Source organism: Bidens hawaiensis, unplaced genomic scaffold, assembly GCF_021521415.1.
Source record: "Bidens hawaiensis isolate Kalapana, Puna unplaced genomic scaffold, B.hawaiensis_p1.1 tig00043013_1, whole genome shotgun sequence".
Lineage (NCBI taxonomy): Eukaryota > Viridiplantae > Streptophyta > Magnoliopsida > Asterales > Asteraceae > Bidens > Bidens hawaiensis.
In genome coordinates, this window is record NW_027497637.1 from 2,405 (window position 1) to 74,493 (window position 72,089).

A 72,089-nucleotide genomic window follows, 5' to 3' on the forward strand; every position below is an offset into this window, starting at 1 on the left:
AAACATCACGTTAAAGTTGGTTTTCGTCAGGATATAATTGATGTCAAAATTAACGTTGCAAACAGATTTGGGATGCAAACTAGCATGGCAGGTGGGAATGGAAAACACTTGGCAGATCTTAATTGGTCCACGAAAACTCACGGGGAAAATCCCAATGTCACATAGAAGTTGAATTTGGTGGGCTATTTTTTAAAATTGAAATCTCACGGACTATTTTACATTTTCTCTCTTATAAAAAGGACTATTTAGGTAATTTTCTCTTTATTTTACTTGAAATAACCACACCATAAAGAACAATTCAATCTCAAAGAAATAATAATATTAGACAATATTTGGATTTTCACATAACTTCAAAATTTGTCACCAATAAAACAAGGTTATAACAAAAGCTTTATACAACAAATTTGAGATATATATATTTCACTTCACAATCTTTGTATCTAACCAAATAATATACATACTTTTACAAAAACGCAAAAATATCTTCAATTATAAACCCATAAACTTAGTTTATAAAACTCAGTTAACAAAAGAATATCCAATTTTTTAACCATGAAATTTTTTATTATTACTATTATTATTTTTATTTTATTATAAATAGCTTTTTAATATTGATGTTTACTAAAGCAAAATTCAAAAGTCAACATACACAAGAGGAATTCATTCTATCAAAACTATTGATAGATAATAGATTCAGTTTAATTAAAAAAGGTCTAGCTAAACGTAGCATCCCTGGTTGCTTGTCATACCCCCCCTCTCTATAAAACCAACTTTATATTACTCATTGAAATCAAATAATTAACAAATTAGCACAAAATTAAGGATTTCAGATTATTGTTTTTACAAGTTGTGTTTTCTTTTTATGATTTCGGTTTTAGGGTTTAGGGTTTATTTTGTAAAAGATAAAGAGGTAAAATAAGGATATTATAAATATATATACTATTAAAATTCAAAAAGAAAATGATATTATAAATATTTACAATATGAATACTAAAAGAATAAATTAATAGTAATACTTGATAGTTTTTAATTTGATATATGTACTGGAGATTATTAAGTAAAAAAATGTTGTATGAACTAATATGTATATAAATAATGTTAAGAGGTAGTAGTAATTGATGGGTCAATTAATTGTACGAATTAATATAATTAGGGGGGGAGGATATTCAGTATAAATGGTGAACGTTGAGTAGCACCCAAAATTAATAAATTTAAAGTTTCCAAGAATATGCATGACAAAATAAGGAAATTCAATATAAGAGGAAAAATCATATTCATAGATATAATATGCATTTGTCGCAGTCAAATAATACTCCGTATATTGTTTTCTATAATTATATGCATTTAAATAGGGTCAATTAATTGTACGAATATAGAAGGAAAATATAACACGTATATAGCATTTTAATATATACGTTAAAGTTTAGTGAATTGAAATTATTAGTCAAAAGTATAATTAAAGAATCATATCTTTAATTTTAACAGTTTAATACTACTCGATAATTAAACAACCAAGAGCGGACACATTAAAATATCATAGTTGATGGTTAACTAGGTGGTAAAAAAAACTATCGAATTATGTAACTTACTTTTAGTCAACAATCAAGAAGAACCGGATTTATACTTTCAGTTTGCACACCGTTAATTAATAACATTAATTCTCAATTATGTCAAACAATAAATACCAATATTATAGAGGATGGGGCACCCGTATAGATTGGGTGCATGCTTCTAAACTACATGATAACACCGTCGCCAACTCATATAGGTAAAATTTTATGGCAAATGTTTGCCACGAAATTAATTCCATGATAAATGTTGGATAATTATATATATATTAATCGGTAACTTTCGGTTTAGACACAAAATGTTACTATTCATAAGGCAGCCCACTAAGTTTTTTACACGTATGCAAAGCGGTGACCTTTTTCACATGGGTAGTTAAGATGTTTTGTGGTTCATATTTTGACACGCTACGTCCATGTATGCCACAAATCTCCAATTACCTTTTGTCTTCTTCTCAAAACACAAGTGTTCTGAAAGTTGAACATTAAGTAGGATTTTCGGCCGGTGGAGCTCCTACACCACTTAATCGAAGTCAAAGGTATGTTTTTAGAACCAATGATTAATCTTTGATTCTTTTAATGACTCGATCTGTTATTATTTTTAGATCTTTACCATTATCTATGAATGGTTCTTCAAGTTGGTAATATTTTCCTCTTATTTTCTTACCTCCTTTATGAATTTTTCAATACTTTATCTGACTCCGATCGAGGTTAGTAAGTCTGGATCAATTCTTTTCTATTTTTGAAATTACATTATTTTTCTTAAAGAGTATAGTTTGATGGCAATTGTAAAATTAGACTTCGTATAATATGTAATAGGATAGGCATCTACAATAGAACTATACAAGTACAAAAGATTTGTTTGCTGTTTTGAGCAGACATTACATGCCTTTTTTGTTGGTAGTTCAAGGTGTTATCGAAAAAAATTTAAGCTTTTCATTTTGTTTTATAAATGAAATACAAGAGTTTATATTATATATTCAACAGTAACCTACATTCTAGGTCTGGTCTTGATTTCTTATTCATTGTTTGTTTTGATTATAGGATGATTCCACACCAATACCAAGTGTGGACCTGCTGCATGGTTGAACGTCTATGAAAGGGTTGCTACTTACAACATGAATAAGAGAATGGTTATTTCATACACTCTCAACTCTCAAGTAAGCTTTCCTTTATATATCCACTCAAAAGTCAAAAAGGTTATGAATCTGTAGACTGTTATCTTATTTTGTTATAACTGAGTATACTAAATTAAGTTCAGAGAGTTGGTTAAATAAAAGTGCAAGTGTCACTATTATCAGCTCAAATTTGAACATAGCTGTCTGTTAGCAAAGTTGAGATTTTGGTCAAATTTGGCTTTAACTTGAACTTATGGTAAATTACATTTTTAATGATATTAATAATGCTACTAAAGATAAATATATGTTTTGTTTATTGTTTTAGGTACAACTTGGAAAGATAACTTATGATGAAAGGGAGCAAAAAGCTTACACGGTCTCCCTGGAGACTGTTTGTATTAGTGTCTGCGTATTATGTGGAATGATTAAAAACTGATGATGTGGCCTTTACGTTCAGTGTATTTTAAACTTTTTTTAAATAGCATATGAAACCCGCCGCATCACGCGGGTAAAAAACTAGTTAAAATGAATTAATAACTAATTTATTACATATGTGGGTAGGTGTTACCAGTGATTTTGTAACTTGTGGGTACTTAAGAGTAGAAATGAGATGGCGGTGCAAGATTGGCCGGTGCATGGGTAATCCCCATGAGTGCACCTTCGCCTCTTATAATGAGTTAGCAACCACATAGTTGGTGATTAAGTAATTGACATCTTTCCGAACTCCAAAATAAAACCACAAGAATATTTAAATTAACCATCAATGATTTTAGCGTAAATTAAATACGTACCAGGTTATAGGATACAAGTGATTTGTCTTAAGGCTTTGGAAAATAACGGCCCAACATGACGAACGAATCTCTTAAAGCAAGTTTGATCATCATAACTTCATCAACAGCTTCATTCTGATAACGTATTGTGAAACAAGCGCAATAGCTAAAACATAAGAGAATGAGATATAGAGAGAAAGGGGATTTCATTAATTGGGTGTGTGTATTACAATAAGGTACAATGATATATATATATATATATATAGGAGAATAAAACTTGGATTAAAATCTTAATCTATATTTAGTTATTGATAACCACAATAACATATATTTATAACAAAAATATACTGTTAAAAAATATTCTAATTGTGATTCAAAGATTTTATAAAAAGTTCATGGACCTATAAACTTAAAAAAGTAAAAGACAATCTCAAGCTCATTTTTTGGACTATGGTTCTAAGTTTAAAAGCATGGTAAAGTGCATACAATCTTTGAAATCAAGCTAAAAAGAAAAGTGTGCATTTGGCAAATGAAAGCAATGGTACATAGTGATACATGATCTAAAACTAGAGAAATTGGCCACCAGGAAACACTCAAAATGGCTTATCAATATGGCCGGTATCGCATTGGCCTCCGGGCTCTTGGAATCCTTCTGCAAAGTGACAAGAAATGTGTGAGCTTTGAATGCAATATGCAACAAATTAATAAGAAAAACCTCACAGGTGCAACTAACTTACTTTAAAAATTATTAAAAAGAATAGAAACAATAATACATACCCGTACCCGTACATTGGTGGGCCCGGCATGTAAGGCCTTCGTGGACCAAATCCAAAATATGGGTTGGGCCGCCTCCCTCTAAACTGTTTCATCCCGGGAACATTGGTTCTTTTGGCTGCAACCTGCACAGTCCAGGAATTCAATAATAAGAATTTGAAGCTGAGATTTAATAATATAATAATAATACAGTAAAAGTAATAAAGTTGAGACCTTTAGTTGACGACCATGTAACTCTGACTCGTTCAAAAGTACAGCATTTTGAACGGCTTCAAGTTCCACGAATTCCACATAAGCAAAACCTTTGGGTTGACCAAATTTGTCTGTTAATATTGTCACCCTGTTTACAGTTCCACATGATTGAAAATGCTGCTGAACCTCTTCAGGTGTACATGCATAGTCAACCTGAAATGATGATATTGAATACAACAATATAAACAGATAGATAAAAGAAGTTGAAGGGTCATAAAACCTCACATTACCAACATATATTGAGCGGGCATCTGCCTCCTCTTTTTCAGCCAGAGTTGCAGAAGCACCAGCAGGATCGTCTAATGATGCACATGATCAAACGAACAACAATAATGTTAGGTACAAAAGAGATTATCTAACTTAGATATTGATTATCGCCTTAATTAAAGTTTACAGGTTAGGATAGGACATTCTTGCAAACATAGAGAAAAAGGAAGCAGCACAGAACGGAGTATTTGACTAACTTTATAATAAAGGTTACTGAAATAATAAACTAAGCACATATACACCCCTCTAGCATGTATGTATAAGTCTTGAAAGCCAGCAAAAACTTGTATGTTGTTGTAACTGTTAAAATAAACATATTGCTACATTAATTGGGTAAACCACTAATTCCAAAAGTTTATAGAAAATATCTGGAATGTTGCGCACTGATATGCATTCACCCTATTCATATCACTGAAGTCGAAGGTCTGCCTACTTGTTCGTTGATCAACCCAAAATAAAATCACAGATTACATAACAGACACAAATGTCTTCTCAAAGGCTTAAAGCTGGCTTTTCTATATTACAATGATTACTTCAAACGCTCCCGAATAATATTGAATTTTGATTAGTCTTCCTACATGTTTATTCTTTAAACCTAAAATCAATCAGAGAAAACGTAAACTACAACCCGACCCGGTTCTATGATCCAATTAAGCGTAACAAAGTAACATCCTTATCAAACTCAAATTATATCCCAATCACAACCCCTAGACACAGCAATATTATCCACAACTCAAAATGAAGTGAATTGGAAGAAACCTTGAGCGGATCCCATCTCCTTCTCGACTTTGGCCTGCATTTCTCGAAGGGCGCTTGCTTCTTCTTCAATCTCCTTCAGTCTCTTCTTCATGTCCTCCAAATCCTAAACCCACAAACAAACAAATTGATGTATGGGTTTAACTGAATTCACAGTAATAATAAAGATGGATGAAATGAATAAAAGAAAGCTTACCTTGGTTTCATCTGGGGTTTCCATATCGGCGTCCATGTCTGCGTCGTCGGGTATATCTCCGCCGTAGACTTCGTGCTCCTGATCTTGATCCATACCTTTAATGTCTGATCTATCAAGAATTTGCAGGAGATTGAATTGAAGGGTTGTGATTTTGTTGATTCACAAGCGAGATGATGATCAAGGGTAGACATGTAGTTCTGATTATTAGTAAGGGTGTTTTTGAAACTTTAATCTGGGCTTCGACCGGGTTTTAGTTCACTTCTCATATATTGGGCTTGACCCCAATTCTTGCAAACAAAACAAGGATGGGCAAAACCCGAACCCTTTATTCACCCAATCCCAAATTAACCGAAATGCGGTTATTGGTTATTTTTATACACCACCTTTAATCAAAATTAACCAAAATATTCTTATTCTCGTATATTTCTAGTTTTTATATCTTTGTTTCATCTATTTTATAGATTTATATCACCGTTTCATGTATTAATATTTCAATTTCATATAAATAAACATTTTTAAACATTCATTTTATGTACTTAAGCGCTATTTTTATGTATTCCTAAGTAAAAATTTTAGCTAAAATTTGAATTCATTTTTAAGCGAACCTAACCGAAAAATTAACCAAATAGATGAACGTTTTTTTAAAAAGTTAATATGATGATGATTAAAGAAAAATAAAGGGGCGGATTGCAGGTCGCAAAAGCCCGAGCATAAAAGGAAAAAAGAACCAACCAAACAAACTACAAAGTAAAGTTAACATTAAACAAGCACTAATCTTCCCAATCAAATCTTCATTCTTTGATTTAGATTGCTCGCCCATATAAAAGAAGTCGGTTTTATATCGTTACCAACTTGTCCATCGATATCGTCTTGTTATTGAATATATTGCCGTCTCTAGCTCTCCAATCAACCAACATGTTGCTAGTGAGATAGCATGAGTCGGCTCACTCTCCAATATATTTTCTTTCATTTGCTTGGATATTCCAAAACATTTTTAACCGGATCAAATACGACGATCCCAACAATTTAATAATAGATCAAATCCATTTAGCTAGCTGATCTTAGGGGGTGTGTGGATGAGTTTTTAAAACTTGCTTATTTGTTTGTTGAAAAGCAAAAATTGTTTAGCAAAACTCCTACAAAAGCTTTAAATTAGAGCTTTTCAAAATTGGTTTTGCTTTTAAAATACAAATAAGCAAAAAAAAAAAAAAAAGAACAATTTTAAAACATTAAATACATTTTATGAATCCAGAAGTTACCTTGGATCACTTCACTTGATGAATTAAATTGTCTAATTCCCGTCACAGATTTTTGACAATAGACACCTCATTGTTTACAGTCGACGGGGAGATTTAGGACGTTGATCGGTGTTGTAATTTCCGGTGACGGTGACTATCATTTTTTACTCATTATTAAATGATGTGTTTTATCTCCAATCCAATCCAAATTAAATATTTGTTTACTTATGCGTTGTTGCTGCCCCCGGGACAATTCAGTTCATGATTATTGCTTCATCAAAATTCATTAGAGTTTTGGATTTGTCACACATAAAAATATCCTAAGTCAACAAAACAAATGGTCGGATTTTTGAAGCAACCATACAGACCCACTCCATATGCTTATTATTTATTGGATTTCATATCACATGTCTGTTATTTTGAGGCCGCTTTTAAATTTGCAACTAATATCATACTATACCCATACCCGTTTCTTAATACGAAATAGTCAAGTAACTAAGTATATGAATGCTCAGAAGTTGGTTACTTTGCCTTTTGCTCTTGTTATCCTTCTTTTGTATGCCCGTTATGTATGTTTGTAGCCATAAAGTTGCTGGTTATGGCTTTTAGATTGTTATTTGATCAAGTTGCTATTATATTTATCAAACTGGGGACAGGTTGATTCAGGAATGGGTGAACCTGTGAAGGGAACGGTGACATCCGCACTTGACGATGCTCAAAAAGCGTCTATACATGTTCAACAAGTAATATCCAAACACCAAAATGAGGTTCAACAGTTGCAAACCTACCTCAATGATAACACGAGTCTTGTTGATCTCGTTAAGATGCTTCCGGATCAACTGCACCATGGAATTATGGTCAAGTCTTCCCATCATATTGCAGCAATATTACCTTAACTTTGTGATCATCCAAACTGTTATTTTACGATGGTTTGTGTTAATTGTAAATAGTCATTAGTCTAGGCCCTTTTATGTTATTAGTAATTACTCAAAGGCCCCTTTCTAATTCTATAAATAGAGTGGGTCATCTCTTGTACTTTATACAGTTAATTAATACTGAAGGGGTATGCACCCGCCCCAACATCGAGCGGGGCGGGTCAACCCATAAAGTACGGATAAGAAGCTTGAAATCAAGATGTCACGAAGACACAAAGCCGAAACCTATGCGCAAGCGCACGAAACACCTGTGCGTGGCGCATATCGCATATGCACACAGCGCGCACACTCAGTGTGAGAATAAGAGAAGACCCCGCGCATCACCAGGATAGGCGCATAAATGAGACAGTAATCTAATCCAAATCAGGATAAGGACAACCGTGATTGTGCTCATCAGACAACCTTCCAGAAGGTATCTTTTAAGGAATAAATAATGTGCTGAGGTTGACAGCTGCCAATGAAAGGTGGACAACTCAGCAAAGCCCATGTGCTACCACGTGATGGCACATGGGTCAGGTGAAATACCTTGGTCAGAGAATAATCAATGAAAGAGCACCAGGTGTCCTAAATACACGTGGCGCGAAGCAATAGGGGGAGGCTAAAAAGGCCCTAATTGGGTCTGAGCCAAATCATTGGAAACCCTAGCACTATAAATACTAGGCCGCCTCCACAGTTGGAGGCAGGCAAGAAAATATATTCTAAGTCCTTTACTCATTTTCACATCCTGATTATCCTCTCCTACAATATTTGATTCTCACACCGGAGGGTTACCCCAAAGAGGACCCCTCTGTCCCTTTCTGAGGGGTAAGCTCACGGTACTGTTCGTTTTGTAGGTGGAAGAACTCGTATCTCGGAAAACCATCGGTGATATAGCACACTCGTACCCGAGGAACGTTGATCGTATACAAGTAAGTCGATACACGCTTCTTCAAATACATTAATCAATATCAGTATACGTGGTATCAGAGTCAAGGCTCTCTCGGTATAAACCTGAATCTCGGTTCTTTTTAATCTTGTTCTCCTGGCCCGACTCCCGTTCCAAGATCTGTTTCAAATTCGTTTATTGCAAAAAATAATTTATGTCCAGACCAAGCTTCTACTACTGTTCAATCTGCTTTCCAGCTGCAAATTCACAATACCAATCATGTTCGAGTCCAGACCTGTTCGAGTTCCAGTCACTGTTTGAGCTCTGTTCTGATGTTCAATAAATCCTTTTTCGGCAGACCATCGTGCTCGCCGGCCTCCGATTAGGTGGTCCTGCAAAACCATCGACGAACCTCCAATCGACGCGCCGCCACGCGACGTTTGTTCCTCGCCACACGCCGCTGGAAAAATTTATGATCCAACAACTTTTCTGGCGAGTGAACTCTCGCCGCCAGTATCATTGAATCGCCGTTGAATTCCGACCACATTGGATACTCCTCTTCAATGACCACCGGCAGCCACTGATCGCCGGCAGCCACTGCCGGAAACTGTTTTCGGCCACCATCTGCATCTGTTTCTGTTCAAACAAGTTTGTTTCAGTCAAATTAATATTCCGTTTCTGTTCAAACAAGTTTGTTTCAGTCAAATTAATATTCTGATCAGTTTGCTACCGTTGGGTTTTGGATTTGGTGATAATTTATGTTCTCCACCATTGTTGGGTTTGACCAAAAATAGTCAACCTACCAGAACCGTCCCTCTTACTATTATTCTTTATACCTGATTCCGTTTTACGTCCACCTCAACCTTGTTCCTGTTTCAACTCGACTTACTTGGCTACATGTATTACCATGGGAGACAACAAAAACACGTATACATTTACTAAAGAGAAATATGATCTGACTCAGCGTTTTCTTGCCTCTCAGTTACCTTATCCTCAAAACCAACTCAGCATATCCGGGTAAGTTCTCTATCCTTGACTCATCATGGGTAATCGATTCCGGAGCCACGCATCACATGACTTGGAATCGAGGTATTTTGTCTAGCCTACATCATGTTTCCCATGCACCGGTTCGTTTTGCCGATGGATCTTCATGCCCTGTTCATGGCGTAGGATCCATCAATAACTCGAAAAACCTAAACATGTCTTCTATCCTTTTCATTCCTAAATTTCCTACTTGCCTGTGTTCCGTTAGTCAGATTACCAAACAAAACAATTGTTCTATAACCTTTTACCTAACCCACTGTGTCTTTAGGGAACTAGGAACCGGTTTTGAATTATGAGGTCTTTACCGCATGTCTCCACTATCACATCCCCACTGTTAGGGAGACTCACGGTCAGTTAGGCCATCTCTCTGTAGCGGTTCTAAAGCAAATGAGATCGGATATATCTATTCCTAATGATTTTCATTGTCAGTCGTGTGAGCTTGGTAAACATAAACGATGTTCTTATCCCCCAAAAGTGTCGAAACACACTTATTTTATATTTGACCTTGTACATTCTAGTATATGGGGTCCTTGTCGTGTTAAATCCACATCAGGTTTTCAGTACTTCATCACTTTCATTGATGATTATTCTCGTGCTACTTGGGTTTATCTTTTGAAAACTCGCAGTGAAATTAATTCCATTTTTCATGTGTTTCATTCTTATGTCCTAAATCAATTCAATACATCCATTAAAACCCTACGCACTGATAACGCAATAGAATATTTCTCCAATGAATTTTATTCATACTTGAAGACTGTAGGTTCCCCGAACGGATCGCACGAGATATCTCGGTCTACTCAGGTGCGGAATCCCTGCGTAGATCGTTACGAGTATAGAACACGAATCACACGAACACACGAAACGAACACACGTTATATATTATAACTCAAACACGTGATGTAATATCACTGTTACAGACTCTCGTCCTCACGTTACAATGAACTTGAACAACTGACACGAACTTAAACAACGATTACAAACCAAGCCGTAACCTAGGACTATTTATACACGACAACTTCGCCTGGCATGTTCAGGCGAAGTTGTCCATAACTTCGCTTGACTAACAAGTTCGCCTGTTAAGCGACCTTGTCAGTAACTTCGCTTAAACATACAAAACATAATTAAACATTACAGACTCGATTACAGACACTAGACTATGAACTACTGACATTATGCACCAACAGACTCCCCCTTGGCAGTAGCTTCATATCTTGATCTTTAAGCACTTGTCTTGTAATCTTCAATCTTGTATCTTCACGCATGCACTCCTTCTCTAACACAAACTGACACAACTCTTTGATACTTCCTCGCTTCGTCCTTCCAAGCAGGAATATAAAAGATTTTCTTCTCATTAAGCACCTTCAGATCAGCTTGCGATAAGTTTACCAAATGCATCGAATCGTAAACTCTTAGGAGCTCTTGTTCATCCTCGTCTTCCATCACCGCCTCTGCTGTCTCACAATCCACATACCACCACTTTAGGTCTTTAAGCACATCCTTGGGCATTAGCTTCATCGGTACTTCTTTAAGGCACCGGATCGGTTTATACTTCATGACCATCCAAGGTTTTCCATCAGCTCTCAAACCTCTATCCTTGTCTTCAACAAGTTTTCCCTTCTGCGGTTTCAACAGCTCAAACTTCTTCTCTTTTATACTCTCTCTCTATACAATTTTTTCAATGACTCTAGCTATATTATCGTCACTTCGATTGATTAACCCCAATCTGGCTAAGTCTTTCACTTCACATTCCGGCAGTGTATTCAACGACCTTAACATTCTTTTAAAATACTGAACGCCGTCATACCGTTTAATCACAAAGAGCTTTAACTGCTCATCATAGATCCAACAAATAATCCCTTTCTTCGCTTCAGCATAACCTTTGATATTATAACTCTTCTTGAACATGGTTGGAACTGCAGGCTTCTTAGTTTTGATAAACCAATGAGCATAGCCTTCCTTTCACCTAGGCTGCTCCTCCCATTCAGTCTCATCATTTTCCATCTCATTACCCATATCGGCTTTCTCAATATCTGGGATCTCGTGTTCAACATTTTCTTCTACTATTTCACCTTCTTCAACATTTTCTTCAATCACAATCTGTGCGCCAATCTTCTCAATCTCCTCAATAGGCAGCACATCATCATCAAACATCACATCATCATCTAGCATATCATCATCTAATTCTTTCAAAGCATCAATCACATCATCTTCATCATCAACCATCACCACCTCATCACCACCAACTGCACCTGCAGACTCCCCCTGAGCTGTGGAAGTCCCAAGAGCTTGAGTAGTTCTTGGCAACTCACCACCTGCATCTTTCGATGCATTGGGATCATCGTCTCTGTCATTCCTCTTCTTTGTCCTTAACTCGTCGCCTCTACAGCTTTTCTCCCCCTGAGATGCCAAGAACTCCTTCATAGCATCTATAATTCGCCCATGTTCAACCAGGAGGGATGACTGTAGTTGATTCTCTGCTACAAGGCGCTGAATAGCCTGGGTCTGGACAAGATTCACCCTTGATTGTTCAGCCACGACCCGCTCAAGTGCAGCTATTCTCTCCGAGTCTGAGAGGGTTGCATCGAAATCAAACCTCATGTTAGATGTGTCTTGAGTATACTCAGCAGGGATCTCGAATGTAACCGGGACATCAGAAGCAGTTGTGGACGTAACCGCTAGTGGTATCGTGACCGACAACCCTGCAGTTGCAACGACTGTCGACTCTACAAATTGTGCCACCACCTCTGAAGAAGTAAGCGTTGGAGGTGGTAAAGACACAATCTCCGGAGTCGTCATCTGTAGTGTGACGGATGGGATGCCGACAACTGATGTAGCCACCACGGAAACTTCTGCGGCGCTTAAACTTGTAACCTGTACAGATGTAGGAACAATCGACATACCTGACAGTGCGGATGGAGCGAAACGTACAACTCTTGAAGTCTCTCCAGCTCCCATACCTGCACCTGTCCTTTCCCGTCTTGAACGTCTAATCAACTTGTGAATATCCTCTTCTTCTTCTTCTTCTGACTCAGTATCATCAACTGTCCTCTTCCTCTTCCCTAACGTCCTTTCTCGTGTCACCATAACATCATCAAGATCTGAGTCAGCCACCGTCGTAGCTGCTCTAGTAACATTCACTTCCCGAACCTGTGCAGCAGAGACCTGCACCTCTTCTTGCGGATCAAACCGGTCCATGTCGAAGAATCCTTGGCCGCCAAATGCAGCATCAAGGTCTACATCCTCCTCAGCCGACACAACAGGCACAGCAGGTACATCTCGAGGTGCTCCTACCTGTCGTGGTTGAGGGTCTCTGAACTCATCCCCACGAGCTGGCACATACCCCGGGTTTATTAAGTACCCAAAGAGTGGAGTATGCCTTGGACGCAGTTCAGGCTTGCTCCTCGCACTGGATGTGCGGCATTGAGCGAAGATACGTTTGCTCACACTCTCCACGTATCGTATTGGACGTCATTGAGGCAACGTGGGAGCAACATGATTCAAGATCATCTGAATGAATCTTGGATACATGATGAAACTTTCACGAGCCATCGCTCTCCTCTGTCTATCGATCTCATAAAAGACCATCTGACTGAAGCTATAACGTTTGTTATAAGTCAGAGCAGTCATTGCGGACTGCATGGTCGCACCCATACTTTCAGTGCCCGCCTTCCTCCCTGACATGCAGACAATCATTACGTGCATGAGGAAGCGCCACTGATCGAGTAGGAAACCCTTCCTCCTCTGAGTATCACCTAATGGACCAGAATAGCCCATTCGGAGAAACGCTCCATCACGGAACGAAGCCACAAACTCTGTAGGGTCATCCCTAGTCTCCTCACCGAACCGTAAAGCCACCCGTATTTGTTCAGATGAGAACTGAACCTCTTGATTGTTGACGGTTGCTCGCATAACCGGGGGCTCAACGCGGCAATCGTATTCCACAGTCTGCCAGAAATCCTCGATATTGGGTAAGGATATCGGCAGAGTCGTAGTGAGAGCGTGGAATATCCTCGAGCGAATGAGGAATGTGATTATCTCGCGGTAATCCTCAACACCGCTCGCTTCCGGATCTAAGGTGATGAACATGTTATGACCCGGAAAGAATTGCCTCTGATTATCTCCATCGTCGCCTCCAGCGCCTCCAGCACCTGCTACTGCAGCCATATCTGCAACAAACGAACCAAGTTAGATAAATGTTAAGGTATAACACAAGTTCGCTTGTTACCATGAGCGAAGTTGTGAAAATCTGTATAGGCGAAGTTAAAGGTGGGGCGAAGTTGGGAACAACTTCGCTTCATCTTTATGTTCGTCTAATAATTAATAAATAAAAAGGTCCAGGCGAAATTAATGATAACTTCGCCTCACCACAACATCGCCTCAGGCGAAGTTGAGCCTCAGGCGAAGTTACGGATAACTTCGCCGAAACCCTAAGTTCACCTGAATCTGAAACGGCGACAGTAAGGTCGATTCAACATCGAAAATCTGGTGTTTCGGTCAATTTTGACGATTAAGAACTCCCAAACACAAGATATTAAGGATATTTAGACGATAAGGTTGTTCATGAACACGTAAAAACAAGCTTTGAAATCGGGTATAAGGTTCGAACGTCCGAGGTCGCTAACCGGGTGTCGAAACAACCTAGGGTTAACAACATTGAACATCGATTATAAGATATAGAACCCAAACACACCTTGAATACTGATTGAAATCGAAAAAAAGATAATCAGATGATAATCGAATTAAGTTCGCTGTGATATTCGAGAATAAGTTCGCTGATATATAAAATAATGAACGAATGACCTTTGAAAATCCTTATATAGGGGCGGAGTTATACAGGCGAAGTTACGGTTAACTTCGCCTAGGCGAAGTTATTCACAAGTTCGCCTGTTTAACAACATCGCCTATATTTACAAGATCAACCCTTATAATTTGAACATTTTGCAATTAACTTTTAAAACTTCCCTTTAAGAATTAAATAACACGATCAAGTCCAAGTAACCAGTTATAAAATCATAAACTACCTAAGTACGAAAAAACTTTTAAAAATTAAAGTATAAGGGATCAAATTTCAGTCTCGATAGGGACTACTACATTTTAGAAAAGATCCGAACAGGAATCATACTAATTACGTGACTGTCATATAGATCCGTGTTTAGCTGTATTATGAAATAAAGAGACAGGTTGTAAGCAGGTAAATAACTTAAGATGGTTTTCATCATTTCTGTGATACGAGTTAGGTTCAATTATGCCTCAAAATTTAAGTGGGCAACAACTCAGAGATTATGATGCCTCCTATCTATTCTCAAAGCGTATTTGGCTTTCCCCAAGTCACCCCGAATTGACCTCGACCCATAGTGTCTGATTAAGTTTGTAAGTACTCTTCATCTGCTTCCCGTTCTCTTTCTTACTCCATGATTGAGAAGTCTTGACATTTTCAGCTCTAGAATGTTTTCATAACTCATAATTTTTTTTTTATGATAAACATTTACATAGACTTCAGAGTAGTAAACAACTGCAAGTCCCGAATCTGGATCACTGCAGTTTCTTGAAACGCTATCTTCACGGGAATCAGAACACTTACGGGCTCGTGTATGACTGGGTAATCGCTTTTTTGCCTATCATTCGGAAAGATATATATGAAGACATGCAAAACTCGTAAGGAGTTTCCACGTAAAATCAAGTAGATTTAGTTTGTATCACATCTACTTTTACGCACCATAAAAAGCTACCATGACATACAATAACTGTCCTAAAGCCTTTTAAGCCTAATAACTTCACTAGTTAAGTACACCGAATCAGTATATTTATCATTTTCCAAGGTTGGATCAATTTCCTGTTAAACATAGCAAACGAACTTCTTACGAAGTAGCAGACTTGAAAAATAATTTCATTTCCCATTTAAAAAATTTTAACATTAATCGCCCCGACCAAAACAAAGTCTTCAGGTAAACGGCTATCCCGAAGATCCAATGGATCAGCTGGACCGACCACATACTAGTATGTGTCCTTCTAACTAAGTATGATCGACTAATTTTAAGCGAAAGAATGAAAACTCATCATAAACCGCCCCGGTCACTTTCAGTCATCTGGTTAATGGCTATCCTCAAATTCTACAAGTAGAAAATGAGGACCAAAACATATCCGAAGACAAGTCCTTCAAACTGAGGCAACCGACATATTTTTAAGCGATAGTGACGTTTTTTTTTTTTTTTTTTTTTTTTTTTTTAAATATAACATGAAAAGCATGGTTACTCGGGATTGATCATCCCATTCAGCTCGATAAGGTTTTGAAATCTTGTTTTGTCAAACGCTTTAGTATAAAGATCAGCGAAATTATCAAGCGTATCCACCTTTTCAAGCACAATCAGTTTCTTCTCAGCACAATCCCGTATAAAATGATGACGTATGTCAATATGTTTAGTTTTACTGTGCTTCACGGGATTGTTAGTTACTGAGATAGCAGCTGTGTTATCAATGCAAATAGGAGTAAGTAAGAAATTCAGACCATAGTCGCGAAACTGTTGTTGAATCCAAAGAACCTGGGAGCAGCAGTTGGATGCTGCCATGTATTCTGCTTCACAGGTTGAAATTGCGACCGAAGTCTATTTCTTGCATTGCCACGACACCAATCTGCCACCAAGAAACTGACATCCTCCAGTTGTTGACTTCCGACTCTGATTGCACCCTCCATAATCAGAATCTGTGTAAGCGACTAGCTCCAAGTCTTCTCCTCTCTGGTACCACAACCCCAGCTTCGGCTTGCCCTTGAGATACCTCAGTATCCTCTTCACACCCTTCAGATGAGATTCTTTTGGGTTTGCCTGAAAGCGTGCACAAAGACAAACAGCAAACATTATATCAGGCCTAGAAGCAGTTAAGTACATTAAAGAACCTATAATAGCCCGATATTGAGTTGGGTCCACATCTGCATCACCGTCTGACTCAGCACCCAATTTGTGATTGACGCAGATTGGAGTGTCGAATGGAGTGCTGTCCTCCATCTTGAAGCGTTTGAGCACATCATGGACATACTTGGTCTGATGAATGAACATCCCATCCTTCTTCTGATCAACCTGCAATCCTAAAAAGAAAGTTAGTTCACCCATAGCACTCATTTCAAACCTCTTTTTCATGACGGCCTCAAAATCTTGACACATGGAGACTCTTGATGCAGCAAGATAATGTCATCCACGTAGACTTGCACCAGCAGGAAGTCGCTTCCATCTCTCTTGAATAACAACGTGCTATCTATCTTCCCTCTTTCAAACCCATTTTCAAGCAAGTAATTTGATAAAGTTGAATACCAGGCACGAGGTGCCTGATGAAGTTCATACAATGCCTTGCTTAACTTGTACACGTGATCAGGAAAGTCTGGGTCAGGAAAACCCGGAGGTTGCTCAACATACACTACCTCATCAACTTTCCCATTCAGAAACGCACTCTTCACATCCAACTGAAATACCTTCATCTTCTTATAAGCAGCGAACGCCAAAAACAATCTAATGGCTTCCAACCTTGCCACAGGAGCGAACACTTCATTATAATCAATCCCCTCTTGTTGATTAAAACCTTTAACGACTAGCCTCGCCTTGTCTCTTATGATAATCCCTTTCTCATCTCTCTTGCACTTAAACACCCATTTTATGCCTATCGCATGCACATGCTTCGGTTTTTCAACCAAAGTCCAAACTTCCATTTTCTTGAATTGAGCCAACTCTTCTTGCATAGCTTCGACCCACGAGCTGTCCTTGAGAGCCATTTGATAATTCTTCGGTTCAATCTGGCTGATAAAGCAGGTGTACAAGCATTCGTTGATTATGCCTGTCTCCTTGATGCTTGTGTAAACACATGTGTGCTCATTCAAGCTACGTCTTGTTTGTACACCGGAGGACACATCACCAATCACATTCTCCAAATGGTGATCTTTATGAATTCTCGTGGTCGGAACAGAACCGACATGCAAATTGTCTTCCAAGTTAGAAGAGAGCTCGTCAATGGTTGTTTCATGCTGAGAGTGAAATGGATTGAAAAATTCTTCTTCAGTCGAGGTAGCAGGGGTATCGACAGCATTTGATGAGGAAGGTTGACATTTATCGATCAGCTGTCTTTGCAATAGGTTTTCTTCCTCATCAAGGATCATCTTCGTAGCAACTCTCTCTTCTTCTTCAGCAATATCCAAATACGGTATGTTAAAAGACTTAAAAAGTTTAACATAGTCGAAAAACTCAGCAGGTCCGTTGCTTGGTTTTGGCGGTTGGTAACTTGTGATATCGGTGTTACACACCACCTCAACCTTGCTGGTCGATGTATTAAAGACACGTCTGTTGGGAGTCCCAACAACATAACCGACTAAGATTCCTTCATCGGCTACTTCACCAAATTTAGAATTTGTCTTTAAAATCGAACAAGGGGACCCGAATGGTTCAAGACCACTCAAGTTGGGCTTTCTCCCATGCATAAGCTCATAACACGTTTTACCAAGTCTTTTAACAGTTAAGACTCTATTCAGAACATAACAGGCTGTAACAACAGCTTCAGCCCAAAACACCACAGGAAGCTTTGAATCAGCCAGCATTGTTCTGGCTCCTTCAATTAATGTTCTGTTCTTCCTTTCAGCCACTCCATTCTGTTGCGGTGTATACGGAGCGCTGTATTGGTGTTCGATCCCTTTCTGAAGGCAGAAGATCTCCATCTCAAAATTCTTGAACTCCGTTCCATTGTCACTCCTGATGAACTTAACCCTTTTATCCATAACGTTCTCAACTTTGGTAATCAAATTCTTCACCATCTGAGCCGTTTCGTCTTTTGATTTCAGGAAATATACCCACGAATATCGTGAGTAGTCATCAGTGATCACCAAGCAATAAGAAGTACCTCCTAGACTTTTTGCATTCACGGGACCGAAGAGATCCATGTGAAGCAACTCTAGAGTACTGACAATAGAATTGACCTTCTTGGTGTGATGGGATTTCTTGTGCTGCTTTCCCTTCTTGCACGCTTTACATTTATCTTCAAAATTGAAATTCTTCAAGGGAACGCCCAGCACAAGTCCATTCTTGACAATGTTGTTCATCTTCCGAAGATGAATGTGCCCCATTCTCCTATGCCACAATTCGGACTCCGATTCGCTCGCTTTTGTCATAAGGCATGATTCTTCCGTGGCCATTTCAGTTGACCTCATATCCATAATATATGTATTCCTTTCACGTGGAGCCTTCATCACAATCCACTCCTCTGGTATCTGAAAACCAGGTTGCAACACAATCGCCTCATTCTTTGTAAAAATGAACGGTGTACTCCTTATCACAGATCTGCGACACACTCAGCAGATTGTGCTTCAATTCTTCTACAAAGTTAACTTTCTCCAATGTCATCTTTCCGTTCGACACCGTTCCCATTCCTGTAATCTTGCCTCCACTTTCACCGGCAAAGCTCACTCTCCCTCCTTGAACAGGTTTCAAATCGTGTAACAAGTATTTGTTACCCGTCATGTGCCGGGAACAGCCGCTATCTACAACCCAAAGATTGTTGGCAGCCCTGTTCAACTGTTCCTGCACAATAAGGCAAAAGATTAGAATTTAGGGACCCAAGACCAATTGGTCTTGGATCTATACATCCCAAACTTTGGCTTTCCAAAGTTAATATCTTGATAATTCCTGTAAGTCCTATTAGGATACCTCCTTGAAGATTGATTGTGAGGCCTTCCAAACCTTTGTGAATTGAAAGAATTATAGCTTGTGGTTTGGTTATTAGCAGTGTAAAACTGAGATTTGTTTCTATGAAAACCTGAATTAGTCACATGTTTGAATTTTAAATGGTTTTCATTTTTAGCAGCATGATAATTACTATTAGGCTTATTCTCAGTTTTAGTAGGCCTTACACCTCTGAATCGCTGCTTCAGAGGGCAATCTGCAACTAGGTGCTCTAATTGATTACACCTAAAACAACACCTATGCTCAACCTTTTTATCAACCGGTGTTTTAGATGTCGAGGCTTTATTACCGCCCGTTCGTCTCACATATGGTGGGACGTACGGGTTTAGTGGAGTACTCTTTTTATTCGTCTTATCTTTCTCTCCACCATTGGGTAATACCACCTCCTCTTTTGCCTTACCAGACTCGGATGACTTATCCGAATCCGATGAGACTGGACTTGGATCAGAAATTTTAACACTTGAAACAGGCGAACTTGTTTCGCCTCCACTAACATTTGGTTCTTTACAAGTTACTTTAACTGGTACTGTTTGAGCAACCTCAAAGTCAACAGATTTCTGAACACTAGGGTTAAAAGTGTAATTGTGATTATAAGGTGGTGGAACCTCATGATAACCGATTCCTCCTCTCTTAGCAGAGGAACCTTGATCACTAACAAGGTGATCAAGAATAGCAGAGGAATTTCTGAACTGCTCTAGTTTCTATTCAGTTCCACCACTTTTACCTGGTGATCAGCAATCTGTTTTTCTCTATCAGCAATTAGTTTGGTTTTTTCTTCCAAAACTTCATAGCTTAAATCAATCACTTCAATTTTTTCAGCAAGTTTTGTTTTTAGACTTTTAACATCTTTTTCACAGGCTTTTATTTTGACTTTATAGCTATTTTCTCTTGCTTTTGTAAAATGATGATCTTCTTTTAGGGTTTTAAATTCAGCATCCAACCTAACATACTGATCGGTTATAGTTGCTAATTGCTCAGACAAGTTTTCACATTTAGAGCATGTAGGTTTAGAACATACCTCGGAGAGCTGGTCATTAACGTCTGCCATAAGAGCTTTTTCTTCTCCGGTAACCTTCTCATTTTCTTCAGTTTCAACCTTCGTCAAATTTGCCTGCTCAAAAGTTTCTTTAGAATGCAGGTTCCAGTTGTATTCACAATCTTCTCTGGACATCATTGCACTATAATCTTTAGAACCCCCACTTTGCTGTGGAGACCTGCCCTGACTTCGTTCCACACGCTCATTCCTGCATTCCTTTGCAAAGTGACCGTTTTGCTGACAATTGTAGCATCTCACCTTTGTCTTGTCAAACCCTGGCTTTCCACCGACAAACTTTCTCCCGGTCTTTCTCATAAACCTCTTCACTCTTCTTACGATCATAGCCATCTGCCATTGCAGATCCATTTCCTCCAGATCATCAGCATCAATCTGGTCATAGTCTTCATCCAACATAGCTGGATCAACAACCTTCCCTTGAATGTAGTTCTCATAGGAAGCAATAAAAGAAGCATAGAGACCAAACTGCTCTTCAGCAGACTTGACACTCATAGGCATCTTGGAGTAGTTGTTGCTGGGAATACTTGGAGAGCAACTACTCTTGCTTACCTGGGGTTGAGAACCACTCGATCCACCTGCTACATAGCAAACATCACCATTTGTGTTGACTGACACATAACCCTCATGTGATGAGATTGCGCCCGACTCTCCCTTCGAGTAGTAGGCAGCAGATTCAGTCTTCGATCCTGAGCTAGTGTTGACTTTAGCTCCATACATACCTGGATCTTGAACCTGATCCATAAGTGTCTCTTTTCTGACCATATTAAGCTCAAAGGTTCGGAGCTTGTTAACTGCCGTTTCTAGATCATATGTGGGAAAGTCTTTGTCTTCCCTCATCAGCACAGTGTACATCTCCCATTTTGGTGGGAGAGCATCTAGAAGCTTCTCAACTATTTCTTCTTCTCGGTAGGAAATTGAATAGTTACTCAATTCAGTCATCAGATGGTAATATCGAGTGATAATATCATCTAAAGATTCATTCTTCAAATACTTGAAGACTGAGAACTGGGTTTTGAGCAATTTTATCTTTGAAGCACGGATTCCTACATTCCCTTCAAATCTGTTCTCAAGAGCTTCCCAAAGCTCTCTTGCTGACGTGTACTTTCTAAACGTATGAAGGATCTCTTGTGGAAGAGCCATAGTAATAGCAGTATGAGCCTTGCTCTCGGCCTCATACATCTTTTTCTCTTCTTCTTCCATTTTGCTATACTTTTTGATTTGATCACGACCTTCATACTCCATAACTGGTGGAATATAACCATCCTGGATGCATACCCACATCTTCGCATCCTGGTATTTGATGTATTGTATGAACCGATCCTTCCATGCAACGAAATCGGTTCCCTTCAGCAACCTTGGGGCCTTAGTAGCTGACCCTGCTTCAACTTCCATCTTCACTAACTCAGAGATGTTAATCGACGACATCTTTCCCGAAAAGTAAGAAACCCGAAAAAATCAAAAAATTTTCTGAAAAGTACTGTAGGCGAAGTTACGGATAACTTCGCTTAAGCCTTAACTTCGCCGCTGATTAACTTCGCTGAAGAACTTCGCAGATGATTAACTTCGCTTAAGGTAAGCGAACTTAGGAGGTAGGCGGAGTTGTAGAGAACTTCGGTGAGTTAGGCGAACTTGAGAAGGTAGGCGAAGTTGTGGATAACTTCGCTTAACCTTATATCTTCGCCGAAACCCTACGTATCCTGACGGCAACTTCGCCTAATGAACACGGACGTTTTTGCAGATCTGAAATCTGGATTTTACGAGGTTTTTGACGGTGCAAAGGCTTGAATACGATGGTAGGAGGTAAGATTGACTCAAAAACACAGAAAACACGTCCCGTGAATAGTCGAAACGGAACGATTTCTACACCCGCGTGAATATCCCGAACCACACAATCGAGCAAAAGCTCTGATACCAATTGTAGGTTCCCCGGACGGATCGCACGAGATATCTCGGTCTACTCAGATGCGGAATCCCTGCGTAGATCGTTACGAGTATAGAACACGAATCACACGAACACACGAAACGAACACACGTTATATATTATAACTCAAACACGTGATGTAATATCACTGTTACAGACTCTCGTCCTCACGTTATAATGAACTTGAACAACTGACACGAACTTAAACAACGATTACAAACCAAGCCGTAACCTAGGACTATTTATACACGACAACTTCGCCTGGCATGTTTAGGCGAAGTTGTCCATAACTTCGCTTGACTAACAAGTTCACCTGTTAAGCGAACTTGTCAGTAACTTCGCTTAAACATACAAAACATAATTAAACATTACAGACTCGATTACAGACACTAGACTATGAACTACTGACATTATGCACCAACAAAGACACATGGCATTGTTCCTGAGTCTCCTTGCCCGTACACTTCTCAACAAAATGACGTTTTTGAACGCAAAAATCGCCATTTGTTAGATATCACATGTACAATAATGTTTCAGTCTCATGTTCCTGATAGATTATGGGGTGACGCTATACTTACGGCTTGTTATCTCATAAATCATATGCCTTCATCTGTACTTGGTCAAACCCCATTTTCTGTTTTGTTTCCTAAAGGAGCTTCCTTTCCTCTCATGCCTAAGATTTTCGGGTGTGTAGCGTATGTGCATGATCATCGTCCGGGAATTAGTAAACTTACACCTCGAGCCTTTCGTTGTGTCTTCCTGGTTATTCACGTGTTCAGAAAGGATATCGATGTTATAGCCCATCTCTTTAGCGATACTTTACTACTGCCGATGTCATCTTTCATGAGTCATGTCCTTACTTTCTCGAGTCTTCCACTTTAATTTATGATTTGTACCATGAGCTTGATTTGACCGAGTCACCCATTATCCCCACATTTCCTTTGTCGGTTGTTCGCCATACCCCTCCGGTCTCGAATAACACTGCTACAGTTCCTGCCTTTTCTGTGTCAGTTCCATCTACGTCTCTGGCGTCACATTTCCGGTCCCTGCTTCTGCCCCACCGACAGAACCCTCGCCATTACTTTTCACATATGGACGACTTGGTAAGGATCAAACGACAGAGACACTTGATTCACACCATGGTACGTCCGCAGCTCCTCTACCCGAGACCGAGCCACCTACATCCATAATCGATACACCATCACTCAATAATACACCCTTACCAAATACTATCCCTACTTCACCATATCCAAGTGCCTATGATCCTGATCCTCCTGGTGCACCACTGCCTGATATACCTATTGCTTTTCGTAAAGAACTCTAGAAATCACACTCGTTACCCTATTCAGGATTACGTTACATACTTAGACATTTCCTCCGAGTCTCTTTCCTATACCACCACCCTTGATTCCTACCCAATTCCCAGGAATGTGACGGAAGCCCTAGCTCACCCAGGATGGAAACAGGCTATGGGAGAGGAGATAGGGGATCTTAGAGCTAACCATACATGGGATCTTGAGACGCTTCCTCATGGAAAGTGTATTGTTGGTTGTCGTTGGGTGTTCACAGTTAAACTACACCAGATGGTTTGTTACATCCTCTGAAAGCCCAACTGGTTGCTAAGGGTTATTCTCAGGCATATGGTATTGACTATGACGAGACTTTCTCCCCATTTACCAAAATGGCATATGTGCGCATTTGTATTTCCCTTGCCGCCATTAATCATTGGCCGCTCCATCAACTTGATGTCAAGAACGCCTTTCTTAATAGTGTTCTCGAGGATGAGGTGTATATGGAGCAGCCACCTGGGTTCATTGTTGAGGAGGAGGTCTCGAAAGTATCCATTGTTCCTTATATGGTCTTAAATATTCTCCAAGAGCATGGTTTGGTTGTTTTTCTGCTGGTATGGGAGAATTTGGGATGATTCTTAGTGCATATGATCACTTTGTATTCATTAGGCACCAGCAGGGCTGAAGAATTATTGTTGTGGTTTACGTGAATGACATCATCGTTACAGGAGATGATGAGGTCGGGATTACCGAACTCAAACAATTTCTTTAGTCTCAGTTTTAGATCGGCGAGTTAGGTCAACTTCAGTATTTCCTTGGCATAGAAGTATCTCGTTCTCCACAAGGAATACTTCTCTCTCAACGAAAGTATGTTCTTGATATGTTAACTGGGTTTGGCCTACTAGGTTGCAAGCCAGCTGATACTCTAATGCTTCCAACGGGGAAGCTTCTTCCAGAGGACGAGAGTCCAATGAAGGATCTTGAGCGATATAGACAATTGGTTGGAAAGCTTAATTATTAACGGTCACACGTCCCGATATTTCCTTTGGTGTCAGTGTTTTAAGTCAATTCATGGCCACGCCTACACCAGACACCGAGTTGCTGCTCTTTGTGTCGTGTGGGTGCTTTTACAGAAGATGGAGATGGTCGAATATCTGAATTTTTATATGCAGATTGGGCAGGTTGTCAAATTTTACAAAGGTCCACCAATGGGTATTGTGTATTTGTCGGAGGAAATCTTGTATCTTGGAAGAGTAAGAAACAACACATGGTATCTAGATCAAGTGTGGAGTCGGAGTATAGAGCCATGGCATATGTGACATCAGAGATGATGTGGGTTCGTAGACTTCTCAAAGAACTCAGGGTTATTTCAGATTAATTGATGCAATTATGTTGTGATTGTCAATCAGCCATACATATAGCTAAAAATCAAGTATTTCAGGAGAGGACAAAGCATATTGAGATTGACTGTATCTAATTAGAGATAGGATAGTAGACACTCAAACAGATCCTCCATCTATTCAACCGATTCACGTCAAGACAAATTTGCAGCTTACAGATATTCTTACTAAGCCTCTTCATAAAGCTCAAATCAATTTTATATGTAGTAAGTTGGGTGTCACACCCCGACCAAAGGCGGCGGAACATGCCGGGATGCGACGGATTGCTCATAAGAGCATGACACTATTTAAAGCGATAATATTTAACTAACTCATTTAATTTCACAACATCAAAATGTCACATAACATACTTGTTCATAAGATAATCATAAAAAATATAGCAAATCAAATATTGTTCATTTTCCTAATATACTAGAGGTCTTAACAACGTTTTCTTCATGATCTCGAATCAACCTAAATGCAAACCTGTAACATTGCATAAAATAAAGTTTGCCAACACAAAGGTTGGTGAGCAATTCATAGTTTTGAACGATATTTATATAATATGAAATTTCCACAACTTGTATACGAAACAATAAATAATAGTAACAATTTGGATAATATGATATCACTAATAAGAATATATTAGTGACATAGTGCTATAAGAGAACACCAGATAGTTCACGGATTTATGAATGAGATCGTTAATAAGAATACATTAACAACACCGTGCTATAAGATAATTCCAGATAGTTCACGGATTTATGAATCAACCCTCCAAAAGCGGTAAACACATCAGCATATAAGCATGTAAGTATAGAACACCAAATCGAGCATTTATTTAAGTAATGTATACAATAACATTTGTTGTTTAAGACTCAAGTATAAAGCATTAAGTTTGAAATAATTATGCAATATCACCCCCAAAACGAAAGATGCAAAACGGGGTATGAAAGTACTCACCTTTCAAGTATAAACTTGATCGGTAAAAGACGGGAAAATGGAAGGACGGGGTTTAACGAGCAAAGACTAAATAAAAAGGAAAAGCCTTGAATTAGAAAGGTTGTTTAAGGAAAACTTTAAAATATAAGATAAGAAATGTAAACAATTAAAGTTTAAGATTTAAAATGTAACTATTTAAGAAATTATAACAATAGTCCTTTAAAAATATAAGTTTGCTTGAAACCGGGTTAAAGTATCCAGCCTTAATATTTACTCAACCTATGTTAAGTAATAAGGTGGGTAAAAATGCAAGAATGCAAGTCCCTTTATAATATAGATACTAAAACAGGTTTTAACGAGTGTTCGAGCTGTTGGTTCGGGTCTTGATAATTGGTCAAACCCAAAGTCAACTTTCCAAAATATTAAATGTTATGAGATAAATCATAAAAATTTAAGAAGACTTAACCAAGTATGTAGTTCTATTGTTTTAGAACTAACAACGTCCGTAAAGCGAATGTTTGGTTTTGTCGGTCCAAACTTTGTTATAAAATCAAGTTGGATCCAACATTTCCAAGTACTTAATAAAATAATTAAAATAAGTTTATAAAGTATTTTTTTAAAGATTTATACAAGTCTTGATAGCTAAAAACACACTTGTGTGTCTTAAGCGAGTGAAAAGCGGTTTAGTTTGGTTTGGTTCGGTTTTCGTCTCACAATAAGTTCATAGATGGTTTCCACATGCCCAAATATCAAAGAACCTGTATACTAATTTATATATGAAGATACTTAAGTTTTACAACAAAAAAGTTAACAATAAAGTCTTTAACGAAAGTTCGGTTTTCGGTTCGGATCTTGTTTCGGGTTAAGACCGAGGAAAGATTCCACACCCCATAACCCTAGAACTTGTATAAATGATTATAGAAACTTAAATCTAACAATAAGTATGTTTAAACAATTATTTAACAAAGCTAGTAAACAAAGTTCGGTTTACGGTTTGGAGCTATTTACGGTTAAACCGAGGCTAGTCTCTTCAAACCCATAACCATGGAACTAAATAAATAAGCAAGATGAGCATAAGTTAAGCATGGTTAGTAAGCAATAATAAAGTTAGATGGTTAGATGCGGAAAATATATAACAAAGACCACGAAAGTCCTCCATGTGGCCTTGCCTTACGAGGCCCGAAACTTAACCGACCGAGGCCGGAAAAGTGAACCCCAATGGTAACAAGGGGTGTATATTATATATATGTTGTACCACAAGCTTAAGTAACAAAACAAAAATTAAAGAATAATAATTGATTGATTATTAAGAAACCTTGAAGAGATGAAGTTGTGTTCTTTGTTTGGGAGAGAAAAGATGAGAGATGAACAAGGTGGAAATGAAAGAGATGAGCTTGTTTATATAGGGAAAGAGTGAAGGGTTGGGTATAAAGGTTCTTTTATGGTTTGCATGAGAATGGGTATCTTTAAATTGTCAAACAATGCATAATAAAACAAATATAAAAATCCAATATTTTATATATTTTAAATGACAAAATCCAATATTTTATATATTTTAAATGTTCGGGTTACAAACGGGTCGGGTTTACATAACAAAAGTGACCCGAAATTGACGAATGTCACATTGGGCATGATTAACATCTATGCTCCAACTTAAAGAGGAGTGTTAATTGTAAATAGTCATTAGTCTATGCCCTTTTATGTTATTAGTAATTACTCAAAGGCCCCTTTCTAACTCTATAAATAGAGTGGGTCATCTCTTGTACTTTATATAGTTAATACATTAAACAATATCAGTTTACAGTTTGTAGTGTGTTTTCAAAGTTGTAATTCCAACATGAAGAATCAGCATTTAGAAAGCATGTTTAAACATCTTCATAGACGTTTGATTGATAACTGTTAAGTGTTATCAGAATCTTACAGGTTCCTTTTGGGAAGGCAACCTTCTTTCCTGGCAGATTGATACATACCAATGAGTTCATGGTATTTTTAATTTGTTTTTCTTATACGCTGTTAATATTTCAACATTTTATAAGATAAAATAGGGTAGACATTACTATTGTGTATGTCACCTCTTAAAAGGTTGTGGCATGAAAATAAACTGCTATAGCTAATGTTTACGAGTTCTACCAATATACTTGCAGGTTCTATTAGGAGAAGGCTACCATGCTAAAAGAACATCCAAACAAACAATCAAGATTCTGAAAAGAAGAGGAAAGAATCTAGGGTCACAGATTGAATCACTCAATGTTGTTATAAATGATCTCAAATTTGAAGCCTCTTTTTTTTTTTTGATAAAACCGCTACCGAGGCTGTAGTAAGCTTTCTTATCTTTGCATAAATGGCATCTAGATTAATGTCATGATCCTGCTATTGTTTGAATGATAAAATGATAAATCAAATACTATTTTGCATGTAGATTCCATGATGATAGCATATATGACACAACAACTAATTAATAAAAAGTTAAATTATAGGATAAAAAGTTATTTTGGTGCTTGGACTTTACAACTACACATTTTCACGCTTGATCCACCCACCCACTTTAGCACATTTATATATAACCAGTTTGTTGTTTCATTATCGTTTTAAACTATTTGGAATGGCGAGCACGTATTTTATTTCACAAGTGTACATATATGTTAGTTTATCAGCTTATTGCATGTATATACTTTGAGTCCATGTCGATGCTGCATTGTTGTATCTTTATTGATTCATCAACATATGTAAAATATCATTATATATTTATTTTAGTTATTGTATCCATATGTTTTGTTTAATAAAAGATAAGACACAAAGTCATAACTTCAGACGACAATATAAACAGGAGGGTGGGGATTGTAGAAATAAGAGAAGAGTATGTTGATGAAGCTTCTGATGAAGATAAGGCTACAACATTAGCAGGTTCATATCTCTTACTTCATTAGTGAAACTAAAATCAAGCTTCATATTTCTCCTATTTGATCAAAAGCTATTTTATTGAATTATGAAACATATGTAGTTAAAAAAGATATGTTGTAAGGGTGATTCGGAAGTAAGATGATTTTTCTCGTATTTTATCCTGGATTGATGAACTTGAAAAGGAAGAACTTGAAGCTGAAATTGTTGAAGAAGTGGAAGAGAACGAAGAGGCTGATATTGAACCTGAGATTAGAATTTCAGAGGTAATGTATCCACTTGTTAAATATTTCTACAAATTATTCAAGCTATTAAATAACATGTTTACTTGATACTTGCAGCTCGAAGAATCACCAGATATTTCTGTAGCCAAAGGTCAGTCTGCTGTTAACATATCTTTCATTAAATCTGGATGAACAATCATATAATTTAGTTGTACCAGACTCATTTTTAGCTTGTTATACGCACAACCATTGTGAAATATAAACTGCTTAGTAAACTGCCAAAATCATCCCTGAGGTTTTAAATTTGCAACTCTCATCTGAAATCCAAATATTGTTTTTTTTTCTTTCTTTTTTTTTGCAACCGGACCCTTGAGGTTTCTCATTTGTTGCCAATGTCATCCAAAATACCCTTGACTTAACATTAAGAAACTAACGGAGTTAAACATTTGGACAACATTGGCAACAAGTAGAAAAGTGAAAACCTCACGGTCAGCTGCAAAAAAAAAAAGAAGTAGGATGAGGGTCTCAAATTTAACTAAATCTTAGGGACGATTTTGACAGTTTACTCTAAACCGCTTAAAATTATTTATTGTTGGCCAGATTCACATGTTAAAGTTACCACACCAAGTGGATTAAATATTCATGTGAGGCTTGTAGAGCATGATAAGTTGAAGGAGAGTTTGCCTCACACACCTGTGTCAAGAAATGAGGTAGGGGGTGAAATTGAGTCCTGTTTAGTTAAGACTGGGTCTGTTTGGACTTTGTATTATGCTTATATCTCTAGCGGGCCAAGTTTTCTTTATACACACAAACTCTTAAATCATTAGTATTCAAAGATTTAAATTATATGTGTACTAATACTGTTTTTACAATCATAATAAACGCATTACTTCTTTTGAAGGTTTCCACCTTAGCATCAAAGTCGAGAAATGATGGTAGCAAAACAAGTCTTGCTCCACCTGTGTCAAAGGAGGTATCAACTTTTAATCAATCTGGGCCTTCTGTTAACCTTTAAAGGGGGTAATTGGGGTTCGAATATAAGCATACGGGTTTGATAGTGACTCTTGCATGTGAACCAAACGCTACCTTTTTTTATGGTAACAACTGGCATTATATGTTTTGCAGGTATCCAATTTTGGTTCAAGCTCAAACAATGATAGAAGCAAGGCAAGTTTTCTTACATTGCCAGTATACTTGCACTCAAGAAATATCATACATTTTCAGATACGATTTTTTGATTCTTTGCAGACCTTTATGGGTTCTATTGTGGAACGCACTCATAACATCGAGAACAGTCAAACGGGTCAAATGCTTGCACCTGCATCTATACCTGTATCTAGATTCAAGCTACAAAGAAAGTAGACACGTGATGATTTTTAGGCTGTAGCTACACTCACTGTTTTGAGTTATTTTAGTTAAATATTGGAATTTTATATAATTTACTATAAAACGATTACAATAAAGTGGCAGGCAAACGGGCAACAAGCTTCGCCGCAACCCCCTTTTGAATAGCAAAGTCAATCCTGCTAAAAACGAAGCTTTGGGACCTAGAAGCTGAAGAGGTTTCGTGTACGACGCGCTGGTCTGTTAAGACTTAAGAGTCAACTGAAATTGACCTATTTAGGTCTAAACAAGTTTGTCTTCTCCCATTACTTTTCTTCTTGCTTTATTTTATATTGAGAGAGAAAAAGGGAACCTCATCGTCGGAGTCTTCAATCTTCATCGTCCGTCGGGCCCTAAATTCCGATTCATCAATCATCAAAGATAGTGACCACCAAATCCAACCGGAACTTTATATTGAAAATTAAATTAATATTAAAATAATCTAGTTATTATAACCATATTTGATACGATAATTAGTTGTCAAAATCTCAAAAAAAAAATTGATAAAAGAAATTTAGGTAAGTCAACATGTGAGTAATAAACTAATCGTCCCGTAGGAGTTGAGTAGATGCTTTGGAATTAATAAATCTTAGTATTTCACCACTTTTTAATATAGGTAACAACGGGTCGGCTCGGGGCTACAAACATTTCAATGCTATTTAAAATATTTTAGAAATAGTTAATATAATGAGAATGAAAACTAAATTATTAAAATACAATAAGCATTCTATGGATGAACAGAAGGGTTTTTGTTATTATGATTGATGATTAAAGAGATACAAGATAGCCCATTATATAGGGAATAAAGCTACATATTACAACCATCTAAAGATATAAAATACAATAAAAATTCTAACAGTCTCCCGCAAGCTAAGGGCGGGGAACGACCTAAAGCTTGGACCGTAGAAGGTGAAAGCGTTGTGATGGTAGAGGCTTTGTGAAGATGTCAGCTATTTGATCACCTGTGGATATAAAGTGAACATTTAGTTTGCCTTGAGCCACATTTTCTCTGACAAAGTGAAAGTCAACCTCAATGTGTTTTGTTCGTGCATGAAACACGGTATTGGCAGGCAGATAGGTAGCACCCAGATTATCGTACCATAGCGTGGATGAGATTTTAGTTTTAATACCGAGCTCATGTAGAAGAGCTTCTAACCAAATTATTTCTATTACCGTATCTGCAAGTGCTTTATATTCTGATTCAGTAGAGGAACGAGAGACCGTACGTTGTTTGCGGGCGGTCTACGAGATAATATTGTGTCCCAAATATAGAGAGAACCCCCCCTCCTCGTGGACCGACGGTCATCCGGACAGCTGCCCAGTCGGCATCAGAATACGATCGAAGAGAAGTTGGTAAGTGAGCATCTGTGAAAGCATGGAGAGTAGAGACCGAATCATGACGAATGAAGATATCGTACCCAGATGGTGGTGGTGGGGTTGGTGATGGGCTTGGCGTAGTTGGAGACGGTGGGGTTGTTGAAACATCATAAGTTGGTGCAGTTGAGGCAGGTTCGGAGGAAGGTTTGGTTGAGGCAGGTTTCGGAGGGAGGTTTAGTTAAGGCAGGTTTGGAGGGAGGTTTGGTTGAGGCAGGATCGAAGGAAGGTGAAGTGTTAGATACAGATTCTGTGATGGGAAAACTAGAAGGAAAAGAGGAGACATATGGATCAGTAGGTTTAGGAGGTGATGGTGAAGTGGACAGTTGAAATGGTAAAATCACCTCACTAAAATGAACATGTATGGCAATATAAACATGCTTGGTGGCCAAATCCAAACACCGATAACCATGGTGAAATGGACTATATCCAAGAAAGACACAAGGGGTGGATCGAAAGTCCATCTTGTGTCGATTATAAGGACGAAGGTATGGAAAACATTGGCATCCAAAGACATGGAGAAACGAGTAATCCGGGCGTCGTTTAAAAACATGTTCAAAGGGTGATTTGTTGGAAGAGACCCGAGATGGAAAACGGTTAATAAGATAAACCGTCGTTTCAAAGGTGAAGTTCCAAAAACGTTATGGGAGGTTAGAATGAGCAAGAAGGGTAGTCTTGTTTCCATAACGTGACGGTGCTGACGCTCTACCACACCATTTTTTTCACTAGTGTGTGGACAAGAACGTCGGTGAATTATCCCGAGGGAGGTAAAAAACGGGTTTAAGTTGCGAAACTCCCCACCACAATCAGTTTGAACAGTTTTAATTTAGTGTTGAATTGACGTTCCACCATAGTAACAAAGGTTTTGAATGTAGAGAAAACATCTGATTTTAGGGCTAAGGGGTAAATCCACATATAGCGTGAATGATGGTCAACACATAACATAAAAAATCGTTGATCATCAAAGGAGAGCGTTGGTGCAGGCCCCGAAACATCACAATATATCAAATCCAAAATATTATGGCTACGGAAATTAGATTCATATAAATACAGCTTAGAAGATTTTCCCAACTGACACGACGTACATAATGATGGAAATAGTTTTGTAGAAACAGGTAGAGAAAACTGGAAACAACTGAATGAAAAACTCGTTCATGAGGATGCCCGAGACGTTGATGCCAAATAGTGGAAGATGATCGAGTGGCAGTGAAGGAAATCTTTTGGATGGAATTGAGTTGAGGGAGACGGATGGAGTATAGACCATTTTTAGTTGGGCCCATGAGTAGGGTAGTGCATTACGTTCTTCCTTCACAACAAAAAATAGTGAGTGGAACTCAAAGAAAATGTTATTGTCAAAGCAAAATTGTTGAACGGACAAGAGATTCTTTTGAATTTCTGGTATGTGAAGTATGTATGAAAGATTAAAGGTTTTATATGGGGTATAAATTTTAGATGAACCAATGTGAAAAATGGGCAGAGGTTTACCGTCGCCAACATGGAGGGCATCATGACCATAATATGCTTCAGAGTTGTCTAAACTTGATAACTCCGGTGCAACATGGCTGGTTGACCTCGTGTCAGGAAGCCAAGTAGCACCAGATGATGAGCCAGTTTATGAAAAACTTGTAAGGTTGGCCTTAGGGACTGTTCGAGTGGTAGAATTGGACTGATTTGGGCATTCACATGGGAGATGTCCAATACCACATTGGTTGCAATGTCCATAGACTGTATTTTGGGTTGATGCCCATGCAAACTGAGTTCGATTTTCCCCACTGTTACCACAGGCCCCTGTTGAAGTTGCCACGAGAATTTCCTCGTGAGTTTCCACGCCTATTCCCTCGATTGCTGTTACGAGCATTATAGAACGCCTGAGGTTGAGGGATACTATTGGTGTTGGAACCAATAGGGTTTAATTGAAGCCCTAGTTGTGAGGCTAACTGTTGCAAAGCTGACACCTGGGACTGGTGCAGTCCACTCGAAACACCTGTAGAAGCCGTAAAGGCATGAGGAACCATAGTTGGTGTTGGATTGTTTTTGTGAAACGAAAAATCATGGTCACTTAGAATCCTGTGTAATTCATATGAAACAATTTGTAACGATTCCGACGAAACCAGGTATACCCTAACCGGTAGACGTTAGATACGTCATATGTAATGTCGGGTACAAGAGTTACCATGGTAATTATACGAGAATACATGGTTCATTGTATTGATTGTACGTGAATATATAATTCACCGTATTGAATATGCGATCAAACGATCGATAGTTATTGAAACCCGAATGAATCGAGGGTTCAATTATAGACGAGATATATGATATTTAGTGATGTTACGAAGTATTAAAGCTTCGGGATAAGTGGATTAAAGCACAGAAAAAGGATTTCGATTTAATAGTACGTTGGTACGTTAAACGAAACCTTTAATACCAAACCGAGCAAGAGACGATCGATCAAGCCGAAAAAGATGCGTAATAACTAATAATATGATGTTTTAAGTTAATAAACGTCATGGATTAAGTTTTTAAATCGGTTTTCTATAAATTTCAATTTTTAGACCAAAAACGACCGTTTTAACCTCGTTTTAAGCCGAATTAAACATTTAACCGAGAAACGAACTGAACCAGATTATCCAAAACATTATCCAGATTTCGGAAATCCAAGTTTGTGGCCAAGAATGAACTTGTGGGTCCCACCCCACCCCATTAACAATTCCGATCGGTCTAGGGGTGTTACCCCATTGATTCATTTTCTTTTTTCACAACACAATTCAACCATATTCACATTCTCTCAAGATCAAGAACCAAAAACCGAGATTTTTAGCAAGAACAACGAGGTAAAGATCGAGTTATATTCGTGTTCATCATCCTTTCTTGAGTTTGTTTGCAAGAAAATGAGGTTTCAATGATGAAAACCGATTCTTGCATGATCAAGTGATGTATACGGGTTATACAAGGGATCTTGGTCCAAGAAAGGGGTTAAACGAACCAAGAACGAATTTTTACGGTTTAAATCTTTGTTTTTGTATCATAACCGTAACCATGAAAGAAATGGCTTGATCGTGAGTGTGACTTGCTTGGTATTGTGGTATGTTGTTTGTAGGATCTGTGTTTAGTGGTAGATAAGGCGGAAAGACGAGTTTGTAGCTTGTAGTGGCGGAAAACGAAAGGTATATTCGGTTTATGTCGGTGTATGTGTTTTTGGACAGATTGTTGGTCGTTTAGAGTTAGGTCACGAAATTTTACAGAGGTGTTAAACACATGAAAATATGAGTTCTGTGAATTTTTGGTAATTTTTGGATAAAGGATGAATATTTGGTGAATTTAATGCTCGGTTTTGGCCAAAAATGGTGAAAAATAGTTAAATATCATGAAAAATTCTGGAAAATTTCAGATAAGCTTTTCATATCATGTATAAGTCACACACAAAATTTGAGGTCCGTTGGAGAAGTCTAAGTAGGCTTTTCGGTTAAACGAGTTCTAGGGATTTCTAGCTCGGTTTTGGAAAAAGGGCATGTAAAAGAATATTTTGGTTCTGGAAAAATTACAGGGGACTATGTGGATGGCAGGGGACATCCAGGAAAAATTTGGGATTTTTCTAAGGTCGTTTGGTATTTACGACATATTTAGTGTTTAAATGGTGTTTAAAAATAGATAAATAAATTTTAAATATAAGAATTAATTTTGGAAATATTTTTATAAAATTCCCCACTATTAAAAAGTGATTTGTGCAAAATTTCAAGATCCGAGAGTAAACGGATAATTAATCGTGTTGATTATCAAACTTTTAAAGTTAAAACGCGTAAACCGGTGAAGTTCGCTTAAGCGAGCTGACTGGTGTATAAAAACCTTAAAAATGGACTATTTTCATATAATTGAGTTAAACAAGTAAAAATGAATCATCCGAAAATAAGTCGGATGATTTGGGTATTTTTAACCGATTTTAACGGTTTCCGGTACGCCAAAAGACGGAAACGAGTCCCGCGGCCAATCGGGACGTCTAAACCGAGCTATAATTTCACATTTTAAATTAAATTATCAGACAACCACTATTTTCGGGTCGTGTGTGACCAAACTCATTTTTGAAACATAAAACGGATATTCGTGCTAGGCACGCAAAACGAGAAAACGACTAATAGAAATTGTGACCATGGAACTCTAAACGACATCACAATCTGAGTCCGGAGAAGTATTTCTGGGTTAACATTGCCCCCGGAACAGGTACAGTCCTGGGTTAACAGTGTCCCCAGATGTACCGATTGATAAGGTTAAAGATTATATAAACAATAATTGTATAATAACGATCATAGGGATCATATTACAGATTGGACGTGTTAATTGATAATGATTGTTGTTACCTGCTTGCATGTGCTAAGGTGAGTTTTCACGGGCCCCTTTTTATTGAACTGTTTTAAATATTTTCCCGGGGCGGAAAGCATGTTTCTATCAAAATGTTTAAGTACATGCTGATCGCATGGAAATGAATGTATTTATATAATGTTTATTGTACGGGAATCGTACGGTAATGTATTAAAATGGTAATTGTCTGAGTTGTTAATATTGTAAGGTCCCGCAACAGTGTTCTGGGTTAACAGTGTCCCCAGAGGTTATTGGAAGTGTTCTGGGTTAACAGTGTCCCCAGATGTTATTGGAAGTGTTCTGGGTTAACAGTGTCCCCAGAGGTTATTGGAAGTGTTCTGGGTTAACAGTGTCCCCAGAGGTTATTAAAGGTGTTTATGGGTTAACAGTGTCCCCAGATAATATTATATTATGATATGGATTTATCATGGTTTACTAAAATTGTGAAACTCACCAACTATTCGTAGTTGACCCGTTTTCTCACATGCTTTTCAGGTACAACTAAGATAAAGTGATTGATTACGTGCTAAGTGCTTGATGTGTGTAAGGTTTGCGTGCTGGACGTTAGGATACATTATAACAGATAGAATTACGAACCGTATTGTATGATGTGTGTATCACCTAAACGGTAATGAAAGACGAGATAATGAAATTTTGAAGTATATTAATGCATTTGGTTTTCTTTATAAACAATGTGGTTGATATCAGAGGTGTCTGTCGCATCCCGTTTACGTTTCCGCTGCGGTTACGGGGTGTTACAGAACTTGGTATCAGAGCCATTGGTTATAAAAGAATTAGGATGTCTTTAAAAGATACCTAAAATATAACCAGTAGCTCAAGTATTATAGGATCTGAATATCAACTAATAATATATAGTGACGGGATCTGATGAACTTGAATGGGCAAGTGAGTTATTATGGTCCGGAACATAATAACAGACTTGTCCGAACGAGGGAATTCAGGGGAAGTCACTGGGGACATTAATAGGTAAAAATGGCAACATATGTGTAAAGTATATGATATTATTTATACGTGCTAATGTGTATATATATGTATGTACATATCTTGTGGGTACATGTATTGGGAAATGGGACCCGGATAAGGAACCGGGGGATGAAGTAATAAAAGTACCGAGGATGCTGGAATTCCTAGAGCATCGGTTGATGATAAGTCTGACTTATCGGGTCACAGCTATGATAGCACCAAGTTAGACCTCCCGTGTGACATTAACCAGAAATATCTAGTAACCGTCACTCCCAACCAAAATTGATAAATCTCATACCCTACCAACACCGGTACCGTATATCCTAATAACCCCAGATGTTCACCCGAACCGTCGACCCTCACGTACGGACGGATCCGTACCTGAACCCATTCTTATTCCATTAAGGTAAATAAATAAATAAAATAATAATAATAATAAATTTGATAATAAATCAGCAGATAAAAATAATATATAGAAATATATATAAGTATTTCTCACTCTCAAACATATGAGTCATACCACCTCCAGATCGGGAATTACTGATGTTAGCAAACCTAGAACGCCTGAGGACATTGACTGAGCAAGTGTAGAGTTTCCCATAATAGTAATTAATAATATTTGAAGGCAACCCATGTTGCGCGATTACCTTGAACCTTGCAACTCCCTATGTTATCCTTATATCCGTTAGATGCTTACGCCCATGTATGCTCGAATAGAATGATTACCCATACACAAAGAGGTGTTGGAATCATTATAGCATAGTTGGCTGTTCGTTCGTAGATGGTATACCGTGTATGCCGGATATACAAATAGACACGGATATTATAACTCCGTGGTACGTAATCATTTGGTGCTCACAGTGAGCATGTATCGGTTATGCTGACATGCAGAAGGATATTGAAATCATGAATATTAAACATTGATTTTTGTTGAGAAAGATCTATATGTCAGATGGTGACAAGGGTTATGAACCATATTTAGACGTTAACCGACGTCAGGTTAAGTCTATATGTTATTATATTTGTGGGACATATATACTAGATGCCGGTATGTGTAATATATATGATAATATTTGGTGTGTATGTGTACCTGTTGTTATGATTGAGCTGGTAACGAGTTATATGGTGAGATTAGTATTGATTACTGCGTACGGGATGAGTACGGCAGAATGACATAAAAAGAGTAACTCCAATGATGGAGATTGATATGATTCAGTTGATTGCTCAAAGATAGCAGATGATGATACCGAATGTTGTATCACAGATCACTGCTAGTGTTGATGCAAATGTGATCGCAGACTTATAGATCGAGCAATCACATGATTATGAATATTTCAATTCTTAGTGTTATTACTAAGAGTGATAATGTCCCGCCGGATACTATTGTGACTACAAGTATTAGTTATAAACTAAACATGAATAGTAGTTGTAATGAATTAGATCCGGTATGAAGGATATGTTGTTGTTTGTGGTAAGGAAATCATTAATAGTTACTGATGGTAAAGGGAGGAATAGATTAGCGAGTGGATAGAAAAGATCGAAATGGTTAAGGATATTGGTAAGAGTCTAAAACATTGTGTAGTGAAATATGCTACAGATATGTTGGTAGATTATGTTGTGTCGTGATGGAACACAATGGTACAAAATTATAGTTAGAAAATTTTTACTCAGATGATATGGTCAGAATTTAAAATTCTTGTGCTAGAGCACTTTTATTCGAGTAATTGAGTTCAGAGTTGGAAACTGAGCTATGGAAGATAGAAATGTTGTGTGCTGATCACTTAGAACACGCCAATCGTTTGAAGGAATTGTCATGTCTGATAACATGGCTAATTACTCCTGAAACTAAGCGAAGTGAGCGCTATATCGGGGACTAACTCCATCGATAACGAGTATAGTCAATCCTGTAAAACATACAACCTTCGGAAGGGTTGTGTCACAAGCCAGCATTGATATATTTGACTCTATGGGAAGCGGACTGGAAGGACGTTAGGTGAGACGTCGAGTGTTGAAGAAGAGAAATGATAAAGATATAGTGCAAGATGGGCTTTTGAATAAGTAAGTATGTCCTACAACCCAGAATTATACTAAGACTAGTTCTGGTGTGAAAACATGAACCGCATGAAAGGTCCTTCCCTAAATGTGGAAAATATGGTTATCGGCAGAAAGAAGAATGTCGAGTGATAGTAGGCCACAGGTGTGGTAAAGATGGACGTAATGCCCCAATTGTAGAACCAATTGAAGCCATGTGAACCGGCGACCCCAACCCATTCGTGTACAACCACTCCGAACCCAACAGCTTCAATAACCATCCATCCAAAGAAATCAAAGAATGCCAAACAGTGGTACTTGCTATGAATGTGGCAGTACAGAACGTTTCAAGAGAAATTGCCCAAAGTTGAACCAAGGTGTCATTGGATGACGAACCTCATGACAAGCATCAACCTCTGATCAAGCAAGGAGCCGTGCTTTTGTGAGTAATTTAAATAAAGCACGTCATGATCCAAAAGTAGTATTAAGTACGTTGTAGTTTTAAATCATTAAGCTTCAGTGATATTTTTACGGTCGTCGATAGAAGTTAGTTCCTGCTAACCTCCTGCCCTTTGGAAAGATACCGATTAGTGAAACTATAGAACCCTATACTGTAGAATCGCTAACGGTAAATCCCTAATGGTTAACTAAATTGTACGGAATTGTCCTATTATTCTGAACGATTAACCTTTCCTTATTGACCTACGACCAGTAAAGCAAAGAAGTTTTGACGTAATAGTTAGCATGGATTGGCTAACTCAACATGAAGCAGAAATCAAATATGAAAAGAAGATGATTAGAAGCTCTCTTTCGGACGATGAAGCGATTAAATACAGAGAAAAATGTACGGTATTATGTTGCCACTCAAATCTCATCTTGAGATGTTATAATATTTACGACAAGAAGACGTGGTGTATTTAACGAACGTGATTGCCTAAGTATTTAAAAGAAAACATATAGAAGATATCCCGGTGGTGCGCAAATTTCCACAAGTTTTCCCAGAAGAACTCCCTGGATTACCGCCAGCCCGACAGGTCGAATTCAGAATCGATTTAATCTCTCAAGCTGGCCCTGTTGCTAAAGCATCCTGCCGACTTGCACCGTCCGAGATGCAAGAATTATCCAATCAGTTACAAGAATTGCTGGATAAGATTTTATACGACCTAGTTAGTCACCATGGGGTGCACCAGTTTTAATTGGGAAATGAAGGACGGAAGTGTTAGGATATGTGTTGATTAGGGGGAATTGAATAAAATGACGATCAAGAGTAGGTGCTCACTTCTTCGAAGTGAATGATCTGTTTAACCAACTGCAAGGGACGATTTATTTTTAGAAAAAATTGATCGTGGATATAGTTATCACCAAATGAGAGATCCAAGAGGAAGACGTTGCAACGACAGTGTTTCGGACTCGCTACGGCCATTATGAATTCTTAGTTATGCCTTTCGGGCTAACAAATGCGCCGGCAGCATTCATGGAACTCATGAACCGAGTCTGTAACTTTATTTTGACAAATTTGTCATAACATTCATTGATGATATTTTAATATATTTGCAACGTAAGGAAGAGCACGATCGACGGTTAAGGAAAATTGTGGAAGTGTTAAAGCAAGATGAGCTATACGCGAAGTTTTCGAAATGTGATTTTGAATAAAGAAGGCATAATCCCTTGGTCATGTTGTAAAGCAACAAAGGATTACGCAAAGATCCAAATAAGATAGAAACCGTTAAAATTGTGCCAAGCGCCGATTTTAAGTCTCCCCGATGGAGACGATGGTTTTGTCGCGTATTGTGATGCGTCGCGTAGAGGGTTAGGATGCGTGTTGACGCAGTATAATAAGATCATAGCCTATACTTCCCGACAGTTAAAAGTACACGGGTAAAATTACACTACTCACGACTTAGAACTGGGAGCGGTTATCTACGCACTTAAAATGTGGAGACATTGTCTCTACGATACGAAGTGCACCATTTTCACCGATCATAAAAGTTTGCAGCACATATTTGATCAGAAGGAACTGAATATGAGGCAACGAAGATGGGTCGAGTTGTTAAGCGATTATGACTGTGACATCCGTTATCACCCTGGCAAGGCTAACGTCGTAGCCGATGCCTTGAGTAAGAAAGATCGGGTTAAGCCATTACGAGTGCAAGTGCTGGGGATGATAGTCCGGTCGAACCTTCGAACCTGATTCGAGACGCTCAACGTGAGGCGTTGAAAGAGGAACAATTGGAAAAGAAGGAACCTTATGGCAATGAGGAGAATTTCGAACAGCGCGTGGACCTAAATTCTCTACTTCAAAAATCGGGTTTGGATCCCGACCCTCCATGACCTTCGTGAATTAATCATTGACGAAGTGCATAGATCGAAATAATCCATACATCCGGGATCGGATTTGACTATTGATGATACGGATATCTGAAAGGATTTTTATTAAATGGCCGAGTTTGGTGAAAGATATGGTTACGTGTGTTGGTGAATATTGAGTTATGCCAGAGATAAGGCTGCACACCGAAAACCCTAGGGAACGCCACGACGACAGAAAATTCGCCAATAATAGTGGGAATATATTACAATGAATTCTTGCCCAAATTCCTGATGGTGAAATGGTATCTCGTCGTAGAGTACCATTTTCAATGATCTCAGATCAAAATAGTCATCCTACTTCCATTATTGGAAGGCGGGGAAGGAAGCATCGAGAGCTTGAAGCTTTCTATGGGTGAAGTAATTATCACCAATTTGTAAATTGAAAATGGGCGTCAATCAAGCCATAAGATTCGAATTGATTCGAGAAACAACCAATCGGATTTATAATATTTAAGATGAGTTGAAAGCATCACGAGATTGGCAAAGGATTTATGCCAACATTCATAGGAAACCATTGTCATTGGAAAGAGGTGACAAGGCATTTTTAAAGGCATCACCTTAGAAAGGTGATATGAGGTTTGCCAAAACCGAAAATAGCTCCTTAATATATTGGGCCTCATGAGATTATCTCCATGATTGGTCACTTAGTTTATTGATTAAAGTACTCCAGGGGCTAAGTACTATACATGATATTTTGCCATGTATACGGATTGAAAAGTGCCTAAGCGATGAGGCAACGAAAGTACTAGTAATAGAGGTACTCATAGAAGACATGTTTGATATCATAACTAATTCCGTAAAGATAGTAGACGGGAAAACTAAACAGTTTGGACATACCAAGCGTTATTAATTAAGATTAAGTGGAAATTCACGGCGAGGACCAGATTATACTTGGTAACGCGAGGGTGAATTCTGAAAGAAAAACCCCCCACCTTTCTCTCGAAAAGAGATAGTGGTTGTATAAAATTTCGAGGACGAAATTTCTTAACGGGGGAGAATGTAACGATTCCGACGAAACCAGGTATACCCTAACCGGTAGACGTTAGATACGTCATATGTAATGTCGGGTACAAGAGTTACCATGGTAATTATACGAGAATACATGGTTCATTGTATTGATTGTACGTGAATATATAATTCACCGTATTGAATATGCGATCAAACGATCGATAGTTATTGAAACCCGAAGTTCAATTATAGACGAGATATATGATATTTAGTGATGTTACGAAGTATTAAAGCTTCGGGATAAGTGGATTAAAGCACAGAAAAAGGATTTCGATTTAATAGTTGTTGGTGCATAAATGTCAGTAGTTCATATGTCTAGTGTCTGTAATCGAGTCTGTAATATTGTTTATGTATTTGTTTGTTTAAAGCGAAGTTGTTGACAAGTTCGCCTAGGCGAAACCAAGCGAAGTTGTTGACAAGTTGGCGAACTTGTTAACCAAGCGAAGTTATGGACAACTTCGCCTGAGGCAAAGTTGTCGTTTATTTATATAGGTTACGGCTGATTGGTTTAGGTTGTTCAAGTTCGTGTAAATCAGTGAGTCAAGTGACGTGAGGTCGAGAGTCTGTAATTGTGATTATATCACGTGTTGAGTTATTAATATAACGTGTGTTTGTTTGTATCGTATTCGTGTGTTCGTGTGTTTGTGTTCTACGTCCGTAACGATCTACACAGGGATTCCACACCTGTGTATATCGGGATATCTCGTGTGATCCGTCCAGGGAACCTACAATTGGTATCAGAGCTTTTGCTCGATTGTGTGGTTCGGGATATTCACGCGGGTGTAGAATTCGTCCCGTTTCGACTATTCACGAGACGAGTTTTTGGTGTTTTTGCTCATTCTAGCCTCCTACCAGTGTGTTCAAGCCTTTAAACCATCAAAAACCTCGTTAAAATCCGATTTTCAGATCTGCAGAAAGTTTGAGTTCGTCAGGCGAAGTTGCTGTTCATCAGGCGAAGTTGCCGTCAGGATACGTAGGGTTTCGGCGAAGATATAAGGAGAAGCGAAGTTATTTACAACTTCGCCTACCTCCTCAACTTCGCCTAACTCAGCGAAGTTCTCATCAAGTTCGCCTAGCTCAGCGAATTTTTCTTCAAGTTCGCCTACTTTCTAAGTTCGCTTACCCTAAGCGAAGTTATTCTCAACTTCGCCCAGTCACGCGAATTTAAGAAAGATCCAGCGAAGTTATTACTTAAGCGAAGTTATCCTTAACTTCGCCTACAGTACTGTTCAGAGGAAATTTTTTTTAACTTCGCCTACTCAGAATTTTTCGGGTTTCTTAATCTTCAAGAAGGATGTCGTCGATCAACATTTCGGAGCTTGTAAAGATGGAAGTTGAAGCGGGGTCAGCTACAAAGGCCCCAAGCTTGCTGAAGGGAACCGACTTTGTTGCGTGGAAGGATCGGTTCATACAATACGTTAAGTACCAGGATGCGAAAATGTGGGTATGCATCCAAGATGGATATATTCCACCCGTCATGGAGTATGAGGGTCGAGACCAAATCAAGAAATACAGTAAAATGGAAGAGGAGGAGAAAAAGATGTATGAAGCCGAAAGCAAGGCTCATGCTGCAATCACAATGGCTCTTCCACAGGAGATCCTCCATACGTTCAGAAAGTATACATCAGCTAGAGAGCTTTGGGAAGCTCTTGAGAACAGATTTGAAGGGAATGTTGGTATTCGGGCTTCAAAGATAAAGTTGCTCAAAACTCAATTTTCAGTATTTAAGTACTTGAAGAACGAATCTCTTGATGATATTATCACTCGATATTATCATCTAATGACTGAATTGAGTAACTACTCCATTTCTTACCGAGAAGAAGAGATTGTGGAAAAGCTTCTCGATGCCCTCCCACCAAAATGGGAGATGTATACTGTGCTGATGAGGGAAGACAAGGACTTCCCTACTTATGATCTTGAAACCACTGTCAACAAGCTCAGAACTTTTGAGCTTAATATGGTCAGAAAAGAGACATCTATGGATCAGGTTCAAGATCCAGGCATGTACGGTGCTAAAGTAAACTCCAATTCAAGTTCAAAGACTGATTCTGCCGCCTACTACACGAAGGGCGAGTCGGGTGCCAAGTCTTCACAGGAGGGGCATGTGTCAGTAAACTCAAATGGGGATGTTTGCTTTGTAGCCGGTGGATCAAGTGGTACTAAACAGACAGCAAGCCAGAGTAGTGGCTCTTCAAGTTCCTCAAGCAATAATTACTCTAAGATGCCAATGAGCGTCAAATCTGCTGAAGAGCAGTTTGGCCTTTATGCTTCGTTTATTGCTTCATATGAAAACTATATTCAAGGAAAGGTTGTTGATCCAGCGATGCTGGATGAAGACTATGACCAGATCGATGCTGATGATCTGGAGGAAATGGATTTACAATGGCAGATGGCCATGATAGTGAGGAGAGTGAAAAAGTTTATGAGAAAGACGGGGAGAAAGTTTGTTGGTGGCAGGCCAGGGTTCGACAAGTCTAAGGTGAGGTGCTATAACTGTCAACAAAACGGGCACTTTGCCAAAGAGTGCAGAAACGAGCGAGTTGAATGTGGTCTAGGCCGGTCTGCACAGCACACTGGGAGTAGTAAAGAAGTCAATGCCATGATGTCCAGAGAAGCAGGTGAATACAACTGGAACCTGCATTCGAATGAAACTAGTGAGCAGGCAAATATGGCTAAGGTTGAGAATGAAGAATGTGAGAAGATTACCGGAGAAGAGAAAGCTACTGGTAAGGAAAAAGCTTTCATGACAGATAACAAGGATCAACTCTCCGAGGTAAGTTCTAAACCTATTTGTACTAAATGTGAGAATTTGTCTGAGCAACTTGCTACCATAACTGATCAGTATGTTCGTTTAGATGCTGAATTTCAAACTCTTAAAGAAGATCATCACTTTATGAAAGCAAGAGAAAACAGTTACAAAGTTAAAATAAAAGCTTGTGAAAAAGATGTTAAAAGCTTAAAAACAAAACTTGCTGAAAAAATTGAAGTAATTGATCTAAGTTATGAGGTTTTAGAATAAACTGATTGCTGAACGAGAAAAGCAGATTGCTGACCACCAGGTGAAAGTGGTGGAACTGAACCGAAAACTTGAGCAGTTCAGAAATTCCTCAGCTATTCTTGATCACCTTGTTAGTGGTCAAGATTCCTCTGCGAATAGGGGAGGAATTGGTTATCACGAGGTTCCACCACCTTATAACCACAATTACACTTTTAACCCTAGTGTTCAGAAATCTGTTGATTTTGAAGTTCCTCAGACAGTTCCAATCAAGGTTACGAGTAAAGAACCAAGTGTTAGTAGTGGCGAAACGAGTTCGCCTGTTTCAAGTGTGAAAATTTCTGTTACGAGTCCAGTCTCATCAGATTCGGATAAGTTGTCCGAATCGGGTAAGACAAAAGAGAAGGTAGTGTTACCCACTGGTGGAGAAAAAGATAAAACTTATAAAAAGAGTACTCCACTCAACCCGTACGTCCCACCTTATGTGAGACGAACGGCCGGTAACACAGCCTTGACATCCAAAACAACCTTTGAAAAGAAAATGGAGCATAGGTGTTGTTTTAGGTGTAATAAGTTAGGACATCTTGTTGCAGATTGCCCTCTGACGCCGAAATTCAGAGGTGTGAGGCCTATTAAAACTGAGCATAAGCCTAATGGTAATTTTAATACTGCTAAAAATGAAAACCCTTCAAAGTTCCGAAATGTAACTAATTCAGGTTTTCACAGAAACAAACCTCAGTTTAACAATGCTAATAACCAAACCGCAAGATATAATACTTTCATTACACATAGGTTTGGAAGGCCTCACACTCAATTTCCAAGGAGATTTCCTAATAGGACCGACAGGAATTATCCAGATGCTAACTTTGGAAAGCCGAAGTACGGAATGTATAGATCCAAGACCAATTGGTCTTGGGTCCCTAGATTCTAATCCTTTGCTTTATTGTGCAGGAACAGTTGAACAGGGCTGCCCACAGTCTTTGGATTGTAGATAGCGGCTGTTCCCGGCACATGACGGGTAACAAATACTTGTTGCACGACTTAAAACCTGTTCAAGGAGCGAGAGTTAGCTTTGCCGGTGAAAGTGGAGGCAAAATTACTGGAAGAGGAACGGTGTCCAATGGAAAAATGACTCTTGAGAATGTGAACTTTGTAGAAGAGTTGAAGCACAATCTGCTGAGTGTGTCGCAGATTTGTGATAAGGAGTACACTGTTCATTTCACGAAGAATGAGGCGATCGTGTTGAAGCCTGGTTTTCAGATACCAGACGAGTGGATAGTGATGAAAGCTCCACGTGATACAAATACTTATGTGATGGATATGAGGTCTACTGAAATAGCCACGAAAGAATCATGTTTAATGACAAAAGCAAGCGAATCGGAATCCGAACTGTGGCACAGGAGGATGGGGCACATTCATCTTCGGAAGATGAACCACATTGTCAGGAATGGACTTGTGATGGGCGTTCCCTTGAAAAGTTTTAACTTTGAAGACAAATGTATAGCATGCAAGAAGGGAAAGCAACACAAGAAATCCCATCTCACCAAGAAGGTCAACTCTATTGCCAGTTCTCTAGAATTGCTTCACATGGATCTCTTCGGTCCCGTATATGCAAAAAGTCTAGGAGGTACTTCTTACTGCTTGGTGATCACTGATGACTACTCGCGATATTCGTGGATATATTTTCTGAAATCAAAGGATGAGACGGCTCAAATGGTGAAGAATTTGATTACCAAAGTTGAGAACGTCATGGGTAAAACAGTTAAATTCATCAGGAGTGACAATGGAACGGAGTTCAAGAATTTTGAGATGGAGATCTTCTGTCTTCAGAAAGGAATTGAACACCAATACAGCGCTCCGTATACTCCGCAACAAAATGGAGTGGCTGAAAGGAAGAACCGAACTTTAATTGAAGGAGCCAGAACTATGCTGGCAGATTCGAAGCTTCCTGTGGAGTTCTGGGCTGAAGCTGTTGCTACAGCCTGTTATGTCCTGAACAGAGTCTTAACGGTTAAGAGGCTTAATAAAACGTGTTACGAGCTTATGCATGGGAGAAAGCCCAATTTGAGTGGTCTTGAACCATTCGGGTCCCCTTGTTCGATTTTGAAGACAAATTCTAAATTTGGTGAAGTAGCTGATGAAGGAATCTTAGTCGGTTATGTTGTTGGGACTCCTAACAGACGTGTCTTCAATACTTCGACCTGCAAGGTTGAGGTGGTGTGTAACACCGACATCACAAGTTACCAACCGCCAAAACCAAGCAACGGACCTGCTGAGTTTTTCGACTATGTTAAACTCTTCAAGTCTTTTAACGTACCGTTTTTGGATATTGCTGAAGAAGAAGAGAGAGTTGCAACGAAGATGATCCTTGATGAGGAAGACATTCTATTACAAAGACAGCTGAATGATAAATGTCAACCTTCCTCATCAAATACTATCGATACCCCTGCTGCCTCAACTGAAGAAGAATTTATCAATCCTTTTCCCTCTCAGCATGAAACAACCATTGACGAGCTCTCTTCTAACTTGGAAGATATTTTGCATGTCGGTTCTGTTCCGACCACGAGAATTCATAAAGATCACCCTTTGGATAATGTGATTGGTGATGTGTCCTCAGGTGTACAAACGAGAAGTAGCTTGAATGAACACACCTGTGTTTATACAAGCATTAAGGAGACAGGAATAATCAATGAATGTCTGTACACCTGCTTTATAAGCCAGATTGAACCGAAGAATTATCAAATGGCTTTAAAGGACAGCTCGTGGGTCGAAGCCGTGCAATAAGAGTTGGCTCAATTCGAGAAGATGGAAGTTTGGACTTTGGTTGAAAAACCAAAGAATGTGCATGCGATAGGCACAAAATGGGTGTTTAAGTGCAAGAGAGATGATAAGGGGATTATTATAAGAAACAAGGCGAGGCTAGTCGTTAAAGGTTTTAATCAACAAGAGGGAATTGATTATAACGAAGTGTTCGCTCCTGTCGCCAGGTTGGAAGCCATAAGATTGTTTTTGGCGTTTGCTGCTTATGAAAAGATGAAGGTGTTTCAGCTAGATGTGAAGAGTGCATTTTTGAATGGGAAAGTTGATGAGGTTGTGTATGTTGAGCAACCTCCGGGTTTTCCTGACCCAGACTTTCCAGATCACGTGTACAGGTTGAGCAAGGCGTTGTATGGATTACATCAGGCACCTCGTGCCTGGTATTCAACTTTATCGGATTACTTGCTCGAGAATGGTTTTGAAAGAGGGAAAATAGATAGCACGTTGTTCTTCAAAAGAGATGGAAGCGACTTCCTGCTGGTACAAGTCTACGTGGATGACATTATATTTGCTGCAAAAGTCTCCATGTGTCAGGAGTTTGAAGCCGTCATGAAGAAAAGGTTTGAAATGAGTGCTATGGGTGAACTAACTTTCTTTCTAGGATTGCAGGTTGATCAGAAGAAGGACGGGATGTTCATTCATCAGACGAAGTATGTTCATGATGTGCTCAAGCGCTTCAAGATGGAGGACAGTTCTCCATATGATACTCCAATCTGCGTCAATCACAAATTGGGTGCTGAATTAGACGGTGATGCAGATGTGGACCCAACTCAATATCGGGCAATAATAGGTTCTTTAATGTACTCAACTGCATCTAGGCCTGATATAATGTTTGCTGTTTGTCTTTGTGCACGTTTTCAGGCAAATCCAAAAGAATCTCATTTGAAAGGTGCAAAGAGGATACTGCGGTATCTCAAGGGCAAGCCGAAGCTGGGGTTGTGGTACCCGAGAGGAGGAGACTTGGAGCTGGTCGCTTACACAGATTCTGATTATGGAGGGTGCAATCAGAGTCGGAAGTCAACAACTGGAGGATGTCAGTTTCTTGGTGGCAGATTGGTGTCGTGGCAATGCAAGAAGCAGACTTCAGTCGCAATTTCAACCTGTGAGGCAGAATACATGGCAGCATCCAACTGCTGCTCTCAGGTTCTTTGGATTCAACAACAGTTGCGCGACTATGGTCTGAATTTCTTACTTACTCCTATTTGCATTGATAACACAGCTGCTATCTCAGTAACTAACAATCCCGTGAAACATATTAAAACTAAACATATTGACATACGTCATCATTTTATACGGGATTGTGCTGAGAAGAAATTGATTGTGCTTGAAAAGGTGGATACGCTTGATAATTTCGCTGATTTATATACTAAAGCGTTTGACAAATCCAGATTTCAAAACCTTATTGAACTGAATGGGATGATCAATCCCGAGTAACCATGCTTTTCTTGTATTTAAATAAAAAAAAAAAAAAAAACGTCACTAATCGCTTAAAATTATGTCGGTTACCTCAGTTTGAAGGACATGTCTTAGGATATGTTTGGTCCTTATAGAATATGAGGATAGCCATTAACCAGATGACTGAAAGTGACCGGGGCGGTTATGATGAGTTTTTATTCTTTCGCTGAAAATTAGTCGATCATAATTAGTTAGAAGGACACATACTAGTATGTGGTCGGTCCAGCTGATCCATTGGATCTTCGGGATAGCCGTTTACCTGAAGACTTTGAATCGATCGGGGCGATAGAATTCAAAATTTTTCTGGGAAATGAAATTACTTTTCAAGTCTACTACTTCGTATGAAGTTCATTTGCTATGTTTAACAGAAAATTGATCCAACCTTGGAAAATGATAGATATACTAACTCTGTGTGCTTAACTAGTGAAGTTATTAGGCTTAAAAGGCTTTAGAACAGTCATTGTATGTCATGGTAACTTTTTAATGGTGCGTAAAAGTAGATGTGATACAAACTAAATTTACTTGATTTTACGTGGAAACTCCTTAAGAGTTTTGCATGTCTTCATATATATCTTTCCGAATGATAGGCAGAAAAGTGATTACCCAGTCATACACGAGCCCGTAAGTGTTCTGATTCCCGTGAAGATAGCGTCTCAAGATACTGCAGTGATCCAGATTCGGGACTTGCAGTTAATTTCTACTTTGAAGTCTATGTTTATTCGAAAAAAAAAAATATATATTTGGAGTTATTGAAACATATTAGAGATGACAAAATCAAGACTTCACAATCATTGAGTAAGAGAGAAGAACGGGAAGCAGATCAAGAATACTTACAAGTTTAATCTGACACTATGGGTCGAAGTCAATTCGGGGTGACTTGGGGAAAGCCAAATACGCTTTGAGAATAGATAGGAGGCATCAAAATCTCTGAGTTGTTGCCCATTTAAATTTTGAGGCTTAATCGAACCTAACTCGTATCACAGAAACGATGAAAACCACTTTAAGATATACCTGCTTACAACCTGTCTCTATATGTCATAATACAGCTAAACACGGATCTATGTGACAGTCACGTAATTAGTATGATTCCTGTTCGGATCTTTTCTAAAACGTGGTAGTCCATAACTAGACTGAAATTTGATCCCTTATACTTTAATTGTTAAAAAGTTTTCTTTTTTATGTAGTTTGTATGCTTTCATAAATGGTTACTTGGACTTGATTGTGTCATTTAGTTTCTTAAAGGGAAGTTTTATAACTTAATTGAAAAATGTTCAAATTATAAGGTTTAATTTCGTAAATATAGGCGATGTTGTTAAACAGGCGAACTTGTGAATAACTTCGCCTAGGCGAAGTTAACCGTTTACTTCGCCTGTGTAACTCCGCCCATATATAAAGAATACTTAAGGTCAAATCGCTCATTATTTTATCAGCGAACTTATACTCTGCAAAAAAAAAAAAAACAGCGAACTTATCAAATATATCCGGCGAACATATACAGCCTCCGGCGAACTTATTGCTTCAATTCGATTCTTAGATATTTTTCTCAGATTTCCTCACGATTCAAGGTTCGAGATGTCGATTTATCATACACTCCATGTTCATTCATGCTAAACAGTGGTCGTTTCGAACTGTTTCGAAACCTCGGACCATCGGATTTTGAACCCGGATTTTCAAAAACCTGTTGTTACGTGTTCATGAACGATTTGATCATCAAGATAGACCCTAAACCATGTTTTTCGGGGTCCTTGATCTTCAAACTTAACCAAAATCCCAGATTTTCCGATGTTTGATTCAAACCTCACTGTCGCCGTTTCAGTTCAGGCGAACTTAGGGGTTTCGGCGAAGTTATCCGTAACTTCGCCTGAGGCTCAACTTCGCCTGAGGCGATGTTGTGATGAGGCGAAGTTACCATTAACTTCGCCTGGATCATTTTTACTTAATATTAATTAGACGAACTTAAAGCTGAAGCGAAGTTGTTCCCAACTTCGCCTCATCTTTAACTTCGCCTATACAGAGTTTATCACAACTTCGCTCATGGTAACCAGCGAACTTGTGTTATTCATTAACGTTTATCTAACTTGGTTCGTTTGTTGCAGATATGGCTGTAGTAGCTGGTGCTGGAGGTGCAGGAGGAGACGATGGTGACAATCAGAGGCAATTTTTCCCGGGTCACAATATGTACATCACCCTTGACCCGGAAGCGAGCGGCGTTGAGGATTACCGCGAGATTATTACTTTCCTCATACGCTCGAGGATTTTTTCATGCTATCACGACGACTCTGCCGATATTCTTACCAAATATCGAAGACTTTTTGGCAGACGGTAGAATACGATTGTCGTGTTGAGCCCCCGGTCATGCGAGCGACTGTGAACAATCATCAGGTTCAGTTCAATTCTGAACAGATTCGGGTGGCATTACGGTTTGGAGAAGAGACGAGGGACGACCCAACTGAGTTTGTGGCTCCGTTTCGTGATGGAGCGTTTCTCCGAATGGGATATTTCTGGTCCATTAGGCGATACACAGAGACGGAAGGGTTTTCTGCTTGATCAGTGGCGCTTCCTTATGCACGTCATGATAGTTTGCATGTCAGGAAGGAAGGCGGGCACTGACGGTATGGGTGCGACCATGCAGTCCGCAATGACTGCACTGACTTACAATAAACGCTATAGTTTTAGTCAGATGGTCTTTTACGAGATTGACAGACAGAGGAGGGCGATGGCTCGTGAGCGGTTCATTATGTATCCACGTTTCATCCAGATGATATTGAACCATGTGGCTCCGAATCTACCTCAGAGACGACCAATCAGATACGTGGAGTCTGTGAGCAAACGTATCTTTGCTCAATGCCGTACTTTGAGTGCGAGGAGCAAGCCTGAACGTCGTCCAAGGCATACTCCACTGTTTGGGTTTTTAATCAACCCAGAGTATGTTCCTACTGCTGGGGACGAGTTCAGAGATCCTCAACCACGACAGGCAAGAGCAACTCAAGCTGCCCCTGCTGTGCCTGTTGTGTCGGCTGCAGAGGATATAGATCTTGATGCTGTCTTTGGAGGTCAAGGTTATTTCGATATGGATCAAGTTGATACACATGAAGAGGTGCAGGTCTCTGCTGCACAAGGTTCGGGTGTGAGTGTTACTAGAGCAGCAACGTCGATGGCTGACTCAGATTTGGATGAGATCATGAATGAGGGGAGACGGTTGATGGTGTCTCGAGAGAGAACGTTTGGGAAGAGAAAGAGAACGGAGGATGATGATGAGTCAGAAGAGGAAGAAGATATACATAAGCTGATACGACGTTCAAGACGGGAAAGGACAGGTGCAGGTATGGGAGCTGGAGAGACTTCAAGGATGGTACGTTTCGCTCCGGCTGCACTGTCTGGTATGTCTATCGTTCCTACTTCTGTACAGGTTACAAGTATAAGCGCTGCGGATGTTCTCGTGGTGGCTACATCATCTGCTGGCATTCCATCTACCACTACTATCCAGATGTCGACTCCGGAGATTGTGTCTCTACCACCTCAACGCTTACTCAGTCGGTGGTTGCTGCACGATTTGTAGAGTCAACGGTCGTCACTACTGCAGGGTTATCAGGTATGGTACCACCTGCGGTTACGCCTGCTTCTGATGTCTCGCCTACGCCTACTTCAGACTCAGAGAGAATAGCTTCACTAGAGCGGATCGTGGCAGAGCAATCTAAGACTATTCAATGCCTAGTAGAAGCAAATCAACTACAGTCATCCCTTCTGGTTGAGCATGGGAAAATTATAGATGCCTTGAAGGAGTTCTTGGCATCTCAGGGGGAGATGAGCTGTAAAGGCGACGAGCTCAGGACAAAGAAGAGAAACGACAGAGACGATGGTCTCAATGCATCGAAAGATGCAGGTGGTGAGTTGCCAAGAACTACTCTAGCTCTTGGTACTTCCACAGCTCAGGGGGAGTCTGCCGACGCGGCTGGTGGTTCTGGTGGTGATGATGTGGTGTTGGTTGATGATGAGAATATAGGTGATGACGTGATTGATGCGTTGAAAGAACTAGATGATGATATGTTCAGCGATGATATATTGTTTGATGAGGATGTGCTGCCGAGTGATGTGATTGAGAAGATCGGTGAGCAGATTGAGATTGAGAATGAGATTGAGGAAGGAGAGATAGTAGAGGAAAATGTCGAACATGACATTCCAGAGGTTGAGAAGGCCGATATGGGTGATCAGACGGCAGTTGAAGATACTGAATGGGAAGAGCAGCCGAGGTGGAAGGAAGGATACGCTCAATGGTTCGTCAAAACGAAGAAACCGGCAGTCCCTACCATGTTCAAAAAGAGTTACAATATTAAGGGCTATGCTGAAGCAAAGAAAGGGATTATATGCTGGATTTATGATGAGCAGTTGCGGCTCTTCGTGATTAAACGATATGATGGAGTTCAGTACCTTAGAAGAATGTTGAGATCGTTAAACACACTGCCTGAATGTGAGGTTAAAGACTTAGCCAGATTGGGGTTGATCAATCGAAGTGACGATAATATGGCTAGAGTCATAGGGAAAATCGTATGGAAAGAGAGCATAAAGGAAAAGAAGTTTGAGCTGTTGAAACCACAGAAAGAGAAACTTGTTGAAGACAAGGATAGAGGTTTGAGAGTTGATGGAAAGCCTTGGATGGTTATGAAGTATAAACCAATCCGGTGCCTTAAAGAAGTACCGATGAAGCTTATGCCCAAGGATGTGCTCAAAGACCTAAAGTGGTGGTTCGTTGACTGTGAGACAGCGGAGGCAGTGATGGAAGATGAGGATGAACAAGAGATCCTTAGAGTTTACGATCCGATGCATCTTGTTAACTTATCGCAAGCTGATCTGAAGATGCTTAACGAGAAAAAGATCTTTTATATTCCTGCTTGGAAGGATGAAGCAAGGAAATATCAAAGGGTTGTGTCGGTGTGTGTTAGAGAAGGAGTGCACGCTTGAAGTTACAAGATTACGAGACAAGAGCTGAAAGATCAAGATATGAAGCTATTGCCAAGGGGGAGTCTGTTGGTGCATAAATGTCAGTAGTTCATATGTCTAGTGTCTGTAATCGAGTCTGTAATATTGTTTATGTATTTGTTTGTTTAAAGCGAAGTTGTTGACAAGTTCGCCTAGGCGAACTTGTTAACCAAGCGAAGTTGTTGACAAGTTCGCTTAGGCGAACTTGTTAACCAAGCGAAGTTATGGACAACTTCGCCTGAGGCGAAGTTGTCGTGTATTTATATAGGTTACGGCTGATTGGTTTAGGTTGTTCAAGTTCGTGTAAATCAGTGAGTCAAGTGACGTGAGGTCGAGAGTCTGTAACTGTGATTATATCACGTGTTGAGTTATTAATATAACGTGTGTTTGTTCGTATCGTATTCGTGTGTTCGTGTGTTTGTGTTCTACGTCCGTAACGATCTACACAGGGATTCCGCACCTGTGTATATCGGGATATCTCGTGTGATCCGTCCAGGGAACCTACAATAGTACGTTGGTACGTTAAACGAAACCTTTAATACCAAACCGAGCAAGAGACGATCGATCAAGCCGAAAAAGATGCGTAATAACTAATAATATGACGTTTTAAGTTAATAAACGTCATGGATTAAGTTTTTAAATCGGTTTTGTATAAATTTCAATTTTTAGACCAAAAACGACCGTTTTAACCTCGTTTTAAGCCGAATTAAATACTTAACCGAGAAACGAACTGAACCAGATTATCCAAAACATTATCCAGATTTCGGAAATCCAAGTTTGTGGCCAAGAATGAACTTGTGGGTCCCACCCCACCCCATTAACAATTCCGATCGGTCTAGGGGTGTTACCCCATTGATTCATTTTCTTTTTTCACAACACAATTCAACCATATTCACATTCTCTCAAGATCAAGAACCAAAAACCGAGATTTTTAGCAAGAACAACGAGGTAAAGATCGAGTTATATTCGTGTTCATCATCCTTTCTTGAGTTTGTTTGCAAGAAAATGAGGTTTCAATGATGAAAACCGATTCTTGCATGATCAAGTGATGTATACGGGTTATACAAGGGATCTTGGTCCAAGAAAGGGGTTAAACGAACCAAGAACGAATTTTTACGGTTTAAATCTTTGTTTTTGTATCATAACCGTAACCATGAAAGAAATGGCTTGATCGTGAGTGTGACTTGCTTGGTATTGTGGTATGTTGTTTGTAGGATCTGTGTTTAGTGGTAGATAAGGCGGAAAGACGAGTTTGTAGCTTGTAGTGGCGGAAAACGAAAGGTATATTCGGTTTATGTCGGTGTATGTGTTTTTGGACAGATTGTTGGTCGTTTAGAGTTAGGTCACGAAATTTTACAGAGGTGTTAAACACATGAAAATATGAGTTCTGTGAATTTTTGGTAATTTTTTGGATAAAGGATGAATATTTGGTGAATTTAATGCTCGGTTTTTGGCCAAAAATGGTGAAAAATAGTTAAATATCATGAAAAATTCTGGAAAATTTCAGATAAGCTTTTCATATCATGTATAAGTCACACACAAAATTTGAGGTCTGTTGGAGAAGTCTAAGTAGGCTTTTCGGTTAAACGAGTTCTAGGGATTTCTAGCTCGGTTTTGGAAAAAGGGCATGTAAAAGAATATTTTGGTTCTGGAAAAATTACAGGGGACTATGTGGATGGCAGGGGACATCCAGGAAAAATTTGGGATTTTTCTAAGGTCGTTTGGTATTTACGACATATTTAGTGTTTAAATGGTGTTTAAAAATAGATAAATAAATTTTAAATATAAGAATTAATTTTGGAAATATTTTTATAAAATTCCCCACTATTAAAAAGTGATTTGTGCAAAATTTCAAGATCCGAGAGTAAACGGATAATTAATCGTGTTGATTATCAAACTTTTAAAGTTAAAACGCGTAAACCGGTGAAGTTCGCTTAAGCGAGCTGACTGGTGTATAAAAACCTTAAAAATGGACTATTTTCATATAATTGAGTTAAACAAGTAAAAATGAATCATCCGAAAATAAGTCGGATGATTTGGGTATTTTTAACCGATTTTAACGGTTTCCGGTACGCCAAAAGACGGAAACGAGTCCCGCGGCCAATCGGGACGTCTAAACCGAGCTATAATTTCACATTTTAAATTAAATTATCAGACAACCACTATTTTCGGGTCGTGTGTGACCAAACTCATTTTTGAAACATAAAACGGATATTCGTGCTAGGCACGCAAAACGAGAAAACGACTAATAGAAATTGTGACCATGGAACTCTAAACGACATCACAATCTGAGTCCGGAGAAGTATTTCTGGGTTAACATTGCCCCCGGAACAGGTACAGTCCTGGGTTAACAGTGTCCCCAGATGTACCGATTGATAAGGTTAAAGATTATATAAACAATAATTGTATAATAACGATCATAGGGATCATATTACAGATTGGACGTGTTAATTGATAATGATTGTTGTTACCTTCTTGCATGTGCTAAGGTGAGTTTTCACGGGCCCCTTTTTATTGAACTGTTTTAAATATTTTCCCGGGGCGGAAAGCATGTTTCTATCAAAATGTTTAAGTACATGCTGATCGCATGGAAATGAATGTATTTATATAATGTTTATTGTACGGGAATCGTACGGTAATGTATTAAAATGGTAATTGTCTGAGTTGTTAATATTGTAAGGTCCCGCAACAGTGTTCTGGGTTAACAGTGTCCCCAGAGGTTATTGGAAGTGTTCTGGGTTAACAGTGTCCCCAGAGGTTATCCCAGAGGTTATTGGAAGTGTTCTGGGTTAACAGTGTCCCCAGAGGTTATTGGAAGTGTTCTGGGTTAACAGTGTCCCCAGAGGTTATTAAAGGTGTTTATGGGTTAACAGTATCCCCAGATAATATTATATTATGATATGGATTTATCATGGTTTACTAAAATTGTGAAACTCACCAACTATTCGTAGTTGACCCGTTTTCTCACATGCTTTTCAGGTACAACTAAGATAAAGTGATTGATTACGTGCTAAGTGCTTGATGTGTGTAAGGTTTGCGTGCTGGACGTTAGGATACATTATAACATATAGAATTACGAACCGTATTGTATGATGTGTGTATCACCTAGACGGTAATGAAAGACGAGATAATGAAATTTTGAAGTATATTAATGCATTCGGTTTTCTTTATAAACAATGTGGTTGATATCAGAGGTGTCTGTCGCATCCCGTTTACGTTTCCGCTGCGGTTACGGGGTGTTACACAATTGGTGGAGAGCGAGCGAGGATAGTGGATTTCAGGCCATTATACTCTTCCCGAAGGCCTGAGATAACAAGCATGACAAGATCTTTATCTTTAAATGGTTCTCCAATATTGTCTAGGGAAACAACATACTCTTGGGCTCGATTATGATAGGCAATTGGAGTCTCATCTCCTTTCATCTCAATCCTCAACAATTGTGTTTTCAACGTGTATTCTCTAGAGGAGATGTTGGGTGCATATGCTTGTTCAAGTGCAAGCCATAAGTCTCTGGAGGTTGTCCCTTGAACATGTTGAAACGAAGCTTCAGAGATAGTTGATGTGATAACCATCCTAACATGTGCATCGTTTGCAACCCATATAGGGTAGTTAAGGTTGTCAACAGATGAAGATTTCTCACCTTGGATTGTCTATGGTGGACACGGGATCATTCCATCCACATATCCAAAGAGGTTATTTGTTTTTAGGAATGGTTGGATCATTGCCTTCCAATACCCATAGTTTGTGGGGGGGGGGGGGGGATAAAGTGAACAGGAATTTATGAGAGTTATGGGCATGTTTATCTGCAGTAGATATAGTAGCAAGCAGTTCCATTTGTTATTGTAAACAGATGCTTGATCTGGGAAAAAAATGGAGGAACTGGATAGGAATTCCAGTGGTTGCAGTGGCAGCCCCAAAGGTTGGAAGGCTGACTGATCGGTTTCTGGCTGTGATACCAAGATGAACAGAAGGGTTTTGTTATTATGATTGATTATTAAAGAGATACAAGATAGCCCATTATATAGGGAACAAAGTTACATATTACTACCATTTAAAGATATAAAATACAATAAACATTCTAACACAGGTAACAACGGGTCGGCTCGGGGCTACATTTCAATGCTATTTAAATTATTTTAGAAATAGTTAATATAATGAACACGAAAACTAAATTATTAAAATAATTAAGTAGTTTATTACTAGAATATATCATTTAAACACGCTTTCATGTTTTAATCCGTTCCACTCGAACCAACTTTAAAGATCACCGGGTTAACCCATTGCCATTTGGACCTCTAATTTGTGAGTATTTTAAACCATATGGAAAAATATGCAGCTTTTGCAACTCATACATTATAACAAGCTGTCTCACACAAATGATAGCAAGTAGTTGTGGTTTCATGTAATAACTAACTTACATAAAACAATATCACACTATTGGAAAGCAAGTACAAGTTAAGAAGCATACAACATGACAATAAAACAACAAAAACCTATTTCTATACTGTGTATTATTGATCAACCATTATAATACACTTAGCTCACACACTAGCAAGAGACAACGTGAACAAGAAGTAACCAGCTTTCGTATCACGAAGTTGAAACGACGTCAAGCCACATAGCTCATGCAAAGTCTTTGACAAGATATTGTATCGCACAAGTTTCCCCCGGGTGACTTCCAATACAAGAAATGAATCCTAGTCTCTTTTCCCAATCACAACTGCTAGCACATTGTACTTATGTGCGGATGGTAAATTTATATTTGGTTCACTATGTTATGAACCACTCGGCCCAAGATTCAGCCCGTGATGTCCAAGCTCGCCAGCCCAGCACAAGATCAAGAGTTCCACCAGCAAAAATGTGTGATTATATTTGGAATGACAAATTAGCAAAACGTTAAAATGGGTGGGACCATCTAGCCTATTAAAGAAAGGGTAGAAGGCTAGATTTATTATGCATTTTGTTAGAAGATTATGTTTCTCTCATCTCATTCTGTATTCTCCTCTCATCATCCATTCTGTTTCATCATTGTCCATATAATTTCAATTATTAATAAGAGATCTAGCCTATCTTCCTGTGCTCAGTTTTTATTACCACACTACGGTATCGGATAGACCACCTGGAATAGCAGTTATTCTTCGTCTCATTGACATTAATCTTCAACATAGACCGAACCTCAATCATCTTAACAAGAAGCAAGCAATGATTCGACACCAATAACTTATCGTTCAAACCATATTCCATACCATTCAAGATCCTCCGGTTCCCCACTTGCATAAAGCAAGGATTCTCTACATCACACGTAAAATGATAAATCTCTATATTATCCATCCAATTAATCGGATCACGCCAGTAAACCACCCCTCTACTAAACATAAAAATTGATACTAAACTAAACGTCCAACCACAAACACTCCAAGTTCTCGTTTCCGAAGAATAAATTTCTAAATGAACACGCATATTGGGATCACTAAAATCCTCTCAAGGATAAAGTACCTTGTAGTTCGACGATACTTTGGGATCAAAAGATATCACCATACCGTTAACAACCCGTGTTTGGATCCAAGTATTCGATAACGGAAGCTGTTTATACTTATTCACAGTTGGATTATACACATATAACTTATCAGACCACACACGAAACAAAACAAGACCGTTACATGAATGCAAAACCTTGGTAAACCCGGATAACGGGTTCGGGTTAAATGGGAAGCTTTTAATCGATGGAAGTAGAATATTACAATCTAATGGCAAGAATATAAAAACAGAGGAAGTTGATTGTAACTGGAAAAACAAACCTTGGGGGTGATTAGCGTTGGGGTTTTGGGTTCAGAGTAGAGTGAAGTTTGGATCAGTCAGTGTCTGCAGACGGATCTGGAAATGGGTAGTGATTGGAGAGGTAATCCGGTTAAGATATTGATGAAAAGGTCGTAGATTGAACAGACTTTATGTGTAGAGGTGTGTTCTTCTTCGTCGTCTACTTTATGTTTCTGTTTTGATGATCCGATTGAAATGATTTCGCGATGGTTATAAGATTCCGGCGAATGGTCGTCCGATGAGTCCATAATATGGCATCGGGAGTTGGGGTTTGGGGGTGTTTGGATTCCTTGTTTTACCTCCCTCTCCTCCACACACAGTCATTTAGAAAATATTAAAAAATTAGATAATTATGATTTGTTCTGGTGTAATATGGGCGGGAGACACTATCCCCTGATTCTTAAATTGCACGTTTTAAACCCACACAGTTTCTCGACGGGCTCGGTTTGACCTCTGTCATCAGTTGGTCGTCCGTTGACTTAGTAAAGTTACCATCATGCCTCTAAGGAATAAAATGAAATTACCATTATACTCTTTTATAATAATAACAACAACAACAACAACAACAATAGATCTTCATCATCATCATCATACTCACTCAAACCCAAATCTTCATCATCGTCATACCAAAACCAAACCCAGATCTTCATTATCATGATACAACACCATATGATAGAAATTCATCATCATCATACCCACACCACCACCACCGTACCCCCTTCACCAAACCCAAAAACCCCAAACCCCAAAACATAATTCCGATGGAGGTGACCGTCGGAAATCAAGAACACGTTTCCGGAAGTTCAAGAAAGATGTCCGGATTTGAATTTGGAGTTGAGAATGAGCCACATGCTCCTCCTCCGCCGCACCACCACCGTGGGCCTAGCAGCTGCCACCATCACTGTCTTCCTGTTTCTAGAACCCTAGCCGTTTCCACCACCACCGTCGTCATCTGGTAACAATTAATGGCTGCGGAACCCTAGTCGTCGTCGCCACCACCGTCTTCTTGTTGTCGGAAAAACGAACCGGTCTCTGGCACCGCCATGGAGCCACCTCCGCCGCACATCTCTCTCTCTCTAGCCGCCTCCACACCCACTGTCTTCCTAATTACTTCAATTTACAATCTTGATTTTAAAATCTTGAAACCCTAAACTCACTAGTTGAGAAAAGGTTGAAATTTTGAATAGTTTAAAAGTTGTTTATATTATGGATATGAGGATGATAATGAGATCCAGATGAAAAAGTAATTGTTTTGGTATGAATGAGATTCAGATGAGGATGATATGGATATGAGGACATGAAGATTATTATTATTATTACTAGTTTTTTAACCCGTGTATTACACGAGATTTATTAAATAATAAAAATAAAAATAAAGTTAAGTGATAAATACATAAAACGTGGGAAAATGTATTGCGTATATACTTCTATATATACCATGTGTATAAAAAAGTTTTGTATTTAGAATTTTCAAATTTGAAAAAAAATCCCTTTGTATACAACACATGAAGTGATATTAATAATTTTTTCATCTTAATAAAAAACCTAATAATACGTAACCAATTAATTTTGGTATAAAGTTATTAGTAATTAGTAATTTAAAGGAGATTATCAGGATACAACTATTGATACACAACTTACAACTACACGTATATATGGAATCTAAATAAGCATGCATGTGTAAATTACTATTATGTTACAACAATGGTAATAGAAAACAATCCAAGAAGCAAAAAATAATAATTTGAGTTTAATAAAAACTTGTCCTAAAAAGCAAATATCAAAATCATTTGATTCACCCAAAGTTGTCTTATTGGATGATTAGGTTATGCTAAAATAGTGATCACATCTAGAAGAATGAATCAAATCTGACCAAAAACCGCTCCATGTAGAAAATATGGAGAAAGAAAACCCAAGTGCTTCACTATGAGAAAATGTAGGATCAACGGGAATGCAAATAGGAAAATAAAAGAATATCACTTTTCTCAAGTTCGACTACATCACCATCTACCCCATTTCCATGCAATTAGGCTTAACTTTACAAGTAGTAATAAAATGTGCCAGAATAATTTTACCAAGAATTAAACCTGCTTAGAGATATCAAAAATCCCTAAAATATCATTGATGCGAATTATGGTATTGACCTATCAGACACCAAATTTTGACCCGGATCTGACGGTTGTCTACGCATAATAATCTGATTTAGATTTGTTGACCCATAAACAACAATAATCTGGTTTCACGGTTTTTAGGTCGAACTATGAACCAAACCTTTAACAACGGTTTTTGATTTTGTAAACTGAAACCAAATCGTGGAACTTTTGAACCGAACCAACTGAACCGTTAGTAACGGTTTGGTTCCAGTTCGGTTTCACCGGTTTAGGATTGTTGGGCTTTTATACAAGATGTCAAAGATAAAAATTGACACAACGTGAAAATTAACCTTTGGTCACACGAAAAAAGTGTGGCCGTAGGCCTTTAGCCACACACGTGTGGTTCAGGTCATGTGTGACCAAAGGTCGCGACATTGTAGGTATCATATGGCCACACACAGTTTTTAGTGGCCTTATGTGGTTATAAGTGTGGCTAAAGCGTACCAGAATTAGTTGCTGGCCATCAAGAAGCCTCTCCAATAAGTGTGGCTAAACGGTAGAAAATTGGCACATGACTATTACTATAAGTGACCATTGCACGTATAGAGCCACATGAATTCATGTTTTAGCCACATGAATTTTATAATGATGTAGCCAATAGGGTTGTGTTAAGCGTGCATTGTGACCTATACCGTGTGGATATAGCAAAGCAATGGCCACTTAAATTTAATAATAGTGTGGCTAATTATATCATATAGACACCGGATATTACATTAAAAGTGGCTAAAAATGTTACTTGCCACTCAAACACTCATTTGTAGATTATAGTGTGGTTATTGTTTACCATTTGTCACACATAATGCTTTTGTAATATAAAGTGTGGCTACTGTCAAACTTTTCATCACACATAGTGATGTATTGTGTGCTAATCATATCATATAGACACTGGAGGTTATTCTCAATGTGGTTAAAAATATGAACTTGCCACTCAAACACTATTTTGTAGTTTGTGGTGTGGCCATTGTCTTACCGTTTGTCACACATAATGTTTTTGTAATATAAAGTGTGGCTATTATCATACTTTTGGTCACATATATAAATGTGGCTATTTCATAAGTTTAAAAAACCCAATAACATAAATTCAAAACGAGTTTACATTACCAAACCTTCACTAATAAGTTATAAATTCAAAATATTTGAAACTACTAATAATTACTACCGACCTCAAACTTTCTCATAAACTCATCAAGTTGTTTTTGCCTCCTTTTTTTCATTTTTCTTAAGTTCTTTTTCCATTTGTTCCATTCATTGCACTCGTTCTTCCAACTCGTTTCTTGACTTCCTTTCATTTTCTAGTTCTTTTTCCATTTCGGCTTTAACTTTTTGAACCTAAAATTGTTAAAATATTAGCATCATAACAAGTAATGGGTTAATGTGAGGCAAAACCTCAAAGCCAAGTAGGGGTGTTCACGGTCCGGTTTTCGCGGTTTTTCGTCAAACCGTAAACAAAGCCGTTGGTAACGGTTTTTGATTTATGTAAACAAAAAAAAAACGTATTACTTTTAAACCGAACCAAACCAAACCATGTAGATATAAAATAATTAACTAATATATTACCCGAAAACGAGCAAACATACGAGCGATCACTTTCTTTGGCACCATTCTGAGTGTAGCCCATGGTTCATCATAGTGCTCGATTAGTATTTTTATGATATCCCTATGAATCTCATGACTCGTAAACCTATAATATTGAAATAACCAAGTAAGTATATTTGTAACATAAATAATGAAAATGTTAACTAAGAAAATATTAAGTATAAATTCTACAAAATTTACCACAGTAGAATATATGAATTAGGTTTCTCAAACAATTTTTATTATATTTTTCTCAGGCATAAAAAACTCACAATAATTCAACAATTACAGATACGTACCAACAGTTCAGCAGATTGCACAACAAACACTTGTTTAATGGTTCTATCAAATCATTGATCCAAATTGTGCAAGACCAATTGGGTTGTCTTAAAAACTCATAATACTAATTTTTAGAACTGGAACTAACCCATTTGGTTTTGTTATTAGGGAGTTATGGTGTCGGAAAGACAGACCAGAATATAACTCCTCGAATTAGCTTTGACCAGTGTTTTCGTAAAATCATAAAAACTATTCAAAATTCGTCCAAAAATTACAAACTTTGCTTTTCTGGAAACTAGACTCATAGTACTATATCCAAGAATCAACAATCGTTCAATAATCATCGTTTAACATCAAGTTACATACCAATAAATAAACGAAAACGAATCTGTCAGCAATGAAAGAAGATGACTAAGCTTCAATTACAAGTGAAATACATACCTTTTTAGCGATAAAAGAAGATGTACTAGGCTTCAATTACAAGAAATAACACTTAAAATTGAAAATCCCCAAACTTGGTTCTTAGGGTTCTTCACACTCAACACGAATCCGACAAAAATCGAGTTAGAATTGATGGAAACCGACACCACACTTGAATTCCTCTAGCAAAAATAATAAGATTAGTGCCCGGAATCAAAGGATTTGGTTAAGAATTTAGTGAGTTAGTGAATTAAGGTGGGTGTAGAGAGATGAAGAAGAAGAAGAAGAAGAAGAAGAAGAAGGAATGATGTGAAAGAAAAAAATGTAGGTTATTTTGAAATTATATTTAAGAATGGGAGGGTAATTCAAATTTTTTTGAATAAAAGAGGGGTGAATTTAATTTGAAATTTTGAGGGAAGTGAAATTAATAGGAACTAAATAGATTTTTTTTATTTTTAATAATTAAAATAAAGAGTTGTTAGTGTGTGTGTGTGTGTATAACAACTAATTAAACCTTAAATAATATAAGAAATTGTATTTTAAATATAAAAACATATAAAATAAATACAAATGATATTTATAGTTGCTCTAAAAGAGTTGTATAAGAGTGTTACTAGTATTAACGCCCAATAATAAACCATACGTTTATTAGTGGGTCATACTAGTTCTTGATCAGTGTTAGTGTCTCATTATAGAATATATCATATCACAGTTGTTCTAAAAGAGTTTTATAGGAGTTTCATTAGTCATGGTTAGGTGTTAACGCCCGAAACACACCATACTTTCGTCAATAGGCCTTATTTGGCTATCATTAGTCATAGACTCATAGTTAGATGTTAGTGTCCCTTGGTTACATCATAGTTGTTTTAAGAAGTTTGCATATGACTATCATTAGTCATAATTAGATGTTAACGCCCAAACATGTCATACATTCATCAATGGGCCTTGAATGGTACTAGTGGCCATTATAGCATCTATGATGTCCCCGTTGCTACAAGAGGGTTGTATATGAGTGTAGTGAGTCATAGGCATGTGTCAACGCCCTATAACATGTCATACTTTTATTAATGGCCATATAGGGCCTTGATTGTTGTTAATGGCCAGTATGGTCTCTAACTTGTCATAGTTACGTTAACAAGTTGTATAGGAGTGTAGTGAGTCATAGTTGGTCGTCATACTTTGCATTAATGGCCCGTCTTGGGCCTTGATTGTTGTTAGTGACCCATTGTAGTCTCTATCATATCATAGTTATTCTAAAAGTGTTGAATATGAGTTTAGTGAGTTATCGTTTGGTTAACGCCCAACAAAATGTCTTACTTTCATCAATGGGCCTTATTGGATCTCAACTGGTGTTTGTGGCCCATTAAAGCCTTTATCACATCATATTTTCTCTAAGAAGGTTGTATAGGAATGTCATTAGTCATAGTTAGATGTTAATGGCCGATAACATGTGATACTTTCATCATAGGTCTTATTGGGCCTTGTTGGTGTTAGTGGCCCATTATAGTCTTTTTCATTTTATAGTCGCTCTAATGGGCCATATTAGGGCTTGAAATCTCTTTGTAATCTATTATGGCATGTGACATGTAACACTAGATATTTAAGGGTTATATCGTGTTATAGGGAGTCATATTAGACCATAATAGACAAAAACAACTCATGCATGTCCTAATAGACCATATTGGGCCTTGAAATCTCTAATGACCCATTATGCATATAATTTTAAATTGTGTCTTAAGAGGTATAAATCGCATAACCCGTCGATATACATTAAACATAGGGGTGGCAAATGGGTTGGGTTGGGTCGGAACGGGTTATGGGTCGAAACGGGCCAGGGTCGAAACAGGTCAATTATAAAAAGGGGTTGTTATGATTCGGGTCGGAAAGGGTCAGGGTCAAAATGTTCGGGTCATAACGGGTCCGGGTCAAAATGGGTCAAGGTCGGAACGGGTCAAAATAGATTTCGGGTCGATTTTTTTAACAAGGATAACGGAGGAAATGTTTTAGTTTTTTTTTTACTTTTTCCGTTTTTTATTTAAAATTTGACTTATGATTTTTTTTATTATTATTTTTGAATATTTTTTTAAATTGTGTCTTAAGACCATCCCCATTCACAAACCAACCCAAACCAATCTATTATTATAAAACTAAGTTCTCTCTCTTTCACCTACCTAATCCAACCAAACCAAACTTCCCTCACTCATTAGGAACCCAAACCACACTATTTTTTATTAAATAAATATAATTTATAATTATTGATTTTTATTTAAAGTGACTAGAAACATAAAAAATAATAACTTTATTTAAAAGGTAACAATATATTAAATTTAAAAATATTTAAAAAATAAAAATTATATTTGAACTCATCAAACATACTTTATATTTATTTTATATTGAAAAATATTTTTTTACGAGCTTTGTTTTTAATAAAATTTATACCGTCGTGTTAAAAAAAAACACTGACCAAGACTATGTTTTCATATTTTGTAAAAAAAACTTAATTATCAAAAGTTATTAAGAAAACAATATTATATTTAAAAAGTAATTAGTGTGAAATAAAAAGGGTGAATAAATGAAAAAAAAAAGATCTATAGAAAAGTTGACATGTGGCCATGCAAGGGTTTGTAAACTAGTTTGTTGAGACAAACTAGTTTGCTCTAATCTTTTGATTTTTTTTACAAATAGTGTAACAAACCATAGATGGTTTGCTAATGGGAGTGGTCTAAGAGGTACAACTCGCCTAAGTCGTCGATATACATTAAACATAGGGGTGACAAATGGGTTTGGTTGGGTCGAAATGGGTTATGGGTCGGAACGGTTTAGGGTCGAAACAGGTCAGGGTCGGAACGACTCAATTAAAAAAATGGTTGTTATGGTTCGGGTCGGACACACTTAAAAATATTTTAGTGTGGCCATTTATCACTTATAGCCACACATAATAAGTGTATCCGTGACAATAAAAAACTTAGAAAAAATAAAACTAAAATACTCTTTGGTCACACAACTTCGTATAAGTAGCCATTAATTATATTTGGACACACTTAAAAATATTTAAGTGTGACCATTTATCACTTATAGCCACGCATAATAAGTGTATCCGTGACAATAAAAAACTTAGAAAAATAAAACTAAACTACTATTTGGTCACACAACCTCGTATAAGTGACCATATATTTTAAGCGTTTTAGCCACATTACTTATAAAAACAATGGTTGCTCGTCATATTTCGCCATATTATTCAAAATGTGGCTAACAAATGTGACATTAGGTCACACAACGTAATATAAGTGGCTATATCTTTTACCTTTTAGACACATCTCTTATCAATACAGTAGCCGTTCGTCACATTTGGCCACACTATTAAAACATGTGGCTAGTTAAATGTCACAGTTTTCCCTTAGAGTGTGGCTAATACATATGTTTTTGGTCACATGTATCAAAGATCAAACAAACTATGAATGTTGGTCACATTTCGCCACACATTTATATAATGTGGCTAGCTTATGTCACAGTTTTTTTTCAAAATGTGGCGAAAAGTACCTGAGTAGGTATAGAATGGTCACATGAAGAAAAACATGTGTGGCCAAAATTAATCTGAAAGGTTTTCAAACGTGGTCAAAGACCTTTTAGCCACACATTTAAGCCGAAGTGTGGCAAATCGCCCAGACCACATGTGTGACTAAAAGGCAATTTTCACGTAGTGTGATATAGTTTTATTAAAGTTGTAAACAATTTGCATATTTTGATATGTTTGTACAAAACTTTTCCACATTCAAGTTCAAACACAAGCTTATCTAAGATACGCAAAGCACAAAGCTGTCTAAATATGAACAAAACACAACTACACAAGTGTGTATGATTGGGATTAGGGGTTTAGCCCATTTCTTAACTGTTAGTATATTTTATAACACTTAACAACTATATTTTATAACACCTAACAACATATATATTATAAAATATTTATATAAGTTATCACACGGTCTGGTTTATAAGGTTGGTTTTCGACATAAATCGTAAACCAAACCGTTTCGTTACGTTTGAAATTTTTAAAACCGACCAACCAAAAGTTAGGATTATAAACCAACAATGAAACTAAACCGATGATCGGTTTGGGCGGTTTCACAGTTTCGAACCGAACCGTGAACACCCCTAATATAATTTGTAATTCTCCCTCACATATTTTTAGGGAACGAGTAAAGAATGCTCTAACATTTCCCAATGTCCCATAAGTTAATAAGTTATAACTTTGTAATTTATTAACTTATCCTCTTATAATAACACACAATATCAAACATCTTTTAACCCTTCCAAAAGTTAATACGTCATAAGTTGCTTAAAATAAGTAACCCCAAACATCCCCTTAGTTGTTCCCTTGGGGTCATCGGGAATCAGGAAGAAGTCTAAATGTCCGAGTATATCAATATTAGTAAATGAACCAAACTGTTCCGTAAACAGTCTGTTTAAAGGGAAGTTAGTTTATATTTGTTGATTTAATAAAAGAACAATTATGAATATAAAAGGTTTGTGTTCATTTAACTAAATGAACAAACATAAACAAATATGTTTCGTTAGTTCATTGATGTTCGTGAACGTCTGTTTGTGTCTTTCATGTATGTTCGTTTACATATTAATATAAAATAACTAGATATGTTTTGTGTTTTACATGTTATATCACCCTAATATGTTTGATATTTATTCGTTTGTTTGTATTGAAATGTGTTTGTTTATTTTTGTTTAATTATAATTGAATGAACACGAATATGTCATTATTCGTGTTTGTTTAGTTCATTTACAGGCCTATGAGATAGTTGGGCTATTTTTAAGTTAGGATGACTTGTATTAGGTTAGGTAATTCAGCTAAAATGGTTAGCTCGCTCGAGAAAATCTCGAATATAAATGAACTAGTTTGACTCTTTAACTCATTTAAATTAAACTCTAAATTTTAATATGGCATAATAATAGGCTACCAAAATAAGATTTTTTTTAAAAGAATACATATATTATGTCCTCTAGCTTTAAAACATTATAAAAAAAATTAATTAAATAAAACATGTCATTGCTAGAAATTATATTTTTGTGGTTTATGAATCATTATATGTATAGGAAAATAAATAAATAAAAATAAAAACAATAATAATAACGAATTTGAGTTCGAATCAAGCTTTAAACGAACCGAACTCAAACTTGCCTTGTAAGCCTGATAAAGTTAACGTGCCGAGGTCTAAACTAGCACGTTTAAATTAGAGCCTGAGCTCAGATCGGCTAGATTAAGGGAAAAATCCCAAAATGACCCAAAATAAGAGAGAGAAAAAAATAATCCACAAAGAATCCAAATTCCCAAAATAACCCCTGAAATTTGTACTAAGCCGACACTTTGGTAATATAACCGACGGAATTTTACAACCAATGAAAACTTGACACTTGGAAAGTTTCTGACATTTCCGACGAGATTTTTAAAAATCTTGGGGTTTTCGTCCATATTTTCAATTTAAATCATTTTGTAAAAAACAGTCTCTCCAGACGGTTTTTTATGTTTCTTATCTGGTCCGTTCAAATTATATTTTTCTTGAAAAAATAGTTTTTTGAATTTTGTCATCCAAGACGCATTTTGAACGAATTCGTCTTCCAAGTTCATATTCTCATGGTTCTTATCTGGTAAGTTCAAATCCTATATTATTCTTATATCTATATCTTCTTATATCAATATATCCGATCCATCAATCCCATAACAATAACAGTTTATCGAAATGAAGTATAAGAGAGGAGATCGAGTGAAATGTGTGTTACCTTAAACCGAGCTTCAAGTAAACCCAACAACTTCGAATGGTTGATGTTTGAATCAAGATTGACACCTCCCCGTTTACAGTTTGTTGGAACATATTCACAGCTTCCATCATTATTGTTTTGCCATTTACCACCATAACAAACTATAATATTATCAAATTCCATCAAACCTAATTAAAACCTAACTAGAAATGTAGTTGAACTTGAAAATGAAAATGGAATGTGGAAGAAGATGAATATAATAATATTAGATTAAATTGATTATTTAACTTAAGAAAGCGGGTCTACCTAAAACTTAATTAAAAATATAGTCGGAGTAGACGGAATATTCAAAGACTTAGTCGGTGGAGACGGAATACCAAAAATCCTATCGGTCGAGACGATATTAAACTTTTAAAACTTACCAGGTAAGAACCATGAGAATATGAACTTGGAACACGAAATTCGTTCAAAATGCGTCTTGAAAGACGAAATTCTAAAAGCTCTTTTTTCAAGACTTTGAACGGACCGGATAAGAAACATAAAAAACCGTCTAGAGAGACTGTTTTTTACAAAATGATTTAAATTGAAAATATGGACAAAACCCCCAAATTTTTAAAAGGCTTCGGAAAATGTCAGAAACTTTCCAAGTGTCAAGTTTTCATTAGTTGTAAAATCCCTTCGATTATATTACTAAGGAGTCGGCTCAGCACAAAGTTCAATAATTATTTCGAGAATTTGGATTTTTTTGGTTCATTTTTTTCTCTTCTATTTTGGGTTTCCCCCATATTAATATTAACCCTCATCATCTTATTTAGGTCAAATACTTCCCCAACCAAACCAGCCGTTCATCATCATCATCATCATCATCATCAATCAGAGTACTACTCCTCCATAGATAATAATAAGGGAGAAGAGGAGAGCAGGTGATAAGCGGGATGAGTAAATGAAACACCTCAATCGCCATTTATCATCTCCAATTGAGTAGTATATCCTTCGTGCAATTCAATCCCCTGAACTCAGTAAGTTAATTATTCGTTTGTTCAAGGCTTCAAGCGTAGACCGAATCGGCTATTTGATTTTGTTTCCAATTGTTTGTAAGTTGTTGATTGCATAATAGTAAACTTACACTTGCTGA

The 72,089-nt window shown here is 37.9% G+C and overlaps 1 protein-coding gene and 1 long non-coding RNA gene across 3 annotated transcripts; one reads left to right on the top strand and one right to left on the bottom strand.

Moving 5' to 3' along the window:
- Positions 1 to 3,859: 3,859 nt before the first annotated feature.
- LOC143594029 (polyadenylate-binding protein 1-like) lies at positions 3,860 to 5,868 on the bottom strand. Of its 2 annotated transcripts, XM_077073455.1 has the most exons (6): positions 5,699 to 5,868; positions 5,506 to 5,608; positions 4,705 to 4,778; positions 4,441 to 4,632; positions 4,231 to 4,352; positions 3,862 to 4,105 (listed from the first exon to the last, which is right to left on the bottom strand). In XM_077073455.1, exons 1-6 carry the CDS (start codon positions 5,789 to 5,791, stop codon positions 4,060 to 4,062), a joined length of 630 nt encoding a protein of 209 aa, XP_076929570.1. In that variant the 5' UTR covers positions 5,792 to 5,868; the 3' UTR covers positions 3,862 to 4,059. The 2 variants fall into 2 exon arrangements, with proteins under 2 accessions (XP_076929569.1, XP_076929570.1); XM_077073454.1 differs by lacking the exon at positions 5,699 to 5,868 and having other exon boundaries at positions 3,860 to 4,105; positions 4,219 to 4,352; positions 5,506 to 5,615.
- A 1,856-nt stretch (positions 5,869 to 7,724) lies between these two features.
- Positions 7,725 to 28,328, top strand: LOC143594031 (uncharacterized). The gene is made up of 3 exons (XR_013146246.1): positions 7,725 to 7,793; positions 28,002 to 28,061; positions 28,223 to 28,328. It is a non-coding gene; the product is annotated as an uncharacterized LOC143594031 (long non-coding RNA).
- Positions 28,329 to 72,089: the final 43,761 nt, after the last annotated feature.

Bases quoted from the DNA above. Each gene is read 5' to 3' on its own strand.
- LOC143594029 (XM_077073455.1), bottom strand. From the start codon at position 5,791: ATGGATCAAGATCAGGAGCACGAAGTCTACGGCGGAGATATACCCGAC. The intron at 5,609-5,698 runs GTAAGCTTTCTT...TTGTGGGTTTAG, and splicing joins AAACCCCAGATGAAACCAAG to GATTTGGAGGACATGAAGAA. The intron at 4,633-4,704 runs GTGAGGTTTTAT...TCATCATTTCAG, and splicing joins GCTCAATATATGTTGGTAAT to GTTGACTATGCATGTACACC.